Genomic DNA, 72,089 nt, shown 5'->3' on the forward strand with positions numbered 1-72,089 from the left:
TAACGACTGCAGGAGTATACTCACCACAAACCACCTCAGTAGTCAAATGAACTGGGTCTGGGGCTGGTTTTGACCGCAAATGCTCCAACTCCATGATCACCTCCTTCAACTGAAACTGCGACTTTTGTAGATCTCGCTGTGTGTCCTCTAACGCCTCAGTAGTCGCTATGAGGTCTTGGGAAAGCTCACTCACCTCCTCTTCATGATCCAAGAGTGCCTCATATGCTGTACTTCCCCACTCAACCAAGTGATCACGGTCGGCTACCAATCGTAAATAATCCTGCTTCAAAATCCGAATAGCTTCACGCAAGGCATGAATCTCTGCCAAAGAAAAGTAACCACCGCTGGACTCATCTATCATAGAAGAACCCCAACCAGTAATAGCCAACAACTGACGAGCAGTATCAAAATGCTCACAAGCGATAGCAATGTCTCGCTCACTAACTTTCAATTGGCTAATCACATGATGGCTCTGGCTAAACTGTCTCCAACAATCTTCTTCTGAAGCTCTTAAAGGAGTATCCTCAATATTAACATCCATATCTTGTGAATCATCTGCAAGGTCCATATCAATATCCAAATTGTCAAAAATTGTAGTACTGTTGTCAAGCTCTTCTGTACCCAAAGAAACTGTCAAAGGAGCTATGTCTTCAAAATTGTCCATTTCATCCTCCTGGATGTCATCAAGGCCAAAATGATCCTGGGACTCATCCGTACACACTGGAAAATATGAAAAATCTTCAACACCTTTTAGCAAGAAAGGTCGTCTACATATATAAACCAAGCCCAATACCGGTGTATAAAAACTAATACCAACTTCGGATGTTCTGCTGGCACAAGGAAAGACAACACTGTATACTCTGCTAATCAAATCCATGATAGCATTTAAACAATCATCGCTACCATTAAGTGTTCTCCAGTCAATTGAATCCCAAATGCTGCTGAAACGTTCTTGAGTCCATATTCGTAAACAAATAACAGCTGGTAACTCAAGCAAACTCCTTACCTGAGTAATGTGACCAATACCAACTAACTTCACATACCTGTCTGCCATTGTCCTTGTATCCTGGGTGTGAATGCAAGATGAACTCGTAACATTATCAGCTACCATATATGATCCGTCAAATGTAGAAAACTGAGTGTTAGACGTACCAGATGTAATTAAACTTAGCTCCATGCCATGCTCATTCTCATGTCTCTCCCAGTCCTGTAATGCCAAAGTTGCTCGAGTGTCCTCAAGCTCGCAAGAAAGCTTGACAACTTCCTCCTCCTTCCTCCTCAAGGCATCTGAATAGTCTTTGGAAAGGCTTAGAAAATGATCACGGTCTGATAGAAGATGCAAATAGCTCAACTTCGTCGTTCCCATTCCTTCACCAATTGCATGTAAGTCACAACAAGAAGTTTTTGCCTGAACTCCCTTATGTCTTCCTTGTAACTGAATCATCTGGATGTGTTCTTCTAACATCTCCCGCATCCTGTCATGATGAGATAAAGAAGCCACAACACTATCTTTGCTTACCTTCAGCTGGCTGGACAAATCATGTGAAGAACCACCAATTTCATCCTCATGTGACGAAGCATCTAACTGAGCCTGGTACTCTCTCTCAGCAAAATCATAAATGCTCGATGTCTGCTCATTTTCACCAGGTATCTCATCATCATGCACAATGGCCTCTTCATCATCATCTGAACTCACTTCACTGTAATCATTGCTTGTCGGAACCAAACTACCTTGAGTACATGAGACATCACCTTTGGGAAACTCATATTCAACTGTCTCAACTTGAGTGTCAAGTTGACAGTTACTGTCCTTCAGCATAATGTCCTTCACCGCTTCTTCCTGTGACCGAACTGAAGCCTCTGACTGGTTGCACACTTGTTTCTCGAACTCCTCATTAAGGTTCCTAGTAGCATCTCTCATTGTATCTGTCAACGCTTTGTGAGAAGATTTGCCAAAATGAAATCCAGTTGATTTACTCACCTTAGCTGGGACGGACAGCCTGTCAAGCATACGGTGGTGTTTAACCAACAGTTCAGACATGTTATGTTTGATCTTTCTGAGCTCATCCTGAATACCTGAATAGTCCTCCTTTCCACATTTTCGACTCTGAATACTGCATCTATTACTTGTCCGAGATTGTGTCCTTAGAGATTTTGTGCTGTACCTGTCCATCTTGGTTGAAGTAGAGTGCTGATCACTCATGTAATTTGGTTCTCACCCCACAGGATGGCAAGAAAACTGCTCTGATACCACTGAAATGACCCTGACAGGTTATTGCTTTCTCCAGCACCAAAATACTAAAACTTCAAAGGTTTGACATTTTGTCATACATTTTGTAAGCGAACTGTGATGACTCTTACCTTGAGACCTCGGAAGACAATACTGGACTGTGGTATTTTAAATATATTTGGCATTCACATGAGGAAGAAAAAGTAATAATTTGCCAACAATAGCAAGTTAAATGGAAATGATAATGCCGACAGTATTCTATAACAGGGCAGCTAATAACAATTCAATGGAAATGAATATCAGATCTGGTTAAAGCACGAATTTGGTCTGCTAAGATTAGTTGATTTATTCATATTCCTTTTTACAACCAATTGACAATAAAGAACCTAAGTCCGAACCTCTATTTTAAAGGCTGATGGTAGATTCCGAACTTGAGGCGGGTCCAGAGTGGATCATATTTAACTTCAGACTCGGCCTTGTTTGTTCAGAGGGAATCGCTTCAATATTAATTGCAACCTGTCCAAACCCGTGTCATTGTACTCTGTGATTATTTAGTGATCTTTCCAAACTCCACGCAATTGCCAGTGTTGTTTACGGATGCTGAAGGAAGTCGCTTGTATTGAAAGATGTTTCTTCTGCCCGTTCCCTTCTCAATCCCGAATGTTGCAGATGGACGGATTGGAATTTATTCTATCCGCTCCCTTTCTCTATTCTGCCTTCTATCATTTGTGCCTGATGCCGACTGCTATTAAGTCCGCTGCGAATCGCAAGGATTGGAAGTTCGTATCTAAATCTTTCCCCTGATCGCCTATCAACACTGCTGTTGGTGGAGCCTGATCGCGATATGCAAATGGAAGTCGAGACAACTGTTGCGAAGGAAATCAATGCCAGTTGGAAACACCAAATGCGCCTCTGCCCTTTGATCTCAGAGATCAGATGACCAATTCGACTCTTATGCGATTTTGATATAATTTATAGACTTCCAAAAATAGCGCCCAAAACTAGTATGGATTATGCGGCCCTGTTCAACAAATAATCTGCTTGTATAGCAAAACGCGTGGTAAATGATTTTAATCTGGCCCGTTTTCTGCCTTTGATCTCCGCGCGGAAACAATACAGTCACCCGCAAATCTTCCAGTCTTGCTTGAGAATGGATCGCCAAATGATGAAGGAATTTTCGTGTGGAAGGTCGCCCGAGCCGGATGACAAGGTTCTTACTTGCTTGGGAAGAGATCGATGTTTATAATTTCCTCCAAACTCAACCCTTAGACCTGCGGCATGAATCAGATTCTGGACTGTTAATATCCTCCTCCTTAGCTTATTAATTTTGATGAATAGCAACTAACCAATGAGTTGCGAGTCTTCAGATCTGCAATGCTTGTGTAGGTGGCAATTAATTCCACACTAGCTAATCCTTTAATGAGCAGTGATGCGAGAACCACAAAATTGGCCTTAAGCCACAGATTAACGCCCTGATGAAATGACTGATTGTCACCTCCAATCTGCAATAATTCGGATGATATTTCACACCCTCAAAATTGTGTACCGATTGAGAGTTATCGTTCTCAATGGCCAACTGTGACAATTGCAGAAACCCTAGGTTCCACAATGCACTTGTGATTGAATCACAATCTGAAAAATCGAAGAGAGATAATCAACTGCCTTCTTCGAATGGAGCCCCGAGGTGCCTATTTATTCTTTTCCCTCCACCTTCTCCAGAGACTTCTAGAACCTTTTTGATCTTATCTCTTAAGTGACTTTATTAAATATTTTCCAAGTCACTTAATTAAATATAAAGTTATCTTTTAATAACTATTTATTTAATTAAAATAATTAATTAGTCGTCCTTGGACAACCAGTATTAATTAAATTAATTAAATCGAACTGTCACCAAAAATTGGGGACATGACAATGATCTACCTCTTCTTCTTGATGCAGCAGCAACTTCTTTAGTTGTCACAAGGGCTCTATCTGACTCTCTTGTTCATTCTCTACATGATCGATCATCACAAGTTGAAGTGATTGTAGATACTTATGATCAGCAGTTGTAGCAGGGTTCTTCAACAAATTACAAAGACAGACAATTCTCTGAGACAGGTTCTTCAGCTAGTTGAGCAAGTTTCAGAGATTTCAGAGATGTCACTTATCCATGGGATTCTTTCTGCACACAGCGGAAGCATCTCATTTGTACCCTTGGCCTTGTTTCTTCCTAAGGGGAGGAACACCATTCTACAATCTTGGATCAACTTCTTCATCAGAGCAGTCACTGGCAGACATTCTTCTTTAGGGAGGAGCCTATCCTGTCTCTCTTCCTCTTCTCATTATTCTCTTATGTATATACTAGATGTATGTCATAATGGGGGGTTCTTGATTACTCCATCCATCCATGCATCCTTATTCATCTCTCTTTTTGGGGGAGGGTTTTTCCCATGAGGTTTTGCCTCTTTCTTTTCTTAATGAGAGATTGCATTTTCATTATGTACATGGGTACCTAACATGGCCTAGTAGTCAGGACCCATCATGCATTGCATACTAGATTTCGTAAGCTTATGGGCATTCCCCTAAGTTGCACTTAAGGGGGGGTGTTGGTGTAAATAAGTATTCACTATTTACACTTACTTAAGTTTACTTTGGTTAATGCATTATTTTATTACTTATTTAGGTGAGACACTTAGGAGTTTGTGTACTCTCACAGAAGTATGCAACTCTAATTATGCACATGGTGTCTGCAACAAAGGAGTTTGCATCATTCACTGAGTTGTCATGTAGACAACACAGTTATTCACACTCCTAATTTAGTACATTTTGTCTACACCACTGATTTGCGTGCTACACCATTGTAGGCTTATCCTCACATTATCGCACTTAATTCTGTGCTTAATGAAGGATAACCCATATCTAGTGGATGTATGTCTGGTTGTATAACATATCATGATGTTGACTTCTATGCATTCTAGAAGCTCTCTTAAGGCCTTTATATACAAGCACTCCTAGTGTACTTGCATATGGCATATATGGCACATTGAATGAATATCGTCATTCTGATCATACTCTCTCTATTGGTCTACTATTTTTCTTGTGTTTGAGTTCTTAGTTCTTGGGTGAATTCTAGCCTAAGCCAAATTCTTACAGTATTGAATCCATGCAAGTAGATAGTACTCGCATAACTATAGATACAAAGGAAAATCCTTTTGTAGAATATGGAACCAACATTGTTGGCAATATTACTGCTTATTCGAGCTCTGATGAAGAGGATGATGAAGATGAAAAGAAAAGTATAGAAAAGAAAAGATTATAACAAGAGGAAAGGAAGAAACAAGAAAAGAGGAAAGAAGATGAAAGACGAAAAGAACAAGAAGCAAAAAGAATTGAAGATGAGAAGAGGAATGAAGAGGAAAAGAAGAAAAAGAAAGAGGAAAAAGAAAAGAGAAAGAGAGTAGAAAAGAACAAAGGAGAAGAAAGAAGAAAAAAAGAGGAGAAAAGAAAGGAAGTAGAGAAAGAAAAAGAAAGGAAGAAAGTAAGAAAGAAGAAGCAGAGAAAATAAAATAAGAGGAAGAAAAGAAGAGTACAGAACTGAAGGCAAATGCATTAATTCCAGTAGTAGCAACAATAGTATCTGGTGATGATGATGACCAAAAAGGGTTAATGAGCTCTTTGAGAAAATTACTTGAAAAGAACAAACCAATGAAGACCTTGGAAAGAACATTGATAGAAGTCTTGAAGAGAATGCAAAAGACAATCCACACAACTATCACAAATCTAGACTTGCAGATGAAAGAAAAAGAGTTGGCGAAATCTTTTGATGAAGAATTCACAACCTTGTCAAAATTTGCTTTAGTTCATGCACAAACAAAGCATGATGCATCACTATTTGATACAGTGTGAACAAATGTCAGAAATGATTTGAAAACTTTAGATGTGTGCATCAAAGAATTGAGGAAGAGCACAGATAAAGGTAAGAAGTTGTATGGACAATGTGCAATGTCATACAATTACCTATTAGATTTTGATAATAAGATCAAAGGCCAAATGAGTGAGCTTCAAACACTCACTACAAGATTGCATGATGCAGGAGCAACTTGGGTGTAAAAGCAATCTTGCATCACTTAAAAATGTTTTCTTTTCAGTCTTTTCTATTTTAGTAAGGACTAGTAGACAGGTTTGTTACTATTTATGGGAGCTTGTTATTTTTAGTGAGTTTGTCATAAGAGCTTGGAATATGCTCATTTTATATATGATGGTTCATTTTGAAATCATAAACCTACCATAAAAATCTCATTGCTCCAGCTTAAATATCGAAGAAGTTATTACAGATTTTCAGTGGAAAATTTGTAGAAAAATCTCCAGGCTCACCGTTAGAGGCCTTAGAGTGCCCAGATGAGGTCCGAAAACTCAACGAAAGGGCACTTGCATTGTTCCAAGCAAGCATCCTTCTGTGCCTATAGATCAGGACCTAGCATTTCTGAAAAGTGGTTATAATAGCCAATTAGAGCAACAGTTTGAGAGTTATGGCCTTCTTAAGTTAGGCTACCCAAAATATCTAAAATAATTGTCAAAGATGTATTTGGCCGACTTTATATGTATTGTTAGGGTTTTTCAGCCCTAGGTATTAAGTTTCATTGCCTAGAATCTTCTCGAGCGGCATAAAATTGCCTATTTAAGAAAGACTCGAACATTGTCTAGAATAGCTCTAGGTGATAGTTCACAGCTTGTCTTGCAGATTATTGTAATGAAAGCACCCGTGTGAGTTAGCATATTGTACTTGTGAATTCTGTAATTCTACATTTAAAGAAGTCCATTTTTTTTCTCGCATTTTTTGTTGTCTCTTTGTTTCTGTTATGTGTTTATAGTATTAAGGGGAGCACCCTTCATCATTGTAGCAACCAAAGGCAAGAATTGAAGATTTTGAAACATAGATGGAGAAGATTCACAATGTTGTCAGAGGCATTAATGAATCTAACAAGGAGATGATAACCAAGAGATTCTCTATCCTCAAAGAATACTTATCACCTAAAGTTGTCATTTTGTAGAGGCAATTGGAGGAGTTTCTTGTAACTAAGGTATCCTATGATAAATTTGCCTATACTAACCTAAGCACAGTAGAAGTGGCATCTTATGCACTTTGCGCACTCATCAATATATCTAATATAGTTAAAGAAAATTGTAAGGACTTTGACAAGGTGAAACATGACTTTGCAAATTGCATATCTAAAATATCTAGCTAATCACCAAAAGGCAACACAATTTTGTGGATACAATTTTTGACACCTTTGTCATTGATGTCAAAGGGGGAGAAGTATATGCAAGAAAAATTGTATATGTTTGTGTATGTATATGTAAGGGGGAGCTTAGCTATGTATTCTTGTAAAGGAGTGATAAGGAATGTAATGATCCATCAAGACATGAATAAAATTTTATGTTTTGAAGGCATTTATTTTTGTATTTACTTTTGTTGTGTATGACATCATTTTGGGGCTTAGTCAATTTTTCCAAATGTTGCCATCAATGCCAAAGAGGGAGATTGTTGGCAATATAGTTAGATAGATGTATGAGTGTTGTCATTTTTGGCAACATATGTTTTTGATAATTTATGATGTTATTTGAGTTAGAAAATTGCCTAAGTGTTAGACAGTTTTCAATCATATAGGGATAGTTATGGTTTGTATTGATGACATAGTTCTAGTTAGCTTACATGGAGTTGAGGATCGACAATTGACAATGTCATGATGATGTATGTCAGTACACAGACTTGTGCGAATGGTACAATGTGAGTTACAATCAAATTACTAGTTCAGGTATTTAATAAAGCATAACAGAGCATATTAAAAAATTGAATTGTACGACTTAAAGAATTATTTTGGCAACAAAATAATTACTAAGTCATGATGGGCCAACATTCTAGATGTTTACCCAAAGTCATCAAGCATGTGAAAGCATAAAGGTCAATTGAGCAGAGATTTATTAATTTGCAAGATATAAGTAAAGATCATATCTTGCCCAGATAATTAGTGTAATGTAAAGTGATGCAAACGATTGTGAAGATAGCTTAAATGATATGTGAGCCCTATGTGATGTGAAATATGATGTATGATTAGAGCAAGTGCAAGATAGAGTAGTAAGACAATATTGTATGTATATCTACTTTTGTGAAGGAACTTAATTGTATATTGCATGTTAGGGCAGTGGGCTCTTCTTGCATACTCGTATTTGATCTACCAACTCCTAACAGGGTTGAAGCAACTCCTAACAAGGTTGAGGCTTTTAATAAGGCCTAGTCCTCTAACAACACTATATGTACTTCATAGACTCCTAACTAAGTCAATATCCTTAACAAAATTCTTTTGTTTAGTGTATCATCTTGTGGGTATCATCCCCACTAGGATTTTCCCTTGCCCAGGGTTCCCCTAGTTAACAAATAATGGTGTTATGAGTTCTCTGTGTATGATTATATTTACTGTTCAGCATTGGTGGATTACATTCATTTTCTAGTTATAAAATAATTAACAATATTTAGTTGTGGGAAAAAATTTGTAGAATACTAATTCACCATATCTATTTCTAACAAAGTCTTCTTGAAGGTGGTTTAATCTTCTCTCTTCAATTAGCGTTCTTTGGCAATGAGCCTTTTCTTCTCATCAACTCATAATAGCATAAGGATTCTTTTAGTAGGGATTGAATCCTCTAACAAGGACTTGACCTTTGATAGGTACACGTGTACTAAGTTTATTTTATCGACTGTGTAAGAAAAATATGTAAAATCATTATACATTATATTTTATAGTTTTTTTTGTATCTCCTATGGTTTACTTGTTTATTTTTCTCTTCCTTTAAGAATAAAGTGATTAAATTTAAATGAAAATGAAGTGTATACCTTATTTTATTACTTGTACTACTATTTTTATTGCTTTAATATATTTTAAAATTGTTTGAACTTGAACTTACAACCCCTTTGTAAACAGGGTGACCTATTGGCCAAAACATGAATAGAATGCAATAGCATGACATCAATTAGATATAAATGTTCAAATAAAGTGCAACCAATCATTTTCCATGCTACATTATCCCTAACATTAGTAAAAAAGACACTTGCTTTTATTTATTTTTATGGAGGATTTTATATGATCCAAAGTGAATTTATAGTTGTTCAATATGACGGCACAAGCATTTAGGTTGAAACTTCTTTGATTGAAAGCTGAGGATAGAAGATTATACATTTCACGAAATTTGTTGGAGACATGATCCCAACCTCATCCTTTATGACATTGGAATTTTATGCTCAACACAACTTGATCCTTAATAGATGCATTTAGAACCTTTCAACTTCACGAATAGATCAATAGCTCATTGTTGAACTCACTTATTTTAAGTAAAGATTATTAAATCAAAGCTTTTATAAAATGCCACCTTTTGAACTACTTTGAGAAGGAATCTTATTTTTTGAAGGAGGCTAAAAGAATCCCAAAAAAAACTATGGGCTTGTTGGAAATGACACTATCCAATATTATGACTTTTGCCTTAAAAGCATATAGTGGATCCCTTAAAATGACTAGATTTAACAACAATCAATTATGAAAGTCCAAAATACATGTTAGTATTTGTCAATTATGACATCATTTTCTTTCAAGATACACATATGCTAACATCTTCTATCAAAAGACACTTGATTAAACACACTACATTGTAAACACCTAAATAATGTTTAGTTCAAATTTTCTATTATGCCTTTAAAACTACTTTCCTTTAATAGTATGTGCACTCTTCCTTTAAGTAGAAGTTCCTTTTTAGAATAATAGAAAGATCAAATATATCATTATTTTATATATATATATATATATATAACACATTCTTCTAATGTGTGCTTTATATGAAATCTTTGGTACAGTGAGAGCATCACAGGGGTGAATATACTGATAATCACTTGCTTCCAACTTCAAGAGTACAGAGTAGAAAGCATATATATGTCCATCTGCTTGGAAGTGTACAGTTGTGTGATTTACAGAATAAAACAATGGCATATCTCCAGAAAACATGGAATCAAGTGTAAACCTAGTGATAATTTATATTCCTCCCCTCTCTAAATGACTTAATCAAAAAATGCGGTTTAGAGTTGCAGCCAACCTCACACCTCCTTTTGCAAGTTGCTCTTCAACGACAGGTAGACGAGAGAGGAAATAATCATCTGCAATTGAATTTCACTTCAATGACCTCAACGCTGAAATTGTGTAATAGTTTAAGTGCTAAAAATTATAGTAGGGGAACTCACCCTTCAAAACACTGTCCGCAGGAGCATTTTTGTATGCCCAATTGCAAGCTAGGCCAATGCTTTCCGATCCATACCTGATAGCAGAAAAACAATAATAAAACTGTAAAATTAAATAATACACAAAAAATATATAAGAAATTTTTAACTATTTCATTGCCATCATTCTCTGGATTACAATCTTACAATGTAAGTTTATATAAATTTAGGAATATAAATCAAATTTCCAACTACCCATAAACAAAGAACTAAATACGTTCTTAAAGTTTATTCTCCCTTACGGACTTCTACATCTAGAACAGATATGGATATCATTACTGACATCGCAAAATAAATTTTGAATGCTACATTTAAATAGACACGTTTCCATCCTTTGGTTACAAAACTGTCTGCTCTTAGTCATGAAAGTTTTCGCAACTAATAAACTAGACACTTGGTGATTTATAGCAGCGTTTTCAGGTCACCGAATCGAGTTTATTTGAGCATAATGAAATGCAAGTGAAAAATCAAATAGAAGGTTTGTAGGCATAGCAAATTATCAAACTTCGCTATGGGTTTTCAATTTTTCTGTGAAAATTTATATTATGAAAACGCTTGCCCTTGACCTCGCTGCTTCATAGAAATTTCTTATAAATCAGCCACACAATTTAATATAATCTCAATTTACTCTTGAACTTTTTAGAGATTTGGAAAAAAAATTACTGAAGAGCTTTTGCTTGTTCTTTTCAAAATGCACTCATTCTGCGTCATTATGTACTCTTTGAGTTCTTTGTTTGTAAATGATGCCTAATCACTAATCTTGCTAAAAACAAATGTCGCCAGAAAAAGTTATAAGATTGGTCTTACGGATTTGGACAAGCAAGCTCTTTTGTGCTGCATTTCTCCCATGTAGGGACATCATTTGACCAACTATCCTGTTTAAAAAGTACAAGCAAACCGTTACTAAAAATTCATGCACATATATCAAGTCACTCGTAAGGAATAGAAAGAATTAGTCCCTGCAAATAGAAAGAGCCAGCGAACTAAAATTTACCAAACTAAATCACTTTAATGTTCTGAAGTATCACACAGAAATTGCTCAAAACTAACAGATGAAGATTATTCACTTACATATAAGGGACATGATATATGGATGCTTTTCCTAGGTTGGGAAAATGTTGTCTAGTAATCTTAAGTGGGTCAATGTGTACTGGGCCACTGGGTTATGGCATTCTATGAGTCTTCGTTCATGAAGTGTTGTCATGAGTTATTTATCTGATTTCGTTGCAAAATAATGTTTTCCAAAGCAGATAAAGGTGTGATGATGTTATGGTTTACTCATGTGATTGGGATCATCTTGCAAGTGCCAAAGACAAGTTACAGACCTTAACCGTGAGCAAATTCATCCTACCTTTCTTATTATTAGTATATTTAAGTTGATATGATGATAGAGAATTTGAATTCTTGAAAGAAGGGTCACAAATTTCAGAATAAGACATGAAAGTTTCATTTGTATTGCAATCAGATGCCTTCTACAAGAAATTATTATGAATTATCTGTCAGTCCAAAACAAATTACTAGGGATAAAGTCTTGTTGAGTACAAGGCTCTAACATCATAAGGGATGAGGCAGGATCCTGCCCCAGACAAATCTGGTGGAATAGATACCCCTCAGTCCTTGACTCTTAGCCAAAGAGATGTCAGCCTATAGACTTGTGCCCTCATATGGGATAGTAAAAATTCTCCGTGGTGGCCCTCATCGATCTAGATTGCTCGCAGACTTCATGTCTCCACTTCACAGCTCTGCTCACACGTCTGAACCTCCATTAAAAATAAAAGGAAAAACATTGGACTAAAAGAAATTATTTTTCATCCCCAATCCAACATATCCAAGGTTACCATTATTGGGTGTGTCCTTCATTAGCTGAGATCTCAAAGAGAAGAAGTTCAGATACCTACCATCGCTACCTGTTATAGGAAGTTTTTGGACCAGACTTTATTAATAATTGGGTATGTCCTTCCTATTAAGATTACTCTTCCAGTCCATGGAGATCATTGTTTTTGACATATTATCAGAAAATCTCTCCTGCTAGTCAACATTATGCAACATTCCCCATCTTGATGGGGCAATCAAGATGCGTGGCTTGCATACATTCAATATTTTTTTTTTGTCTATCCCTATCCTGTACCTTAGTAGCTTAACCAACATGATTGCATATTGTTGCATTTGTGCAACATATAACAGATTAAAAGTCAACATCTGAAAAAGAAACTAAAGTAATTTGCCGATGAAATAAATAAATGTTCATAACAGAAAACGTTGATCTCTTTAAGTTTAGTAAATACAAATCTATAACCTGTACCGAATTAACGCTTAGAAATGTAAGACTAAATTATTTTGATCAATTAGTTTAGTTTTATTAATACAATTTCTTCTATTTACATAGCAATAGAGAAATCAGAGAGGCAGAGAAAAGGAAGAGGAAGAAGATAAACATACGGTTAAATTTGTCTGAAGTCCTTGCGTGAAAAGAGAAAGGTCAGAGTCATAAAAGTCCTTGAGTGCCGTTTCAATGATCAGAGTATCCCATACCTGTTGGCAATAGCAATTGGATTATTAACTGTGGATGCTAAACAATTTTCTTTTTCCTTATGAAAAATAATTTATTCTCTCATTTTGTCAAACACACATTATTCCATTATGATAGATTCTTGAATTTGGCGATTAAACTCCAAAGAAAGCAGGCGATTACTAAACATTTAGATTTTGAAGGAAACTCTTACGAATTTAATTGAGGAAAATAAATTGGAAAAACTGGAAATTTCCCCAATTAACATATGGAGTGGTTAAATCATCGTAAACAAATTTTGTGTCAATCAAATTGAAGGCTATTCCTGTGTGGTTTTGTATATATGTCGACTACTTTTAACATCCGCGGCTGACGCTCATGTGCAGTAAAAGGTTTCCTAAAAAGATAGTTTCTTGTAGTTTGTATGTGCATTCTCGAAACAAAATCAAGGGCAATGTATAACATCCTATCTATTTCGCCAAAGGCTACTTGCCCGAAAACAAAATGCATCGTTCATGTTGTGCATTCATGTTTCTGAAAGAAAGATGAAGGAAATTTTCCTATAATAGTCCAAAGTCGTCACGGGATAGGTAAAAGATAAATGTTGCAGATGGTCCGTAGAATGCCTCAACAACCAATATCAATAAAGAGAAACAGAGCAAATACGATTGAGAGATATATAGCCTGAAAATATTGATATGCAGGTTTGCGTGCCCAAATTGAATCGGTGTACCATCCACAACTTCAAAGCTACTCAAATTTTAGGAGAGTTTTTAAAGTATTGAAATTTGCTTTACCCTTGATTAAAAACTCTATCAAAATACTATAAACAAGAAAATCATCAATGCGATTAAGAGAGGCAAAATTATTTGTTCACACTAAATTATGCAAGCATTAGCGTTTCAGAATCAGATGCCTATGATCAGCAAGACAGGCTTGAGCTCCAAAATGAATGCCTAATAATTTAAGTATTTTCAAGTGAATAATTTGTAAAGCAAGCATTAAAGACGAGTAAACCCAAATTTTAGAGCCGATAGCAAATTTTATACTTCGGATTGAACTTTTTCATCCTGATGAGCAATTGCATCTGCATAGACCATTTCTGTTTCGAGCTATATGCTTCTCGTACGGTAAGATTTCACTTGATCTGCAAACTAGCATATGGCATTCCAATATTTTAAAATCGACGTCACGTTTATTCTAGTTCAGAAAATAAAAAAAGTGAAGTGGAAGAACAATACATTGCGAGAGTTTTTGATCCACGTTTCTCAATGGCATAAGTGGCGGCTCTGGCTAGGATTTCAGCAAGAGTCTTGTACTTTGTGAACACAAGGGCAGAAGCGACGGCTCTTACAGCTGGTTCTGCTGCCGCGGCTTCGTTGGATACGAACAATGTGGAACTGTCTGCCTCATTCAAACTTCAATGATGCTATGCTGCCGAGCTTGGTGAAGGAAAGCTCTTCTTCTCTTGCATTTTCAGGGTTTATTTGTCGGGGTTTTCTCTGAGGGCTGAGGACGACAGCTGTAACGAATCGCCCAAGGTTCAGACCATCCAAGGTTCTCTTCCTGTTATCCCTTTGATTCTGGTTGCAAAGAATAGTGATTAATTGCTCAAAATCCCTGATTAAATTTTGGAAAAATCTTCGTCCAGTCTTAAAAATGCCTTGATTGGGAAATGTTTAGGGTTTAAAATCCAAGGTTGATTTTGTTAGGATTAAACCATGGACAGAAATAACAATTACATGCAAATATAATCAATAACAAAAAATAATAGATCACATAGGAAAGAACACAAGACACCAAGATTTAACGTGGTTCACCCAATCTCTGGGCTACATCCACCAAACAGCAAGTCCAATATTTTTATGATTCGGTGATTACAACCTAATTACGGTCCGTAATCCCTTACAATTCAATACCACCGCAAGAACCAATTTCGCATCACAACTATGAAAACAACCCTTAACCCTAAGCCCTTTTATACAAGTATTAAACCGTTTTAGGGTTACAACATATCGGCCCAAAATCTGGATAAAATAGGGCCCGAAAAAATAGCACCCAAATTTTTTTTCCAAGGCGATGCCCCGAACCCCAAAGAATTTATGAAGTATGTACAGTATTTTCTTGATCAGTCACCACAAACTAACAATCTCCCATTTGGGGACTGATCAGACTCCACACTAAACAACAATCTTCCACTTGGAGACTGATCTGGCTCCACACTAAACAACAATCTCTCACTTGAAGACTGATCCTATAGCTATGCCGCTACTCCATGAGGCTCCCACTAGATCAAACCACACTGGACTCTATTGTTCTTTTATTCATGTTCAGTCTGGAAGACGAACCAAAGCTGAAGAGGAGTTCAGCTTCTCCCTTGTTACTACCTTTGTCAACATATCTGTTGGATTGTCATTTGTATGTATCTTCTCCAACTTTAACTGTCTATCCTCCAAAACTAACCGAATGAAATGGTACTGCAACTATGTGTTTGGTCTTTGAATGCAGAGCTGAATTCTTTGCAAGATGACTGGCACTCTGACTATCTGTGAACAAATAATTATCCTTCTAAGGATGCCTAATTCTTCTAAGAAGAACTGAAGCCATATCATCTCCTTGGCTACCTCTGTAGCAGCAACACACTCTGCCTCTGTAATGGATAAAGCATTAATCTTCTCTAACCTAGAAACCCAGCTCATGGCTGCCCCACCAATAGTAAGACATAACCTGTACTACTCCGCTTGGTATCAATATCTCCTACCAAATCTGAGTCAACATAGCCCTGTAAATCAGTAGTAGAGCCCCCAAAGACACTTATTGGATGTTCCTCTCAAATATCTGAGAATCCATTTGACTGCATTCCAATGCTCAATTCCTGGATGACTCATATAACTGTTAACGACTCTCACTGCATGTGCAATATGTGGTCTAGTACATACCATAGCATACATCAAGCTTCCTACAGCTGAAGCATAGGGTACCTTGGATCCTCCTCTTCTTGTGTCTTGGGACACATCTCCTTAGTCAACTTCAACTGACCAGGTAAAGTTGTGCTGACAGCTTTACCATTCTCCATAGAGAAACGTTGCAACACCTTCTCTACATAATTAGTCTGAGATAGTGTCAATGTTCTGTTCTCCCTATCTCTACAAATCTTCATACCAAGGATTTGTTTTGCTGCCCCCAAATCTTTCATAGCAAATGCATGTGCTAATGGGTGTTTCAACCCCTTAATATGATCCATGTTAGACCCAGCTACAAGCATATCATCAACATATAAACATAAAATAATGTAGCTGTCATTATCCAACCTCTTAAAATAAACACAATAATCTGAATGATACCTGTTATAACCTTGCTCATGCATAAATCTGTCAAATTTTAGATACCATTGCCGAGGTGCTTGTTTCAAGCCATATCAACTTTTCTTCAATTTGCACACTAAGTTCTCCTTACCTTTGACCTCAGTTCCCTGTGGATGAGCCATATATATCTCTTCATCCAAATCACCATGAAGCTGCTCTAAATGCAAATCTTCAGTAGCCACAAGACTTAAAACAGTACGGATAGAAGTCATTTTAATAACAGGAAAAAATATCTCATCAAAATCAATTCCCTTTTTCTGTGCAAATCCTTTTACAACTAACCTAGTTTTAAATCTTTTCTTACCTCCTTTCTCTTTTTTCAACTTGTAAACCCACTTATTCTGTAAAGCCTTTTTACCTGCAGGCAACTTGCACAAATCTCATGTCTTATTCTTCAGCAAAGAGTCCATTTCATCTTTCATTGCACTCCCACTGAATCATAGTATCCACCTGCACAACTTCATCATAACATTCAGGTTCACCAGCATTAGTAAGTAAAATAGAATACAAAGATGGAAAAAATCTTTATGGAGGTCTATTGTTGACCGTCTAACATTTCACTGGTGTGTGTGGTATTTGTTGTTGTTGTTGTTGCACATCGTGAAGAATGGTTGGAACATCATATTTTGGAGTATCATCCAACACTACATAATCATCTTCTTTCTTCTCATGTTGCTGCAACAAATTTTTATACAGCACTTTCTCATTGAATATAACATCCCTGCTTCTTACAATTTTATGATTTTCAAAATCACAAAACCTATAACCAAATCCATTAATGTTATATCCAACAAATACACATTTCTTTGACTTAGCTTCCAGCTTGGTTCTATTTTCAGAATCCATGTGAGCAAAAGCTTCACAACCGAAGATCTTGAGAAAAGAATAACTCACCTTCTTACCGTTCCATGCTTCTTCTGGAATACCACAACCCAAAGGAGTAGAGGGACCTCTATTAATCAAATATACAGCAATATTGACAGCCTCCGCCCACATGTGTAAGGGCAACCCAGCATGCAACCTTATGCTCCTTGCGCGCCTCATTATAGTCTTGTTCATGCGTTCAGCCACTCCATTTTCTTGTAGAGTCCTTGGAACAATTTTCTGTCTACAAATACCATTAGTAGAGCAATAATCTTCAAATTCATGACTGCAATACTCACCACCATTATCAGATCTGAGAAATTTTAATTTCTTACCGGTCTCATTTTCAACCAAGCATTTCCAGTTCTTAAAAGTTTGAAATACATCAAATTTCTGTCTAAAGAAATAAACCCATACTTTTCTAATTGGATCATTAATAAATGTAACATAATAATGAAAGCCTCCAAAGGAAGATACCTCAGCCGGTCTCCATACATCAGTATGCACAAGCTCTAATTTCTCCTTTTTGTTTTCCTTTCCAATCTTTACAAAACTCACTCTCTTTTGTTTTCCATATACACAACTTTCACAAAAATCCATATTAACACATTTCAAACCTGGTAAAACTTTTTTTGAATGAAATACTTTCATACCTTTTTCACTCATGTGCCCAAGTCTGTTGTGCCACAGCGCTGTATCAAAATCTACAATAGCTATTTGTTCTCCCTGCTCAACTACAGCAATTGTTCCTGAACATTCATTTTCTTTTGAAACAATCAAAGTGGAAGGAACAATATGACCTGTACAAAGATTTAAGGTGCCTACTTTCACACTTTTTGCTACTACAAGGGAACCTTCTGAAACCTTCCAATTTTTATCATTAAAAGTAACTACACAACCCTCATCACCGAGTTGTCCTGCTGAAATTAAATTCCTACTCAGCCTTGGAACATGTCTTACCTTATGTAGCAGCCAATGATTCCCATTCTACAACTTAATCTTAATTTTGCCCTTTCCAACAATTTGACAAAGTTCATTATCTCCCAAATAAACAAGTCCAAAATCCCCTTGGACATAATCAATGAAATAACCTCTATGAGGTGTAGCATGAAATGAAGCACCAGAATCTAAAACACATGAATCATCAACACTTTCTAAAGATAGAAGCAAAGCATCCTCATCGGATTTGTTACTTACCATATTAGCCTCCTTGTCTCCATCTAGTTTATCTCCTTCATTTTTCTTTTGATTCCAACAATCTTTCTTTTTGTGCCCTAGTTTCCCACAATACCAGCAATCGTTCAGTCCTCTCAATTGAGACCTCCTCCCTTTTGACTTTCCTCTTGATTCCCCACGATTTTCAGAATTACTTCCTCTCTCAATTATTCTGCCCCTACTTTGTGCATTCAAAGCACTTCCTGATGTAGATCCACCTAAGGATTTTCTACAAGTTTCCTCACTCAAAATAACACCGATCACATCATCATATTTTAGGGTACTAGATCCAGGAACAAAATTACTCACAGTCATTCCATCTTTCAGACAAAGAACACAAAATCAAGAGAGCCCTAATTTCTTCATCAAAATTGACACCCATAGAAAATAATTGACTAGTAATAGTATTAAACTCATTTAAATGATCTATAACAGATCCACCATTTTCATATTATATAAACGCTTCATGAGAAATACCTTGTTTGAAGCGGAGGGCTTTTCATATAGTGTCGCTAGGGTTTTCATCAAATCTTCTATTGTCTTCACTTTTGTAATATTAAATGCCACCGATAGTGCCAGGCATAATCGAATACTTCGAAGTGCCTTTATGTCCAAAAGATCTCATTCATCATTTGACATAGAGCCCTGATTCTTGGCTTTTCCTTCCAACGACTTCCATAAATCCTTCTGATAAAGATAGTCTTCCATTTGCATCTTCCATAACTGGAAGTTCTGCCCATTAAACCTGTCAACCCTTGGCTTACCCTCGTCTGCCATCGCTCCCACTTGACCATAAGACTCCCACTCAACCGTGAGACTTTCTTACAAAGGATAACTGAAAAACAACCTCGCTCTGATACCACTTGTTAAGATTAAACCACGGACATAAATAACAATTACATGCAAATATAACCAAAATCAGAAAATAATAGATCACACAGAAAAGAACACAAGACACCAAGATTTAACATGATTCACCCAATCCCTGGGCTGCGTCCACCAAACAGCAAGTCCAATATTTTTATGATCTAGTGATTACAACTTAATTATAGTCCGTAATCCCTTACAACTCAATACCGCCGCAAGAACCAATTTCACATCACAACTATGAAAACAACCCCTAACCCTAAGCCCTTTATACAAGTATTAAAGTTCTTTAGGGTTACAATATGTCGGCCCAAAATCTCGATAAAATAAGGCCCGATAAAATAGGGCCCAAAAATTTTTTCCAAGGTGATGCCTCGAACCCCAAAGAATTTATGAAGTATGTACAATATTTTCCTGATCAGTCACCACAAACTAACAATCTCTCACTTGGGGACTGATCAGGCTCCACACTAAACAACAATCTCCCACTTGGGGAATGATCAGGCTCCACACTAAACAACAATCTTCCACTTGGAGACTGATCCGACTCCACACTAAACAACAAATTTTTTCAGAGTATGGGCTGAGACAAAATGAACTCCTTGGGGCTCCATTGAGATCTCAATACCTGCCAAGGGTTCCTCTTTATATTGTATTTTGCCCTAACATAGATTTAACCCGTACTCTTTTAAGGGAGCTGTGGTGTTTGGTTAATTTGGCCTCTATTAAGAGGCGGAGTATGGCCTTTGATTAAAAACAGAAAAGAATGAAAGAGTCCATTAGCCCGGTTCCAGGCTGGTTAGACCTCCTACATTATCGCTTGAATATTGGGATGAAGAGATTTGGTCAGCCAGCTTTTGTTATTGACAATTTGACAAAATGCATATTACAGTTGTTATTCACAAGTCTCTATGTTAATGTGGATGTGGAGAAGTGATTCCTTTTTCAACCACTTTATTCTCCAAGTCGGAAGATTGGGTGGAAATTGCAAAAGATCAAATATGAGGACTTCAGTTTTTCTCTAATCATTGCTTCATGGCTGGCCATGTCTATTAGGGCCCGTTTGGTTGCTGGAATATAAATTAAGCATTGGCATTTGGAATGCTGGCTTTGGGATTCTAGAATTTGGAATCCAGTATATGAATAGGGAATTCAATTTAGGACCGTTTGGTTAACCATGAATTCATTGTAAGAATATAGATTTCCTCCGTTTGGTTGCACATTGTGGAATTGGAATACTAGCCAAAACAAGCATTATCTTTTTTATTCAGATTTTTAAGATGAATGAAATGTATGTTTAATAGTACAACTCATCAATGTCAAAGCTAGTCCGAACAAGATAAATGAAAATAAGAATTCAAAAAAGTTGCAGCAAATAGAATTATAGAGTTAATTCAACATCAGTAATAAAGAGGAGGTATATGGAATCACTATTTGAATGAAAAGTTAATATCCTGATGTATGCAAAGCTTTCAATATTATGATGTAAGGAAGATCCATTCCAAACTTGTTATCTACAGAGGTACCTTTCCTGCTATAAATTGCATATAAGCCAGTCAACCCATATAGTTGTAGAGACATTATACATACAGCAAATGATGGGTTATGCATACACAGCAGCAATACCAATTGCTGATTCCAATTTAACTTTTTATGTAGATCACTTTAACAGCAAACGGCCACAGCATACACATACAAATGAAATGAGCTTAACATGCCAAACGCCACATTTATAGGTAGCTGCAAAATTTATTTAGGTGTAGTTTGTGCAAATTTCTGTGTATAAGCTGTTAGAAAAATAAATAGAAATGTGACACCAAATCACGAGGGTTTTATTATATTACGAAATAAAGTCAAAATAATAAAACCAGAGTTCCAAATACTTCCATGCAGATTCTCCCTTCTCGGCATCAGCTATCAACAAGTTGCAGAGATTTACCAAGAATATCATGAATTGATGATCCTATCAAACTCAGAGAATTGATTATTAGTAATTGTTCTAGGCTTGAGAAGTTGTCAAGTCTCTCCGGAATGATCTTCTTGGAAAAGATTGACATGGGATGTTGTGAAAAGCTGCAGAACATTACAGTGCCAACATCATTCATCAGTCTCTCTCTACACAGTTGCAGAGCTTTGCAACTCTCCCCTGATTTTATCAAGCTGATAGAGCTGAAAATGAAACACAAAAAAAACCCAAATGGGTAACTGTGTGAGAGGCGGAAAAAACAGAGGCGGCAAAATTGCTGGGGAGACCAGCACGCAAGTAATAGGATAGAACAAGCGGGAAAAATCTAGGTCAAGCAGACCTCAAAAAGCAATCCATTTCCATTAGTATGTAATGCTCATTTTTATCCAAGTTGGAATTAAAATGAGCATTAAACCAATTCCACCTATTTAGGAGGAATACCAAATCCACATTTTCGGGGGTAAATGGGCATACCGGATTCTTATTTTTTTCAATTCCAATTCTAATTTGTCCAACCCAAACAGCGAATTATAAATTTCTAGGAATTCCGTATGCTGATTCCATTCATATTCCAGCAACCAAACGGGCCCTTAAGGGTGTAGCATTGGATATCAGCATCATTTGAAGAGGACAGAACTGTTCCTTGTGAGGTTCGGTTGGCATCCCCTGGAGGAGAGGTGGGTATCTCTGTTCTTTGTAAGGCTAATTTTGAAAATGTCATTTATCTGTCCATCTGTCCTATTCAAAATATGAAAGAAGGAAAGAATTTTTAACATCTATAAGGCCAAAGTTAGCTTATAAGACAAACTGCCTCACAGACTGATTTTTCTTGTACAATTTGATAATGAGCACTCCCAGCTGTTCAATTGTTAACTTGCTGAATAAATTAAATCAAGAGTTGTCAAGAATTTTAACATAATTGTTCCTACTATCCTTAAAAACATCACCCTCTAAAATGCCTCAACAGGTCAGCCCAACATATTGAGTTAATCACCTAAAGTCTGAAAGAACGAAAATAGGAAAGGAAAGAAACTTTATAGTCTACCATGCCAGCCATCTGTTTTAAAGCTTTTATAGAGATAATTCAATAATATATGGAGAGTGATTTACACACCTGGATGATAAATGGTAGCTTCTAAGGATTGATTGAAGTTGACGCAGCACCGCTGGTAACGGCTCCAAACTACCTTGAGCACTAAGTTCTGTAGCTGTTTTAAGGCTTTAGTCTGATTTGGTTTTCAATGCCCCTGTTGAAAAGGTTGTCACTGGTTTTCTGCTATTTTTTTGAGTTTCACTATTGGCCTATATGGGCTTTTTTTCTTTAATTTATTTTATTATTTTTAATTTTTTCAATTATATTGACTTTCTGTCATGTCTTCTTTATGCTTTGTTGAGGATGGGTCTTATTGAAACCTTTTTTTTGCCATTCAGAGTTTCAGTCAAATACATTTACTTCCTCAAACATAGTCACTAAGGCAAGGGTCCCATGGGAGGGGCTTGGGCTCTATTTTTTGTGGAGCAGGTGGCCCCATCATAAAATTTTAAGGGGGGCTCCAGGTTTATTTGGAATCTACTCCTATTAAATAGGAGCTCTGACTTTTTAGCCCCCTCAATTTGAATGGGTGAAAATGGGTGGGGCTGGAAATAGCCCCACCAGCTTAGGGATGTCAAAACTTACTATTAATTTTTCCACCAAAATGATATAATCCCAACAAAAAAATTTATGAAGAAATTAATTTTTTCTTTTCTATCACACCACAAGCTTCCTTGAATTTAGGAATTGATTTTTTAAGCTGATACATATATAAAATTCATAGGACCACTTTCTCTTAGATATTCCTAAAAATTCTCAGCAGCACCCGCTCTATTTTTAAGGAAGCTGGTGCCCTGGGACCCAGCCTAAGAGATAGGAGTAAAAATTGTCAGCAGCACCTGCTCTATTTATAAGGAATTGGGTGCCCATGGGACCCAGCCTAGGAGATGGGAGTATTCGGAGATGATAGAGATTGGTACATTTGTTAAAAAAGAGTAGGAGAGGGAGGTGTTTGGAGAAAAATTGTTAATATAATTTTATAATTTTAAGAAAATATTCCCAAAGCAATTTTCTTTAGGCTCGTACAGTAAGAGAAAAACAATCATGCAACTATCCACATTGTAGGTAGATTCAATCACTACAACTTTTCATGGATTTTTGTATCATCCAAAATATGAGCATGAATTTTTTTATTTATTTGGCTTCCTTTCTTGACTGTTAACGTGTTTTGTCCCTAAGTTTTCTCATCAGAGATGTCAATATTTGGTTAGTAGATGTCAATAGCTGGTTAAGATGGCAGCAAGAAGAATCTTATGCATTGGGAAGTTTCAGAAGATGTCGGAAGTTTCAGAAGACGTCTCCAATGCTGGATATGAGTTGTGCCTCTGTCTCTAAGACAAGTCTCAAAAGGTGGAAGAGGAGAATCCAATTAACCATGATAAAAAGCCACATCACTTATATGAATAAATTTATATTTGCACCGGAAAAGATTCAAAAATTTGTAGATATACTTTTTCTAGTCCATGAAGAGGAGCTGATATGGTGCTGAAACATTCAGAAAACTGTTACAGCTATGTAGCCTAACGACTACATATATCTAAATTTTCAAGATTCAACATAAGTATGATCTACATATATCTAAATTTTTATCAAGATAGGTTTCAGGGGTCGAATTCAAAGATTCCCATGGAACTGCTGATAAGTAGACAAACAAGAAAGGTGCGGCACAATAGGGAAATGAAATTCATATTGGAAATAAAAATGTAGGACAGCATGGAGATTGAAGACAAACATTCCTGCTTATGCTAATCAAATGTGAAATTCCACAGTGGAAACGACCAAAAGGAAGTTTTATGGTTATTCTCATTCCTTGAATTTATTTGTTCTTATATTTCTGATTATAATACATATATGTGCCATATTTATTATACTTACATGATGCAAATTACTTTTTTGTCCATACCAATGTAGGCTTATCGTGTTTCCACCTAAATCTCCAGTAAATCCAACATGAAGAGGCTGCAAAAATCAGTTTTAGTTTCTTCGTGAGCACACATTAGCAATTTTTTAAGAGTAAAAGAGACATTTAAATACCACAAAGATCACTGTGCAAAGAGCTTTCGTTCTTTAAGAAAGTTCAATTCATACAGTAATGTGCAGAACGTTTCAATTCCCTCAAACAAGTAGTATTGGAACAATCATAACACCTGATGGATGTCTCCTACAATGTGTGACAGAAAGAGTAATGCTTCAGTCAAATTATCTGCAAAATTAAGGAATATCTTTAAGTCAGCAAATTAGATGTCTTTGAAAAAACGTTCTTTTGATCAAAAGCTACCAATTCAACAGATTTAAAAAGGGGCATGGTGGACCTGCTAAACTATAATGTTTCCTTAAGAATGAACATACATTTTGAATCAGACGATTTTCCATATGTTGCAAGCTGAGCAGTAAAATTATTGATAGCCCCTGCAGCGCACATTCCTTTTTCTCCTTCTGTGTTGTGGCAATCCCCTGTTTTGAATACAGACATCAATAACAGTTGATATCAATGTCTAACGCTTGCATGCAATTTCATATTCTACACATGGATACAAATTCTTCTGAGCAAGGGTCTTGAATATGTGCCCAGAAGATGATGGCAAGTTTATGGTAAGCTTTAATATATGCTGAAAGAAAATTGATCAAAAAGATATGTTGTGACCCTTTACATCATTTGCAGCAGAATACTTATAGTTTTTAAGGCAAAAACAATGCATATCAAATGAACCAAAAAGTAGCAATATTATCTCAGTATTCTTTAGCAACAAGAAGCATATTATCTATCTCAGACCCAACAAATTGCTTCAAACAACTTAAGGTTGAATATATGCATTTGATTTTTTGCACATCAATTTCTAATTTGAGAAAAAAATTCACTTACTAGAATACTCATAGTTACACTTGAGATCTGGTGTATCAATGAAGTGCAACGGACTACTCCAGCGGTATTTAAATTTAACCTCATCAGCCCATGAGCAAACAGAAGCAAGATCGCCTTCAGCATAGTCTGGAAGCAGTTTCTGCACTGCATCTGCCGCTGCTTCATTTAGAAGGGACTGTGCTCAATTTTTAAAACACAAATCTGTCAAAACTCACCTTGTGAAATTCTCCATTAAAAAGAAGAAAACATAGCATCATGGAATATTAACTGATGGAAGGTATAAAGTGTCCTATTACTTTATCATAGGGTGAGGTTGTGGCATATTTTGCAAGGGGTGTGCGTGGATTGCTTCCATGACCAAGGTTATGTGGTGAACATTTGGTTCAGACAAGGTTTAGCTGGTTACACTGGATTGTAGTAAAGGTTTACTGAGGTCTCATTATAACTAATGTTTCCATCTCCTTGGGACTATGCTCTAGATTAGACAGAATAGAAATTGGAATGATGATCATAGCCCACTATGGTATTAATGAGCATAATTCATAGTCCCCAGGAGAAGGCCACTGTTCCAATTTCTAGTGCACCAAGAGTTCCATCAAAAACTAAAACAAGGAAATCAGAAAATTAATCCACCTTTAAAAGGAAGTGTCTATGTTCTCGTCTAGATGTACTTTTAGCATGCAATGAAAGAACATTGGGCTGGAAGCTAGCAACACTTTCTTAAACTTTGTTTGTAGAATGTTCCACACTCCAAATCTTAAGAGACATACAGTTCAACAGTGAAGGAACCCAACATGCAGATGGGAGGCCTTAAGTTTATCTTCTGGCCAGTTCATATAGAAATAACTTGGTACCAGTGATAAACTATGATCCCCAACAGATACGCATGTTGAAGCAGTTCGGAGGAGAAAGGATGGAATGGTATGACTGGAAGAACCCGCACTCAAACTACAATTGAATGAGTAGCTCACTGATTGAACACCTGACCATATAAATAAAAATTCCAAGATTCAAATTTCAATTGGTCTGTGAAAACTATCATGTCATTATAGCGAACCAAAGAGTTCCAAGCAAGTAGTTGTAGATTGTGGGAGCTAGCCAGCTAGGAATGTAGGTTGGGTGAACACTTTTCTGAAAATGGGCAAGTTTTAAAAAACAACGGATTTTCTGAGATGCTAGAGAAAAATCAGAGTGATTAACCGACACTAAATTTGTAATGTCCAAATTTTAAAAAACAATTGATTTTCTGAGATGCTGTAGAACATCTTGTGCTGAAATTAATTCAATTATGGAGCTCTGATCAGAATCTCCATTTTCTTATATGACTATTTCTAACTATCATCACACATGATTGAAATGTTGTGTGTAAAAATTAAGCTAGAAATGTTACCTTAACAGCCTGCACATTTACAGAAAAACTATACAAGCATGTACAATGTTACAATTGAACACTTATTAAAAGCTTCTTGAAAGCAATAATTCTGTGTTCCATTAATTTATATTGATGAGCAAGCATTGCTATATAATTTTAATTACTACAGTTGGCAGTTATCTCTTGGTTGAAGCTTGATAGTAAGATTTTTCAACTTTAGCTTGGCTTTAAAATCTCTGCTTAGTAATAGTAACAGTCTGCCGTTTTCTTAGATATATGAATCCAACCTTGTTTATTCAGAAATGGCTATCTACTTATCAAAACATTATATGGCATCATTGGCTAGATGTGCATAACTGAAGTTCTTGACTTTTCACCAATGAGGAGTGTTGTTAAATTCATTACAGTTGATGAAATAGTAAACACGGTCACCAATAGCCAACATGTTTTTACCTTCATAGATATATCTTAACTAAGGAGAGCATACACATAGGTTTTGGATCACATTGTATGATATTTTTTGCATAAAAAGTGTTTAGATCATATTTGTATGGATTTAAAATGTTTTGATGTAAAAACTATCACACCATCAAATCTAGAAGCAATTACAATCAAGGTATATTTTTAACTAAAGGGAATACACATAAACATGTCATCCTTTTTAGGTTACTAATACTCTTTTCCTATTTGGGTGTTGAAGGATTATGGTTGGAATTACATTCACATTGCTGATACTTGGAGCAATGTACAATGACCATTCAAGGATTACTTGTTCACTATGTTGCCACAATTTTTTATAGTATGGGGGAGTATTGTGTTTTGGACATCGAGCACTTATAACTAAATATTATGCTTATGTCACTGCACCTGTTATTACTGATTTGAACATGAGAAGCCTGCCCATGTCAGTCTGAAGGTGCAGTAATTACTGAGCCATTTTGGTTTTAACCAATTTTGTAAAAACCCATCGAAAAGGTGTTTCTTAATAGTAGGAAGATTGTACTCAATTGAATATCAAACATTCTAGAATGTCATGCAAGTTGCTTTAATGGGTAAACTCTCTAAAAAGTCATAATCACTGCTGACATATTATTTTTCTGCTATGTAGGGTGAAAACTTATGATCTTGTCTTCTCATTGTAAAGGTAGTGGATTAGTGACCAAGAAGAGATCTTGAAATGGGTAGACAATCATTATGTATGACATAAGCATGCTAGCATTCTGTGATCAAGGAAGGATTAATGCAAGAAGAAAAGAAATGGGAAGTAAATAAAGAAATGACTCATTCAAAGAGCGGACATTATAAAGGTTTGTACTCAAAGAGTGCTGATTGTGAACAGTTGTGACTATTTTCAAAGGGCAGAAATTTTTAAGTCCTGTACTCTTTCGAAGGGTGGTAATTGTAAAAGGTTGTGACTCTTTCAAAAGACAACAATTATGAAGAATTGATATAGTTCTGTGGACAAAAGATTGCAAATTTTGAGCCATATCATTGTTGAGTTCCTTTTCTTCAACAAAAAATAACACCAAGTCCAGCAAACAAAATGTCAAGGATTCACAAGAAGACCCTACAAAAACCAGCACTAGAACCAGAGCAAAAACTAAACTAAGGCCAGCACCAAACACAATAGAGACAAAAGACTAAATTGCTAAACCAAAAAAGACAAACCAGAAGAGAAACCAGCACCCAACATGAACCAAAAAACCAGTAGACACGAACCAGCACCACAACCACACCCCAACATAGAACCACTACTTGCTTCATTCCATGAGCTTCTTTAGGAAGGAAGGCTTCTTAGGACGGGAAGAAGCTGCATCCCCCGGGCCAGCCACCTACATAGTGACAATCTGAAGACCCTTCTCTTCACTGTGGATTTCCTCCCTCCTTTTTCTTTTTTGCTTCCTTTCCTCCAGTTCGCATTGAATCCCACCAATGGCCTTTCCACTCTATCCTGGCAGCTCTCTGTTGGGTAGCCAGCCTTTTGATTTGATTCCCAAGCTGAACCTAAGATTCCTTCATAGACACCAAGGCAATGAGGATATCATTCTTCACCTCCTCGAAAGGAACCATGGCACAAATTTCACAAATTTGCTCCTCTAACATTTTTCTAGTTGTGCAGTTTTTCCCCGAAATCTCTACCCACTTCCCACGTCGACTCATCCCTCTTACCTTTGGCCTAGTCCTCCGCCTTCCTTTTAGGATCTGCAAGAGCCTCCAATCTATTTATCTTTTTTCTCGTGATTTGCAGCTGATAGAGCAGACACTTGATTACAACTTTGAGTCTATTATGCAAAATGCACAGTTCATCTAACTTAAGGGCCAAGGCTTCGAGATCAATGCCTCCATTAGCTATTTTAGGAAGCAGGTTAGGAGAAGAAGACCGAGCGATATGAGGATCCTTAGGGTAACTCAGCTGAGTCTTTGGGCAAGGAGAGAAAATTAAGGTTGGAGGCGTGTTGGGTATAGAATAAGGGGTGGAGTTATCTGGACTAGGAAGAGCCCAAGACCAAATTTTAGATGATTTGGTACTCTGTAGACCAGGAAGAGCCACCGACCAAATAATCTAAAATTTCCATCATGCCCTTTTGTTGCTCCTACTGAGTGGCATTCCTATGCTTGTGTTTACGATATGAATTAACCCTTGTACTCGAAACAAAGGGCACATTTTGGGGGGCTTGGGAAGCCTGAAACTGCTTAGCCAAGGAAGATATAGGGATAAAGACCAAACTATTGAGATCAATGGATAGAGTAGGGGTAGGACCATCTTGAGTGATTAAAACACAGTGAAATTCATAAAGCCTGAAATGTATGCTTTGATGAAGAGGGGCCCCACTATAGCAACCCTTTTTCTAGGGCCTTAGCTAACAACTAGCATATCATCGAAATACAATTACTACTTTATATTCATGAGCATGAGAAGGCAATTATTATATATGTTCATATGAAAGAGATTAGCAGGGTTTAATTTGTTGAACTGAAATATCATAACTGACAATCGAAGGAGTGTTCAATCAAAAATATGTTGAATATAACTATCAAGGCCCTTTTTTGCTAATAAAGATTTGTACCTTTTATTATCACATGAAGACAGTTTTACAACAAGTTTACATATTCAAATAGAAAAGAACCGAGGGCTATAATAGAATAATTGAAAAGAAATAACCGTTTAAACGATATCAACTGTTTATCATATATTCAACTTGAAATTTCAAAATAATAATAAAATAACTATTACCAGAAGATATTTGAATGCGGATTATATCTCTATCTTGTGCAAGCCTTGGCATCTAGTGGAGAGGAAAAGCATTGTCAGGGGCTTAACCTCCCAACCACAGACCCTTAAGTATCCCCACACAATTTCAACTGAGAAAGACCCTCCTTACCCGAAAATAGACATGGGACACCCTGTCCAGCCATTGAGCACCTTGGTATAGAGTATCAACCCACCAGTTGACTAGACAACAAGATCTATACATTGGACTACCATGACCTAACTTAGTTAAAACTCTCTTTTTTTTGTTACTGATTGTTCTATCGTTTATCATGCAAGGATATTCCATAGTTTCAGTGGCTATCAATTCACACCATTCATCTCGACCATGCTGGTCTTCTTGGATGAATTTTTGGGGTGAAGTTCTAAACATTATTTTACCATAGCCATTTACATTTACTAAAACTGGCTTGAGGCTTAACAAAAGGATTCATGCTACTTGCTTCTTAATTACTGATCCTCCTTGAGAGTGTTGCCCTTATCTCAAAGACATATGAAGGGATGTCCATGTATAAGTTGGCACTGGGATGGAATCCTTCTAAAACACAGTTTTGTTATAAAATCTATATTATGATATGATTTAATACTTCAGATATGAGATTAGCGTTCTGTTTTGAAAATAGTATTCCTTTATGTTCTCCATGATCTGTTATGGCTTCAACATTCTGATATACAATCGATATTTTTCTATGAATTAGTAGTCTGATATGATTATGAAATCAAAATTTAAGTATAACCTGCTCATTCGGACTATAACTTGATCTTCAAGGCTTATACTAATGCACTACCATCATGAAAAATAAAGACACGTCTTTCAGATTTATGACTTTCCTTTCTTTCTTCCAAATTCAAAAAGACACTCTCTTATTCAAATGGAAGAACATATTTAAAAAAGGTCGCATAACATGGCAATGGATTCCGCCTCTTTGCTTGCAATCAATATCTTGCACTTGCGGACTTGAACGATTTCTGAGCAATAGAGGTTCACAGCACTTTGCAATCAATAAAAACACTTTTATAGCAGTGGTCTTGCACAATGATTCTATGGTACGATTAGCAAAATCCACAGAGTTGTCATGGCTAAAAATGGTTGCAAATACAGAGCTAATGAATTGAGAAATGATGGCAAAAACAGGGCTATTGTGGTTGAGAAAGATGGCAATTCAGAGATCTTCGAACGCTTGGTAACTCTATAGTATCGAGTGCCTATATTCTCTCCATATAAGTTTCTTCATGCATGGTTAATAAAGAACGAGAGAAGGGTAACAGCGAAGAGTTACAAGAAATCAAGAACCATTGGTACATGTGGCACACATCCAAAATTAAAGGTCATCGAATTTTCATAATGGCTGATAAAATAATTAGCAAGGTGGCCACTCAAGGCAAATAAATAAGACTTTGGCCAAGGATGAAAGAAATAATAATATTGTCTTAATATATAACATCATGGTATCTATAATTACATACATATGTATGTATCTATATACATGTGTATGTGTAAACCCCAAACATATATTTCTTACATATACGTCAAATATCAAGTATGTGTATTCATTCTTATATATATATATATATATCATTGGGTTACGTATATACACGTACATGTATGTACGTGTATAGATATTTAGGTATCATGGTGTTGATATGTTAGGACATGCTTTAAACACTAGGAGGCTCCAACCAAATAACACAACCAAAAAGGTACCAACTTGTTTAAGTTATGCTTAGTGATTTCTTTAATTACTAAGTGATATAAAATCTAACTGATCAGCGCATGTTCTTCCAATGTACACTTTTGCTTGCCTAGTCGTCTACCCTTAGCCGTGGTGGTTTAGGACTCACATCTATTTATTGAGTGATATGTGGTGCCCCTATGCCCAATTCCTTTCTGGCTAAGTTACCGTATTCGTTCCAAATCCCTAAAATTCGACATTCGGTTCGAGAAAATTCGTATGCGGGTCAAAATCGTTACAAATTCTAGATTTAACTCACAAATTCCTTGTGGATTTGAGTTTTCGAACCCTAGTCAACTTTAGACAAATTCCGATCGAATTTGGAAACAAAAAAGGGACTCGAGAGGAATGTTGTCGACTTCAGAGCGAATTTGGAAAACGCCAAGATAATATTGACTTGTCAACATTTTAATAAAGTTTTTTTTGCTTTGTTTTGACCTTGCCTTCATTTTAATAGTTATATCATTTTGCGGCCGTTGTTCTAGCTTTGTTTTAATCATTATAACTTCTGGGCTTCGTTTGCGCTTGTGCGACTATGCTAGGGATCGTTTTGGCTGGAGCGATTGTAGCTCTCTTTTTGTGAGAACCAGAGGCTGATGTGATTGTTTCTCTCTGCTTGTGGGAGATTCTACTTGCGGGAGGCTTTGATTTTGTCTCTTATTTTGGAGGGCATTGTTCAAACACCAGCAGGAGGACTGTGTCTTGCCCAGTAATTGCATTCAAACACCATTTGGGAGGCTATTTGACCACCAACATTCAAATACCAATCCTCTTTGAGGTATTTTTGTTAGTTTTTTAATAGTTTTTAGGTTTTTATAATGTAGTTATGTTAGTTTTTAAATTATTTTTAAATTTATTTCTATTAAACTATTAGTATTTAATATTTCACAATTGAAACAAAAACAAATTAAATTTTAATTTGTGATTATTAATCAAAGATGCGTTTTGATCTGGTGTGTATGACTGAAATAAGTCTGAAAGTTTGTTTGTTTTGGTTTATTTTCTTAAATCTTTTTCATTGTTGTAACTTGTTTTGTTTGTTTGTAGATTCTATCATGGCTGCAAGTGCTTCTGTAGCCAATAAGCCCCACTTCAAAATCAACAGATGTTCCCCAATCTAGAAATTTGTGCAAATGATTCAACCAATGCCAAGTGGAGGAGGTTATGTGTGGATTTGTAGCCACTGCAAAGAAGAATTTAGTAGCTCTTATAGTAGAGTAAAAGCACATTTGTACTTTATTCCTCAAAAAGGCATCAAATTTTGTATTGGTAAGCCACAAGTAACTAGAATGCTACCAAAAAACTTCCTTCCAAATTACATCGTAAACAAATACATTCAAGAACAAAAGCAAGCAGAGGAAGCTGCTGGGAGGGCAAATTCTTCACTTATGTTGGAAAGTGGTAGGCCTCTAAAGAAAGGAAAAACATCATCTATGTCTTCAACTGCCACTCTTAGCGAGCCACTTGCAGAGGGCCAACTGTTCTTGCATCCTCCTCAACAGTGGGTTGTAAGTAAGACAGCAGCGGGACTTTTGGAATCATCATTCCAAAATGAAGCTAGAGACATTGTTGATCAAGCCATAGCCAAATGCATTTATGCAAATGGATTGTCATTTAATGTTATTCACTCATCATATTGGCAATACATGATGAGAGTAGTTAATGAGGCTCCAACCGAGTTCATTGGCCCTGGTTATAAGAAGATACACACCACTTTATTAGATGATGAAGTGGCTCGTGTAGAGAATGCCATGTTGCCCATCAAGCATTCATGAGTCGAAATAGGTGTGACAATAGTATTAGATGGATGGAAAGATGCAAGGAACTGTCCTTTAGTGAATGTTATTGCAGTGTCTACAAGAGGTGCAATGTTTCTGAAAGTTGTGGATTGTGAACAAGAGGTAAATGATGGTCCTTTCATTGCAAACATTGTCATCCAAGCTATTGAGCAAGTTGGCGCTCAAAATGTTGTTCAAGTGATAACCGACAATACGAAGAATTGTAGGCTTGTCGGCTTATTGGTTAAGGGGTGGTATGAGCACATTTTTTGGACACCTTGTGTTGTGCACTCACTTAACCTAATGCTGAAAAATTGGCACTAAGGTTGAGTGGATAAAAAAGATGTATGAAGAGGCACAAGAGGTCCAAATATTTGTCACGAATCACCATATGACACAAGCCATATTTAGACAATTCTCGAAATTGGAGCTCTTGAAGGTAAGTTGAATTGTTTAAAATTTAAACATGTTTTAGAATTCTAATTGCTTTAGTAAACTTTTTATGTTTTCAGAATTTTAATCCATTATTGTTTTGATTTTAAAATAGGTTGTTGTGACATGCTTTGCCTCCAACACTATTGTGTTGAGGCGCCTTGTCAAGGTTAAAGACGCATTGACTAGAATGGTAACTAGTGCTAATTGGAGCGTATGGAGGCAATCTAATTGTGCCAAGGCAGATGCCATAAGGGGATTGATACTAGATGAACCTTGGTGGGATAGTGCCGAGTACCTTTTGAAGATCACTGAGCTTGTATTGATCATGGTCCGATACACTAACATGGATAGGCCTTGCTAAGATGAGGTATATGACTCCATGATTAAGGACATTAGAAATATAATAAATGAGAAAGAGCAAGGTCCTGAAAAAATGTTCTTCAAGGAGCTACAACTAATCATGATAGAGAGATGGAACAAAATGACTACCCCTTTTGCATCTACTTGCCTTTACATTGAGCCCCAAGTTCTATAGCCAATCAGTCCTCAAGGGGAGTACTACTAGAGTTGCTCCATATAGAGATCTTGAAGTTGCTCAAGGGTACAAGGCAGCCCTTCAAAGACTCTTTCCTGATCATCTACGACTTGTAGTGAGGTCTAAATTTATGAGTTTCGGGAGCACCGATGATTGTGGTCTTGATGCTCTTGAAGACAAGAACAATGTTGATACTCATAAATGGTAGTACTTCCACGGCCAAAGATACCAACCCTTGCAATCCATTGCCATCAAAATTTTATCACAAGTAAGCTCCTTAATCTTAAGATTTCTTGTAGGTAAATTTTTAAAACTCTAATTTCTAGTCTCTTGTTGCTAAATTTGCAAATCTTGATAGGTTGTTAGTTCATCATCATTTGAGAGGAATTGGAGCACATACTCCTTCATCCACTCAATAAAATGCAACCGACTAAATTCCAAGAAAGTAGATAACTCGGTGTTTGTGCATTCAAACTTGAGGCTCACAACACACAAAGGGAATACCTACAAAAAGGGGGAGGCAAAACAATGGGATGTCGACCCAAAGGCTGTGGAGTTGGAAGTCCACTTTGATGCACTTGTGATTGAAGATGGTGATCCTGAGATACATAGTACCGATGGAGCTGATCTTAAGGCTATGGCTGAGACTATGGTTAAGACTGTTGATGATAGTGGTACTAATTGTGCTTCTAATCAACAACTGCCTAATGTTGATGAATTCTTTGATGATTTTTGACGATACATTGATATTGATCACATATGAGTCTTTGACTGATTACTGATTACTGATTCAATGATTAGCAATGTTGACATTGCTGTTTTAAAGTTGTTGAATTGAAACATTCATATGGTGGTATATTTTGACATTTTGTCATGCCATTCGAACAAAATCATTAATATATGTGGTGGTGTAATTTGCTAAATTGCTTTAGATTAGCATCATGGTGTATGAACTTGTTTGCTGCAATATATTTCTTTTTCTTTCTTTTTTTTATTAAAAAAAGACATGTACGAACGAACCCAAAACAAACCCGAACCTAGCCCAAAAAAATTTGATCAAATTTTGAACTCGAATGTCAAACCCACATCCGAACCATAATCCAAACCGGCAACTTAGCTCTTTGGCAATGCTTCCCCACCTTCAACGTGCTCCTACATGAAAGAAAAATTGTCTACGATAATATTATATTCCTCAATGTAATCACAATTTCTATAGCGCGCTATTATTCATAAACCATCATAGCAACTAACCACCACTTCACTTTTTATGAATTTATGACGAATAACCAACTTTCCAAGATTTCAAGATAACATTATAATAACATCATAATGACTAACAATCGTGTTCATTTCATATGAAAATTATAATGATTAACCACCTTACCTTTTCATATGATCATAACTAATTTTACCTGTCAACTGACTTCACATGAAACCTCAATGGCTATATGAACATTTTCAAATTGACCCAAAATTTGGGATGGAACACTCACCCTTAACCTTAGCTTTACCAATAGAAAGCTATGGAGAGGAACAAATCCAGTAATGGAAATAGACCTTCACATCCCTTCTAAAATAATTATGGGAAAAAGATGGGAATGGTAGCGCTTGCTCCTCCCTTCCAAAGTGACAAACTTGATGAGAATTTTGGCCACCACTTTCCACTCACTCTGCAACTAGTCTTGATTGAAATCACTTTGGAATTTTCTCCCCAAGGTCCAAGAACAACCAAAAATCTTCTTTGAATGGCACTTTGGTTTTCCTGGGGATTTTAGAACATTTTCAAATTGACCCAAAATTTGGGATGGAACACCAACCCTTAACCTTAGCTTTACCAATAGAAAGCTATGGAGAGGAACAAATCCAATAAGGGAAACAGACCTTCACATCCCTTCTAAAATAATTATGGGAAAAAGATGGGAATGGTAGCGCTTGCTCCTCCCTTCCAAAGTGACAAACTTGATGAGAATTTTGGCCACCACTTTCCACTCACTCTGCAACTAGTCTTGATTGAAATCACTTTGCAACTTTGGAATTTTCTCCCCAAGGTCCAAGAACAACCAAAAATCTTCTTTGAATGGCACTTTGGTTTTCCTAGGGATTTTAGAACCCTCCATACTCAACTCACCGACAACAGAAATAGATTCTGACGTCACCAAGAAATAAGCACCACCAATGGTAACCTTACCATCCTCCCAGGATTCAACAATTTTTTGAGTTAACTCCGGGTTGAATCCCTTCATTACTTCCACATAAGTCACCATTTTCGCTTTTTCAATGATCTAACAAACCTTAGAGTTACTCTTAAACTCCTCACACTTGTTAGGCTCAATTTGATACAATTCTACTCCCATGGTTACCCACAAAATACCTTTCTTAGAATATGCAAAGGCAAAGACCCAAAAATCACAATGCATAGATAACCTAGGCAACTCCAAGTTGTATTCAAGAAGGCACCACCGTAGATTTAGAAAGGAAAATTCACAGATGGAAATGTGAAAAAAGCCAAGAAATAATATAAAAAGAGCTACCTTAGACTATCATTGATTACATTGTAATTATTGAGCGAGATGGCAATATCTTGCAATATCGTTGCACAAGCCTCCCTGGGAATTGAAAGCATGTATCCCCAGATTTTGAAGTACTTACTGTACTTCACCAAAGATGCCAGCCTATCCATGATATTGTTATCCTCCTGGTAGATGTACCGGTAGATAACCTCATTCGCCATGTCAAGTAACTACATAGTCTTGCTGATGTCTTTTTCATGTCAGCCCACACCAGCTTTTTGATTTAAGATATTTATTACATTGAGAGTATCGCCTTCCACAATGATTTGCTTGACAACCTTTTTCAAGCACAATTTTAACACCATGAAAGAGAGCTAACATTTATGCCATATACGTCACCTGGATGCCCATGTTAACTGCATACACAGCGAACACAAAGCCTCTAAAGTCCCTAATGCAGCCACCCTCTCCTGTCCGACCCAAGTTTATTGTTGAGTTTCTATTACATGGTGCATTTCCATCAACAAAGTCGTTCTCTTGCACCTACAAATGTTTCTTTTACGCCTGCACATATACTTGTTACTTTGACCACAAAGCACTTGCACTATCCATTATTTCAAGAAAGGGCATAATCTGACTCAGAGCACACCTTGTATGCTTCAAAGCATGGCCTTTCTAGAAACATCGGAAATCTAGCAACATGGTAATATGCTGAAAATTACAAGATACAATCTATGCTTTAGAAAGACATATTGTCCCAAAGGACAACATTCTTGCTTGCAATGATGTTTCTAGTTGTTTGAAACTTAGGTTGAACACGCTGAATTGAATGTTTCTCTATAATAACAATATTTGACTCTTTTCAATTTTATTTTAACAGTCATTTTACTATAGACCACAATGGATAACAAGAAACAGCTAATCTTATTGTATCCTCTATTTTTGAGAACTCGATTGTAAGAAATGATTTATCATGCAAAATATGCAACTTTTGACCATCATCACTACAAGGTTCGCATGGTGAAAGTTGCATATTTTGCATGATAAATTGTTTTTTACCTATTTAGAAATTAGGATCTCAGAAGTAGAAGATACAGTAAGATTATTTGTCGCCTTTTCATCCATTCTAACCTATAGTAAAATGAATGATTAAATAAAATTGGAAGGAATCAAATGCTTGAATCAAGTTTTTACAAAGGAATATTGGTTCACATTGTTCAACCTAAACTTCAAACAATCAAAAACATCCTTGCAAGTGAGGATGTTGTCCTTGGGACAATATGTCTTCTAGAAGCATACATTGAATCTTATAATTTCTCATCTTGCTGGATTTCCATTGTTTCAAGAAAGGGCAAGCATTAAAGCATAAAGGGTGTGATCTAAGTCAAGCATGCCCTTTCTTGAAAAGAATGGAGAGTGCAAGTTCTTTATGGATAAAGCAACAAGTATATATGCATGCATATTGCCACAATTTAGACTGAAAAAAAAAAACTTGTCACCATTATTTTATGAATTTTAAAAGCCGGTGCAAGAAATGAATGAGTGGAGGAAAGTTGAGGTGGTTACTACAGTAGGTGTACCCCTTGAAGTGCATTGCTTCCGAAGAAAGAAACATTTGTAGGTGCAAGAGAATGACTTTATTGTTTGAAAGGAACTTTGTAACAGAAACTCAGCAATGACATAACTCAAAAGTCGTAGTCTTTTTTCCACCGAACTACATCTTGATTTAGAATCCTTCTTAATTCTTGTCCTTCAAAAGGGTCACACCTTTTATAATTAGCACCCTTTGAAAGAGTACAGACCTTGAGAATTTTTGCCCTTTGAAAGTGTCACAACTATTCACAATAACTACTCTTTGACTATAACCTTTTATACCTCTTGCCCTTTGAAAGAGTCACTTCCTTATCTACTTCTTATTTCTTTCTTCTTGCATTAATCCTCCATTGATTCACAAGATGCCAGCACACTTATGTCATACATAATGATTGTCTACTCAATTTCAATATCTCTTCTTGGTCACTAAGCCACTACTTATACACTGAGAAGACAAGATGATATATTTTCACCCTATTTAACAAGTCTTAATTAGTAAACAGTGATTTTGATTTTTTAGAGAGTTTATCCATTATGTCAACTTGCATGACATTATAGAATGTTTGATATTCAATTGAGTAGAATTTCCCCACTATTAACAAAATCCTTTTCAACGGATTTTTACAAAATTGGTTAAAACAAAAATGGCTCAGTGATTACTGTGCCCTCTGTCTGCCGTGGACACGCCTCTCATGTTTATATCATTAATGATGGGTGCAATGGCAGAAATATAATATACAGTTATAAGTGCTCCACGCACAAAACACAATACTCCCCCATATTATAAAAAACTTGTGGCGACATAATGAACAAGCAGTCCTTGACCGGCCATGTATCAGCAATGTGAATGCAATTCCAACCATAATTCTTCAACACCCAAATAGGAAAAGAATGAGTAACCTAAACATATATTTTCTTTAGTAACAAATATATCTTGATTATAATTGATTTCATGGTGTGATAGTTTTTACATCAAAACACTTAAATTCATACAATATGATCCACAACATTTTTTATGCAAAAACTATCGTACAATTTGATCCAAAACCCATGCCTATGCTCTTTTTAGTAAAGATATATCTATCAAAGAAAAAACATATTTTCTACTGGTGGCTGGATGTTAACCTAACTTTTTGATTTCTCATCAATTATATTGTTTACACTTTGTTTACGACTCTAATGTATTTAACAACACTCCTCATTGATGAGAAGCCAGAATTTAGTTATCATGATGGCTGGATAGCCATTTCTGAATAAACAAGGTTAAATTGATATATCCAAGAAAACTGCAGATTATTACTATTATAAAACAGAGGTTTTATAGCCAAGCAAAAGTTTGATGAATCTTAATATCAAGCTTCAAACCAAGACTTAACTGCCAGCTACAGTAATTAAAATCATATAGTAATGCCTGATCATGAGCAATCTGAATTGATGGCTACCAAGAGGGTTTAATAAGTGTTCAATTGTAACACTACACATGCTTGTATTGTTTGACTCTTATTGCGCAAGATGTTGAAGGTAGCAGTTCTAGCCTAAATATTTACATACAACATTTCGGTCATGTATAATGATGGTTAATAATAGTCATTCATATGAGAAAATGGAGATTCTGATCAGAGCTCCCTAGTTGAATTCAGTTCAGCATGAGATGTTCCCCAGCATCTCAGAAAATCCATTGTTTATTTAAATTTGGACATCAAAAATCTAGTGTCGGTTAAGCGCTCTGATTCTTCCTCGGCATCTCAGAAAATTCATTGTTTTCTATAACTTGTGCATTTCCAGCAAAGCTTGATTTAAGGCAATTACTTTAGAAATACAGAGGAAAACGAATCAAACGAAAATGAAGAGCATACATCTAACCACCTCTAAACATTAGAGATAGAGGTTCTATAAATTATGTGAGGCATTTGATTAGCCAATGGAGGGGAGCTTAACCACTGTTTAAGGGATGAGCCTTCACTATAGTTTCCTTGCAGGAACTAAAATGGGACTATTAGCTTAGTGGTCGAGTAACTTGGGGAGCTCTTGCGTTAGATTTTTAACTGGCCCATAGAACACATCGCATCAAAGATAGACATGTAGTTATGAACAACGGTTCAAATCCTAATGGTCCAGAAAAAGTAAATACATATCAAATCCAACATGCAAACAAAATATCCTATGTTAAGCTCTGGTGGGCACATTGAAAGTATCAGAGTGAAATCAAAACAAAAGAATGATCTTAAACGAAAACTAAAAATCCCAAATAAAAAAGTGTGATAAGGAAGGAATGGCAACTTAATTGTAGAGCATTGAAGCCACTATAATAGCTCCAAAGTTCAATTCTTGACTAGTCTTGAGTAGCTCAGAGTAGATAACCATAGCGAACATCCCATACAAATGCGAGGTCCTAAACTAGAGCCCTGATAGAGTTGGAGAAAATAACATTGTATTACTAGAGTTTGAGAATGATAGCCGCTATCCCATCCAAATGGGAGGTCCTACGTTAGAGTTATGACTGATCCGCAGAAAATAAAAAGTTATAATTACACAGAAAATGACTTAGTATTAGAGAATCATAGCAAATTTCCCGTCCAAATGGGAGGTCCTACAGTAGATTTCTATGATAACATAAATACAAAACACAGATGGACTTTAATGAGAAGAAAAAACGTGACATCCTATGATACCATCTTGTTTCCTATCACTTACAAACAAAAAAAAAACTTCACCAGAAAATTGTTGGATTTTCTTGTGATCGGTCCATACGGTTGACGTTTTGTATACGGCGCTTTCTTGTAATGCAAGTTGCTAATAATATCCCAATGTTTTGGTCAAGGTCCAAGCATCTCTAAACAATTACCTAAATTGAGTCCAGAAAAATTGATCTAACACTAAACTTTTGGTACAATCACTCAAATAAGGTCTGCTAATATGTCAAGTTTAAACTAAATCACATTTCTTGTCAAGTATTTATATAAATGAATTTTAAATTGTGTTTTTTTTTTTTAAAGATTTTTTAAAGGTTTACTATTAGAGTCCTTGCTCTTACCTTAATCTAAAAAGTGGCTTATAAAATTTAAGATAAGCTAATAGACTTTGCAATGTTTAGGCAGTTAAATGTGCATGCTTTACCAACATCAACCATCATGACAAGAAATTATAATGAATGGTTAGGTATAGCATTTGTCGAAGATTTTATAAATTGGGTAGCAAATTAAATAGGTTTATTCTCAAAGAAAATTTCTCAGTTGAGTGCACTTGAATTGGAGTAGCACTGAGATGACTGACCTCTTAGAAAGTTCAATGTTTATCCTATGTGTGCATCATCTAGATGTAACCAGGGCTAAGTGTTCCATTCATTCTTATGAAAGAGGAGTTCTTTGTCAACTGTACTCATAAGACTTTGATCAATAAACTTTCTCCAAAACTACCCAACTGAATTCTAATACCAATATCTCAATTAACTACCATGAACTGCCAACTTGAATTCATTTTAGCCTCAACCATTGGATAAAATAAAGTACATAGACCCTAGCATCTAAGAATGTTTGGATATTACCAAAAGTACTAAATTCTACTAACATGCAGTCAAAAAGCAATGTTGAGCGAAGAAGCCTACCTGGGCAATCTTGCAAACAGCGGAATGGCCCTCCTTACCCCAAGATTGTGCCGGTGAGAAAAAGAAAGCCAAAGACATTACTGAAATCCAAAGCAGAGCACAGCCATACTTCCCCATTTTCTCTGTCAATAAACAAACAGATGAATGCCCATTTCATATGGCATTGTTTCCGTTAAATAATCCTTAGAATAATTAGATAGCTTTGCGTAAGCTAGTGGGAACATATCAAAGGTATTCGTGAGTACAGAGAAGAGCATATTATTATTCCCCATCGCCACCTTGCTTTCAGCTGAAAAGGAGCTCGTTGGCTTAGATAGTGTGAACAGCTAGTTTATGGCTATGGGCGTTTTAATGAATTTCAGCTAAAATTTGGCGGGACATATATTTCAATTGTTCTGACAACAAATATGCGCAACTTTATCTTTCTCCTTAATCCGCGGACAGTGATAGATACATGTTCTCATTGATTCATTGATCGTTTTTATCTGAACACGCAATTATCGTGTAGCATATTCTTCTTGCTATTATTTTTATGCTTTGCTTGTTTCATGCGTTCGTTTTTTCAGTATTTAAATAATTTTTAATTTTGAACTGATTAAAAAGAATTCCAGCTTTGAGAGAAGATCCTTTTCATAGGTGTGAATATAAATTTATGGAAGTCTTAAGAATACAGCCCATTCTTTGTTTCACAAAATCCTGTCACGTCAAAATTTGATTACTTGGGAAATGTCAATATCCATACTTCACATCCCTCTGCGCAGTACTCAAGGGGAACGTTGATTACTTGGGGAATGTCGATATCCGTACTTCACATCCCTCTGCGCAGTACTCAAGGGGAACGTTTGGAACCTTTTTGAATAGGTTAAAAGTTGTATACTATGATATCAAAATATGGCACGATCACCGGGTGGGGTTTCAATATATCTTCGTGTGATCACATTGTGATTGGAAAGTTTCTGGAGATTCAGGCTTTTTCTGATTTATTATTATTATTTTATTATCTTATTTGATTGATATTTGCTATGTTTAATTTAATTTTTTTGGGGAAACATTATATTCATAATTAATAATTATTGGTTTAAATAATTTCGGGAGTAAAGATTCAGAAAAGATAAACTCCGGTCACTACCTCATACAAAAAAAGATTCAAAAGAAGAAATATTGCATCAAAAGAGAGAGTATCTATCAACACTAATGAATCTTGTCTTAGAGATTTCTAAATCGAGAATATAGTGATTACAAAGAGCCCAAAACTTGTATGAATACAATTCATTGTTTGGTGCTAGAGACAAAACCAAGAGCATGGCCAAAAACTGTCATAACGATTACCATCATTGATCTACATCCAAAACTCCAACTGAGACCATGATATTAGAAAGCCATCTGATGCAAGTGCAATCCAAGACCCTAACCTACATACAATATCTCAAAAGAACAAGTGAGATCCATAAAAGAAAAAACATGCAAAATCATAAAGAAACCCTGATTTACTATCAAATAAAATATGAGAAGGACTTTACCTTATTCTAAACATATTCTTTTGTCACAATATTAACCGAGTTGGGGAGATCGAAGAGGTTAAGTGGGGAAAGTAAAGAGTTAATATAAACCCCATTAGTACCCAAATTAGCTAGACAATCAACAAAAAGATTGCCTTCTCTATAAGTATGCATGATGTAACATTCAGAGATTAAATCAAGAAGAGACCATACTTGATGTGATATATACTATATGGACTAATTATATACATGACGTTTAATACATGCATTAATAATAATGGATGAGTCTCCTTCAACATGTAACTTAGATATGGAAAGTGATTTTGCAAGTTCCAAACCAAAAATAAAGGCTAAGGCCTCAGCTTTGTTATTAGTATATTGGGGGAGAGAAGATGATTTTGTTGCAATCGCACGACCTTTAAAATCTCTAATGACTATGCCATAGCCAAAGTTGCCTAGATTTCCTCTAGAGGCCCCATCAAAATTGAGTTTGAAATAACCTTCACTTGGAGGAATCCACTTGGTTTATGCTCAAATAAGAGGAATCTTGGATGGACACAATGGAGTAAGAAGATGAGGAAAAAGTAAAGCCTTCAACCGATGAATAACATAGCCATCTCAAGGAGAAAAAACATTTTTACCCTTATATTTACTTACTGAAGCATTAACAAGCTCAACAATTGATCTCTTTAATCCTTCCAAAAATTGAGTGATTGAAGATGACATATGTCTAAAAATTCTCTTGTTTCTTTCCCACCAAATTGCCCATACTACAGATGTGGAGATACACTTCCAAAGACATGAAAACATTGATTTAGAGTATAAGATTGGCCATGCTTGGAATAAATCCCATAGAGAATTAGGTAATGGCATATGGAAATTAAGCTTGTTAAGGACAAAATGCTAACAATCTTGGGCAAAAGGGCAGTTCAAGAGGAGGTGATCTGTTGTTTCTATAACTTGCAGACAAAGCACATAGTTAAAGGGATCAAAAATGTTCAATCTGTGAAGACAATCACTAGTTGAAATTCAGTTCTTTAGTGCAGCCCATGCAAAGCATCTTATTTTTGGCAAAACTGAGCTATTCTAGCAAAATTCAAAAGCACAATATGTGGTTTGATTAAATTGGTTGTGTTGGAAAGCCAAGTATCCTAGTTTAATAGAGTATTTACCATCTTTAGCTAGAACCCAAAAGAGGCAATCTGGTTGATTAGACATAAAAATATTCCTTTCAGCTAGTACTTGTTTGAAAGAAGCTATCTAATTTGGGATATAGGAAGAATTGAGGGGTCTTTCCAAATGACTAGCCCTGTGAATCTATGAATAGCTAAGACATAAGTAGAAAAAGATGTCCCCCAAGCTTGAATCACTATGTTTGAAAAATCTTTTAGAGAATCAATAGTGGCAAGGTGGGGAGGAGGGGGACCTATTCCATGAATCAAACCAAAAATTGACACTATCCCTGTTGTTCACTTGTCATGATATGAATGAAGTAATAACTTCTTAAGAAATCATGAATTCCAAAATGACAAACCCCTTTGGTGGGTTTAGCACAATAAGAACTTTGAAAGGTTCCAAGTTTTCTAAATATTTCTCTTGTAAAAGGCGACACCATTTGGCAGAGTATTTTTCATACATTTGCCAAACAAGTTTAGCACCAAAAGCCCTATTCCTATCAGTAATGTTGGGAAGTCCCACACCTCCTGTTGTATAAGAGGTTGATATGGCATGAATAGAAATTAGTAGAATTTTCTTCTGACCATTCATAATATCTGACCAAAGAAAAGTGTGGATTAAAGTTTCAATTTGAGAGATGATACCTTTGGGGGCTTGTAGAATGGATAGGTAATAATTAGGAATGAGAGAAAGAACAGTTTTGAAGTAAAATTCTACTCGAGAGGGATAACCAGCCAACCTTCTAAGTACTAATTCTATTATTGATACAATCAATCACATATTTCCAATAAGAGGGTTTGTTTAATCCCATAAAAAAGGGAACACCAAGATAAGTAGAAGGTAAATGATCACGGAAAAAACCAAGAATATGGATTATTCTTTGAGTAAACAATTGGGATGTATTAAAAACATAAATTTTAGATTTAGTTGCACTGATACATTGACCTGAAACTTGTGTATATTTCTTCATACTTTGTGCTTCTTGATATGTAGATGATCCAAAAAGTAAAGTATCATCAGCAAAAAGAGAATGGGTTATGGACAAAGATGTACCTACAATATTGATACATTTCCACAACCCGTTTTGTTTAAAAGAGTTAATAAGTCTGTTGAAGACCTATGCCATAATGATAAACAAGAATGGAGAAAGAGAGTCACCTTGACGAACTTCTTGGGAAGAGGCAAAGAAACCTATTTGTGCACCATTAATGAGAATAGAAAAGTGTGCACCTAAAATGCAAGCTTTAATCCATTTACACCACCTAGGAGAAAAACCAAATTAATGAAGGACTAGAAGAAGAAAGACCAATTCAATTTATCGTAAGCCTTCATCATATCTAAGTTGGTAAGAAAGGCTGAAATATCATGTTATTTGATGGAATGAAGCATCTCATGGGCTATTATAGCTCCTTCAGTTGTTTCTCAACCAAGAACAAAATCCCCTTGTTCTGTCAATATAATTTTTGGAATAATGGGCTTAAGTCGCAAATAAATAGCGTTTGTGATAATCTTATGGATAGTGTTACATAAAAAAATAGGACTGAAATCAGCAAAAGAATAGGGATCATTAACCTTTGGGATGAGAGCAATGTTGGTGGTATTAAAGTTCTTCAAAATGGAAACATTTTTCTTGGATTCTTTAAGAACCTCAAGCAATTCAAAACAAATGACATCCCAACATTTTTGAAAAAATAATGCAGCAAACCCATCAGGGCCTAGTGCCTTATTAGCAGGCATAGAAAAGACTACAACACAAATCTCAGAAAGAGTAAATGAGACCATAAGAATCAAATTGTCTTGTTGCATGATAAAAAAAAAGGAATGGAATCCAAGATCTCATCCACAAGGTGAGAAGAGGGGGGATCCTGTGGTGGAGGGGAAAATAGATTAGAGAAGAATCTTACACTCTCAATTTGAATGCCCTTAGCATTAAAAATCAAATTTTCTAGATGGTCATGAATTGTAAAGATTGTGTTGTTAGCCTTCTTTTGTTTGGTAGATGCATGAATAACCTTAGTATTTTGATCCCCTTATTGAAGCCACAATTCTCTAGAATTTTGTATCCAATACTCTTCTTCTCGCTTACATAATTCAGACCACTCCTCTTGCAAATTCTTTTGTTTTAAATGCATATCAACATTTAAACCATGGAGTAAAATATGTTCATTAATCTCAGCTAGTTTTCCTTCTACCACCTTTTTCTCCTCAAAAATATTTTAAAAAACATGTTTATTCCAAATCTTGATAAGCCCTTTGACATACTGCATTTTCTTGTGAAACTGAAACATTTTGGTTCCTGGCTCTAGTGGAGCATCCTTCCACCATTGTTTTAAGAGGCCATCAAAGTGGGGATGACGATACCGTACACTTTCAAACTTAAAAGATGGTCTAGAAAAATTAGTAAAAGGAGAATCTGATGGAAGAATGGATAATTGAATAGGAAAATAACTAGATTCTAAATATGGTAGTATATCCGATTGGATAGTATAATTCGCCAATTTTCGACATTGTGAACACAAAAATCTATCCAATCTAACTACAATCCAGTGGAACCAAACTCTTCTATTATTCCAAGTGAAAGATCCAGCTTGTGGGAGAACATCAAATAGAGCATTATTGTTAACAAAGTCATGAAAGTCTTGGGTAGCTCTAGGAGGGGGAATAATACCTCCATACTTATCCCTAGGATGAAGAATGGCATTAAAGTCACCGACAATAATAAATTTGGTACCTACTAATTGCTGGGTAAAACCTATAAGAGTAAGCCATAAACTTTTTTTATCTGACATAGGGGTAGGGCCATAAACATTAATCAAATGGAATGAAAGTTCATAGTGTTGAATGGATAACATTTGCCAATCAGTTCCTTGATGAAAATGTTGAGCCTTGATAGTCTTAGGATTCCATAATACAGCAAGGCCCCCAGAAGCATATAAGCTAGGAACATGTGACCAACATCCAACACATTTCTAAAAGTTATTTGTTGATAGCTTAGTCTCCTGAAGCAAGACTAGATCACATTGGTTAGAATCAAGACACTGCTTGATCCTATAATGTTTGTCAGGGGCATTAATGCCCCTGACATTCCATGAGAGGATCTTCATAACTAATAAGAAGCACTCTTGGCACTCCTTGTCGATCATTTAGAGGTAGGAGAATTACCGTCCAAAGTTGATTGGATCCCTGCATCAACTTCTTTTCTAGATTTTGATGCTTTCAATGGCCTACCCCTAGGATTAGAAGATTTATTAGTTATAGGAGATGATGAGATGGGGGTTTGCAACACAAAAAATTTATGGGAGAAATCAAAACTAACATTAGTTAGAAGTGGATCAACAAAGTGGGACCTAGTCTGACCAAAACTATCTGTTTCAATAGGAGACCTTTTGACTGCCAAGCCAAGATCTAAAACATTCATAAAGCCCTCCATCCTAGGTGAAGGTAGGTCTAATTTAAAGTGTAGATTACCCTCAGGCGGGTCAAGAAGCATGTTATCTTCATCAAAGAATTTGGGAGGAATTGGTACACTACACTCTACTGCTAAAATTTGAGCATATTTAGAAGCCAATGAATGTCCTCGGGAAACTAATGCAACTTCTAATCTAGACAAGAAAGAAAGAGGTTGATCATTAAAAATGAGCTCATTAACAACAACATTCATCTGAGAGGGATAAATAACATCTTCTTCATTGATATATGGATATGTAATTGCAAGTTTAGAAGATGTCGATGATGTAAAAAGAGACTGATCTAGACTTACATACTTATCTTGATGAATATTCCATTTAGAGAAAATATGGGTCAAAAACAACATAAATTTTTTAGCAAAATTAGAGGAAAAAGACCCTAAATTGGGACAATTCATAAGAGAAAAAGAATTCGCCAAAAATGAACACTAGGAGTTATCAGGACCCGAATAGTCTCTGTGGGATTGATCTTTTTGTATATAACAATGATCCTTTTGCAAATGGTAAACAACTAGATTTACAAGTGAGAAATGATATGGGTCAATTAATAGTTTAGCTTGAGATACATAAGCATCATTAGGGGTAGAAGGAATGGACTGCATCCTAAAAGTGCACTTAAGTAGGTCAAAGTTATGGTTACTACAAACTATCATATTAGAGAAGCTTGGATCTTGACATTGATTAATAAAATGACTCAACCAACCTGCCATCTTAACCACAGTCTACGTATCTTGAATAATAATTATTTGGCTCTAATGTCCATATTTAGATGACATAATTAAGGAAGAAGGTAAAGGTTTATTCAGATTTAGCAAGGCACAAAACCTTATAGAAAGAGATGGTTCATCAAAAGGCACTAGATCATGTCGGATGAATACCCCAATTTTATTTGTTGTTAATTCAGTAATTTGTAGATCTCTATATTCCATTGGTAAAGTAGGAAGCTCAATCCAAAATGATATAAAATCACAGGTTGTGTGACTAGGTTTAAAGTTTGGAGACCAAATGTTGGTATATATTCCCAACCCTTTACAAAACTGACTCTTAATTTGAAGAACATTATCCCAAGCAAGCTTAGAATCAAATATAGCAATAAAAAAAAAGACTCATGATGAATGTAGAATAAATGATTAACACCATACTAGTAACGCTTTGCCCAAGAAAGAAGATTTGTAGTCAGGAGGAAGGAAAAAAATCTTACTGATGATTGTTGTGCCAAGCATGTAAGAGGTTTTTGATTCGAGAAGTCCATCTGCAACACAAGAAGCTGGGCATCACCATCTTTGAGTGTGGCATTTGAACTATCCAGATTATTATTGGAACCAATTGATCTTACTAAAGATGTAGACCCCAATTTTTCCTTCCAAACATTGGCAGGTTGATTTCCCACAGATTTTTTTACCTTCAAGTGAAATATTATTGGGATAAGACAAAAATTTTGGATCGGTAATTGAGATGTTATTTGGCCATGCCACATAAGAAAGGAGTTGGTAGTTGAAATGTTTGATCTCCTCACTAGTTTTAGAAAGAATAGGTGTGGTCCGCTGAAGTGGCCCATGACAAATGTCAAAAATTGACTAGATCTAGGGTTGGGTAGCCTTGAGACCACGTTTTTTCTTCTTTGCACCATGTCCACTACGGCCAGAGCCATATGATATGTTGGAATCCCTTACATCTATTTTTCCACCATTTTGATGATGAAGAGGAAGATGAGCTTGGTTCTCCCATACACATCAAGAGCTTTAGTCCTTCCACCTTGCTCATGTTCAATAGAAAACTCAACCAATTCCCCTTTTGCTAGAGATCTAAATCTATTATAGCAAATCGATGTCTTGTAAACAAAAATATCTTTGCTTCCATCATTAGGGGTAATGAATCCACAACCCTTTTGTGAATCGAACCACTTCACCTTTCTGGTCCTTTTCCCACTCTGTGTTATATTTGTGTTTCAATGATCCAATAAAAAACCTTAGTAAATGCATACAAAATTGCAAATCTAGATTTTCTAAAGGTCACAGGTCCTAATTTCCTCTCATGTAAATATAGTAGCAAATTAATGATTGACAGAAGTCACAATTTGGTATCCTAGGCTGCAAATCTGATTCTAACTTTCCTTGATCCAACCTAACTTTCTAATGCAACTTTTCAAAAGTTGATATCGAGTGCAAGAATAGTCTAATTTGATTGTAATTTTATCCGATTGAAATCAATGTTAGTTTTGCACCTCCAACTCTGCTTCCCAATCTTGAACTATGAAAACCTGTTGAATCCTTTCTGAAACCTACTTCTGAATCATGTGTTGTTGTAAATAGAGGTCGTGGTGAATTGGAGGCACTTCATTGAAAATCGTTGTTGATGCTAGAGTTCGTTGCCGCTACTGAAGTTTGCTGCTCCAAATCCATTCACTTTCCTTTATCACTACTAGAGTTCACTGCTCCAAATCTGTAATGATCACATCTTTTGGCCTTCACGTTCTCCAAAGTCTGAGTGGAGGATAAGAAAATTAAAGTCATTCAATTAAAATTAAAAGGTGACTTTGTATTAATAACTTCTAGGGTTTGTATTAATTATTGGAAGGACGGAAGCCTCTCGTGGTTTAATTAATTATTGCCAGGGAGGAATTTCTAGGGTATGCATTAATTATTGGAAGGAGGAAGCTTCTAGCTCTTGCAATTAATTAATGTTTTAGTTCCTTCCAGAAGGATGAAGAAAAGGATAAATAAGGTTGAAAGTTTCATTGCTGATCATCGGATGATATAACTTGCATTTGATAAGAGCTTGGATGTGTGAATCGCACTCTTTTTGGCAATAGAGGACGTTCATTCTCTATTGTAACATTCTAGACGTCATTCCCTTAGGGTTTGGCCTTTGGAATACATCTCTTTGTACTTGATTGCAACATTTTTAGAATTAATATAATTTCAGTACTTGGTTCAGCTTTTGGGCATTCTTGGGTGTCCATTACAGTGGTATCAGAGCTATTTCTAGGGTAATCATTACAGTGGTATTAGAGCTATTTCTAGGGTAACCATTATAGTGGTATCAGAGCTATAAGTCCTGCCATCCTGTGGAGATCATATTGATAGCCGGATAAAGATGTATATTAGTCCAGATCAAGATGTGATGTTCAAACAATTATTGGGTACATTAGAGAAGGGGCAACATATGCAATAGGAGCAGAATAGGATGCAACAGGAGCAGAATAGGCGAATGGATATGATGTTGCAGCTTATGGCTAGACAGATGGGCATCAACATTGATGATTTGTATGTTGCTCCAGCTCAAAAGGTAGTCAATTTCTCAGGTGGGATCGAGACATGTATAGAGCTAGCCAGCTATGATGTTGGTGATGTGGGCATTTCAGCAGAGTCAGTAGAGACATGTGTGCAAAGTCAGGAGACCACATATGAAGCCTTGTTAGGGGATGATGATGTAGCAATAGTGGAATTAGGAGAATGCAAGAGAAATGTCATATCAACAACCACTTCTGTGTCAGTTGAACCATCCAACGAGGAGTTTGGCAGTAAGCATGCGGTTGTAGATGTGTGCTCTGATGATAGTACACTTGTTATTGCTAATGAGGTGAGCAATATAGTGACAGAGTCATATTATACTATCGATCAACAAAGTGTTAATGTTCACTCTTGGGTTAGTACTATGTTCAACATGGATACAACATTGTCTTATGACAATCTGATGTTTGAGGCTGATCATTCGCCTGAGTGGAGTTGGGCTCAGTTTTCACTATCTACAAAGATTCAATTTTGTGTTGCAGTAGTTGGGAGGAAGAGGTTTCATAGATCTTCTATGGAGCCGCCTTCTAGTGACATCGAGACTTATACTTCATTGGCACAAGTTTTGGGAGCTAACTTGCAGGACATGTGGTTGGTCTTAATGATGTTAATTTGCAGTTTGTTTAATATGGATATCACATATTACTTCAATTGGGATCCAGGTGGAGGTTGGAGTTCATTATGTTACTTAATTGCTTGAGGACAAGCAATTTCAAGGAGGGCGGATTTGTAATGATCCCATCTTTTGGCCTTCACGTTCTCCAAAGTCTAAGTGGAGGATAAGAAAATTAAAGTCATTCAATTAAAATTAAAAGGTGACTTTGTATTAATAGCTTCTAGGGTTTGTATTAATTATTGGAAGGACGGAAGCCTCTCGTGATTTAATTAGTTATTGCCAGGGAGGAATTTCTACGGTATGCATTAATTATTGGAAGGAGGAAGCTTCCAGCTCTTGCAATTAATTAATGTTTTAGTTCCTTCCAGAAGGATGAAGAAAAGGATAAATAAGGCTGAAAGTTTCATTGTTGATCATCGGATGATATAACTTGCATTTGATAAGAGCTTGGATGTGTGAATCACACTCTTTTTTGGCAATAGGGGACGTTCATTATCTGTTGTAACATTCTAGACATCATTCCCTTAGGGTTTGGCCTTTGGAATACATCTCTTTGTACTTGATTGCAACATTTTTAGAATTAATATAATTTCAGTAGTTGGTTCAGCTTTTGGGCATTCCTAGGTGTCCATTACAAAATCCATTCCTTGATAGTTAGGATAGACAAAATTTTGATTCTCCAAGCATTTTACTCTCCTCTAAAGCTTACCTTTGTTCTTCCAAACAAAATCTAACTACCAATTACTCAAATCATGAGACAAAATCCATTTTTTCCCTTGAATTAAACCAATGCAAATTTCACTTTCCTTGGTCACTGCTGGAGTTCACTCAGCTATTGTTTAATTTAATAATTATGGATGACACAATTGGCATTTTTAAAGATTGAAAAAATGGAAGAACACAAATAGATATAAAATGGGACAGCAATAGCAAGAACTATCAATGGAAAAATTCAAAAAGATCCTAAAACATCTACCAAGAAGGACAACTACAAACAAAATTATTTAGCATTAGTAACATTGTTGTGCTATCCACAACCATATAGAAAAAACAACATACAACAATTCCTCTTAACAATACACTTTAATGCAACTTACATACATCAAGAAACTTTATGCTATACAACTAGGTATTGTTGTTTTATAGAGGTCACTTCACAGTTTAAACATTTGTTGGAGTTGCTTGGAACAAAAGGCATCATGTCTATAAATCTACAAAAGCTGGAATTTGATTTGGTCACGTTAATTGTTGGTCTTCACATTATCATTCAAACCCTACAGTTGTGAGCACAGAAAAAAACCCAAAAGATGATTTCAAAGTAAAACTTTTGAATTTCTCCTTCTGGATGTTATGTGAGTATTCTAATTTTTTGCTTTTTAAAAATCTTACCTATGAATTCCAAAATTTATTATAATAGTTTATTTGGGAAAACCTCTACTTAAAATAGTGGTTTAAGGGCTGCATTATCAAATATGATGTCACATAAGCATTGTTTTTGGGAAGATGTGTAAAAATACTTTAAAAAGTTGAGACCAATACTTGTGAACTAAGTTGTATTTTGTTTTGAGTTGATGTGACATCACATTATTTATTACTTTTTAGATTCAAGAATGCATTTATTCAATTAGGGGTAGTCATCATTAACACTAACAATATGAAACTTATAATTATTAGTATTTCTACATTTCCCATTGTCTTGCATGACTTTTTTTTCTCAATTAGCTAAAAAAGAAGTTGGATTTTCAAATTCAATGAATTAAAGCTCAAAATACATGTGTGTGTGTGTGTGTGTCTATATGTATGTATATTTATATGTATATTTGTATATTTGTATATGTATACCTATACATATACATATACATATACATATACGTATACGTGTATATATATATATATATATATATATATATATATATATATATATATATATATATATATATATATATATATATATATATATATATATATATATATACGTGTGTGTTGTATATATACATGTGTGTGTGTGTGTGTGTGTGTGTGTATCAATCAGAGGTAGTTATCATTAACACTGACAACTTTAAAGTCACAATTATTAGTATTGCTACACTTGCTACTGGCTTATATCACTTTTTGCTCAATTAGTTGAAAAAGACTTGAAGTTGGACTTTCAAAATCAATGAATTAAAGCTCAAAATATTCAATTGTGTGGAAAAAAAATCAGCATAGGACATAACTTAAAAGCACTTTATGTTGTTGATGTTACATGTCAAATTGTTCATTTTGTGTATGGAGTTGGTTCCTCTTACAATCTTTTAACTCTTTTGTTATGTGTGTATATATGTATATGTATTGTACATGTGTGTGTGTGTGTGTGTGTGTGTGTGTGTGTGTGTGTACATATATATGTAAATATATACATAAATATATAATAGATATATATGTATATATGTATGCATATGTGTGTGTGTGTATCTTTGTCTATCTATGTCTATGTGTTTGTCACGGTGCTATAACAACTATGGAAACACTCTCAGTTGTAGGGTCTTTTCCCCTTTTTTATTTTCAAAATATTTTATTTTTCTATAAAATGAATATGTTAGTATTGGTGTACTTAAATTTTAGTCATTACACTTTAGTTAAGTTTACTTAAGATGATGCATTTGCATGTTAGTTGTCATGTAGACACATAGGAGTTTGTATTTTATTTTAGCACATTGTGTAGGAGAAATCCCACACCTTGTTGTTTGTGAGTTGCACATTTGTGTTCTTATCACGTTATCATCCTCTCATTGTTGCACATGCTTTGTTATACAATGGATGATTATCCCACCTCTAGTTGACATGTGATTGCATATTTTCTAGTCGATATGTTATCACTTACATCACTCATAGTTATCATGCATTGTCTATATATTGAGTCACATCTTCAAGTAAATCAATTAGCCAATAGCCTGTTGAGCATTGTACTCTTGATCATTATTGACTTAATTAATTGATCATCATTTTTCCTATCTCTCTTGTGTTATTTCTTGAGATTCTAAGGTCTTAGAATTTCCATTCATTGTCTTAGGCAAATTCTTACATTGTATCAAGCTTGAAATAGATTCTTACATCTTGTCGAAGTCATAGGAACATTCACTCCATAGTTATTGGAGAATATTTTACTTCATCTTTGTCACGATCCAGATCTAGGATCAATGTTCTTGTAGAGTATTTTGAGAAAGATCGGACCTAATTATTGCATTGAGGTGGTCATTTTCATAAATTTTGATTATAAATTTAGCTTTATTAGGTAAAGTCAAATTTGAGACAAAAAAAAATCACAAATCAAACTTGGAAAGCCTGATTTGCAAATTGGCTATACGAAATTCAAAGTATTTTATTTTAAAAAAATCATTTTTATTATTTGGATCCCTTTTTTTCTCGTCATTATTTTCCTGCAAATTTTGGGGCAAAATTGTTGTGGGGCCAAATTGACCTCTGAACGTTTTCAACAAATTTGGGGCCAAATTAATGTGTAGGAATATTTCAGCGTGTGTATTTGTACACAAAATATTCAGAAATCTAATAACACACTGAGTTGAACAAGTTCTAATCAACAACACGCATGTCCCATCTCAAGCATCTACTCGAGATCATTGCTTTTATTATATGTTGTGAGAGACGTATAAAAAGAGATTATAAGTCATTGATCGCAGACTTGTGAGACTAAAAGTTGTTTTCATCCTGATTTGAGGCAAGGAGATCCTCATGATCCGCCCAACTCAGCGATCCAACTTGCATCCATCATTTGATAATGGTTTTGATCAATCTCTGATTTTACATTGAACCCGAGTCATGGCAAGTGATCAGACAGATCCACCCAACCAGCATTCAACTAAGCCTATCGAGTTGTGGCACAATTATTCTCCAATCTCACTGATCTGATTATGCATTGCATTTGACATTCATAGGCACCAAGTTTCATCAGATCCTTATCTGATCTCTAGTGCATACTTATAGCGAAGACAAAAGTACTTGCCCGATGAAATTGTTCGTCTGATCCAATCGCACATTGTCAAGGTTCAATAGGTTCTTGGGATCGGGTTGGAATTTGACTGTCGTCCTTGTCTGTTGTATGATTTTTTTAAATGACGGTTAACTTTCAGTTTACGTGCTAAGAAAAATATTGATTGCCAACTTTTTATATGAATAATTTATTATATTACTTTTAAATTTAAATAAATTTTTAATATAATTTGCTACATATAAAATATAAAAAATATATTCAACAGTAGAATATCTAATATTCTAATCTAGAAGAAAAAATTTATTTAAAATTAAGATACAAAAGACATAAAAATAAATTAGTCAAAAGTCAAGAACCCTTCTTGACTTTGTGGTCTTCCATACATGATATATTTTAGTCAAATTAACATACTTTATTTCACATCTATTTAATGATATTCTAGTGTATTCAAACGTAGATTTGACTTTTTGACATCTTTGATGATATCTTGTTTTGAAAATCCTCTTTCACAATCAACAATATTTGCAAGAATGGTAAGCACAGTCTACCATAACTTCATCATATTAAGATAAATATTATGCCATAATATGTATTATGAAAGACTCTCCATGCATCTTTCATTTTGAAACCCTCACAACTCAAAGAATACATCAACAAAAGAATTTATCTCTCTTTTATAACCATTAAAATAAATATAGCATTAGTAATTGTCTATGAAAATTATTATGTATAGGTATTGAAAAACTACATTAAATTTACCTTATGTGATTCAATATGATGAAAGAAGAATTTCATAAAATTTACCTTACATGATTCAATATGATGAAGAAGAAGAATTTTGAAGCTACAATAAAACAAAGATACAATTATTTGAGAAATAATTTTTTTGGTGATCTGATAATTTTATATCTAGATACAAAATAAAATAAGTATAAAGTAGTAATAATTATACAAAAACTCATATTTATAACAAGTTTCTAATTTTTCATATTTTATTATGAAAAAAATTCTAAATATAATTTTAAAAAAAACACAAATTAGTGATATATTAAAAATCATAGATAAAAACTAAATTAATTTTTAAAAAAAGGTTAAAACATAGAAGATTTTATTTATAAGATAAAAAATATTAAATCATAAAAATATTAAATAAACTAGACAACTTTCTAAAATTCATACATTTAATTTTTTTAAATGCTAAATCAATATAAATATAAACAAGTTTCTAAAATCATATACCTTATAAAAAAAAAATCTAAAATAATAATAATTACAAATTTAAGCAATTACTTATGCTAAAAAATATAAATATAAATAAATAATATAAAATATGTGTTAACAATTATATAATAGTGTTATTTATTACTAATTTGAGTTTCTAAAATTTAGATATTTTATATTTTAACTTATTAAAAATATACTTAAACATATATTAATATTACTAAAACACACACACACACACACACACACACACACACACACACACACACACATGTATGTATATATATGTATGTATATATATGTATGTATATATGTATATATATGTATGTATATATATGTATGTATAGATATATATACATATATGTATATATATATATATATATATGTATAGATATATATGTATATATATATATGTATGTATGTATATATATATGTATATATATATACATATATGTATATATATATATGTATGTATGTATATATATATGTATATATATATATATGTATGTATATATATACATATGTATATATACATATATATATATATATAGATATATGTATATATATACATACATATATATACATACATATATATATGTATGTATATATATATATGTATATATACATATGTATCTATATACATACATACATACATACATACATACATACACACACACACACACACACACACACACACATATATATATATATATATATATATATATATATATATATGTATATATATATATATTTGTTATATTTTTTATAAGTATTAAAATATTCTATATTTTATCATACATATATTGCATATAATTTTATAAAATGGTATATCTATATTACCAAGTAAAGTATTATATTATCCCTATAAGAAATTTTGATGGTTTATTAAGAAATTTAACTGTCAAGTTTATAGTTTTAAAAAAAATGTGGCTCGTCAATATGTATGGTCTTAAAAAACATTACCTATCATATACAGTAAAAAAATAGAAAATGATCAATATGGCTATCAATTTCTAGACCTACTTGGCATTGATTAGAGGCATTGACTAGCTCGGGGGACAATCATCAAACATTGAGCTAGCTCATAGACATTGACAAATAAGTCATCCAGTCCTCAATTCGATCCGGTCAACCCTCAAGTCCTTGGCTAACTCTTCATTTGCATTTTCCATTTGGAAGTCTAATTTCAAGGGACCATAACTTGGTCATTCAAACTTTGATTGCAGTGCAATTTCTTTATATTTTCATTTTTTTTTTTTTGAAATTTTTTGTGTCCAATCATTTTCTAATTTTGGTGGATGGATTCTCCAAAAAAGTGTAGATTTGGATGATTGGTCCTTTCCAATCCTTCATTTTGCAACTTTAGAGGCTTTGTTTGGGCTCATGTACAAACACATTTTCAGGTGTCATTGTTTTTGAAGTTGTATAATTTTTAGAGAGCAACTTAAATTCACTATCATAGAATAGGCTTATTTAGAGAGAAACTTAAATTCACTATCATAGAATAGGCTTATTTGGATGAAAAATGCACTTTCATTATTTGGTTTATTTTGGCCTATATAGTACTTGTACGTTGAAGATCTTTGGAAAATCTTGTGCCCTCATTCAATTGATTCTTTTATTTCTTCATATTTATTGTTGTATTAGAAGTCCACTTTGGCTGAATTGAGCAACTAGGAATTATACTTCCACTATATATAAAGTGCCAAAATCATATTATTTTTCACTAATTCATTGTATCTTGGGGGGTACATTATTGATGTGATCATGGTGGCAATGCATCACGTTGTCATACAATTGACTTGGGATAATTATGCATTATGGGAAAAAGGAGACATCACACATTGTAGATGGCTTAATATCTTGCCTAACCTTTATGGACTCAACCTTGATCCAAAGACATGTTAGAAACAACAAGTTTAGTTGACTAGAAATTCTCATATTAGAGATCTAATCAATAGGTATCTCTCTTCCATTAGATATCATCGAGTCTACTCTAAGCTCATGAGTAATTATTCCCCTCAACCAATTTGGAATATTATTTGGGGATAGTTTGGAGATCTACATTTTTCTCTAGTAGTAATGGATCAAGTTAGATTATCTATTTCCAATTTATGCAAATAATATTCCCTATGGTGATGATACAATATTGATGCATCAACTTTTGAGAGTCATAACTTTTGACTTAGACCTAGGTTTTTGCTCAAATTTTACAACTTTGTTAGGAGGAGTAAGGTGGTCTATCAATTCAACTCTACTCTATTATGGTTAGAAAAAATATTTTTCAAGTGCCATAAAATCTATTTATATGCCTAAAAATCACTTTCCATAATTAATTTTCTTTTGAATAAGAGTTTGTTTATTGTAATAACTTCGAATCAGTGTTTCTAGGTTTAAAGATTAGTTAGCAATATTAGCTATCGTATCTTAAAAAAATCCTATTTGAATTTGCAGCTTTCTAGGAGTTAATTTTGAAGGTTACCTAAAATTACCCTTTTTAGTAGATTTTTACATATCTTAGAATTTTCTATTGGTAACATACAATAAGTCTCCTCATTGGAAGAGATGGTTTGATAACCTTGTAAACTACCTACCTTGTGACTTGAAGAGACTCATGATGCAAAGGACTACAGTAGCCTTGAATGAGTAGGCATGAATGGTAACTATTACCACGAAGATTTGATAGTCTAAAGTTGTAGATTGGGCTTGTCCATAAATTCAAAATAAGAATATGGCCATGGGGGGTCCTTAGAAGGATGTAAAAAGATGAGTTTAACAAGTGTAAATTCTCTGTGAAGATATGAAGCTCAAGGAGAGGGTCAAAACCAAAGGAGTTTGTAGAGTTTATCAAGTTATCAAAAGTAGAATAATAAGTTGGAAACAAGTTTGTTTTCATTTGGATGTCTAATGCTTAGTGAGTTAAGGTGTGCTTAAGAGTATGGACTATTGACTTGGTGGTTAGCACCTCCTTCGATGTTTGCAACATGGCTTAATCACCTCTCATGGATCTGGGTAAGTCTAGTATTTGTGACACTCATTGATAGATTAGGCTTTTGGCACAACAAAAAACATACCAATAATTAGTATCAGAGCCATGGGTCACAGGTTCAAATCTTAGGAGGTATCCTTCATTTCATCAGTGTGGAACCCTCAGTTGGTGCTGAGGGGGAGATTGTTAACTTGGTGATCATCGCCTCCTTCGAGGTTCGTGACATGGCTTAACTGCCTCTCATGGATCTGGGTAAGTCTGGTGTTTGTGATGTTTGTTGATATCTCAAGCTTTTGATGCAACAATAAACGTACCAAAATGGACAAGGCCTATGGAAGGTTTTGGAGTGTCTTCTATGAATAGGGTGGTTAACACACAAAAAATAGAAGGATAATTGGGATTGTCATGTTAATGTACAATGTGATTGTCATCATGAAAAAAAGTAATTTTCTTGTTGTTCAAACATCATGTTAGGAGTTTGGATGTTGAGTGCTTTGGTCAAGGTCTAAGAGGGTTTTTATGCTTCTAGGAAAAGAAGAGAACTCAAGATAGGCAAAGGGTTGATCCAAGGTTAGGGTCAAATTGTTAAGAGTTAAGGTTGCAGGAAGTCACATGACAATGAAAGTTGATCAACATCACATGGTAAAGGTTCTGTGGAGTTGTCCTATTAAGTGATGTAGAGCATATGACATAGGTTGTTCAACCATTAGTAAGTTTTGAAGTATAAAGTTGTTTGATTGGATCTTGTTAATGATCCTATTGAAGAAGGTTATAGGGTGTTGTACAAAAAAAGTGGCCAAAATATGTGTTCCTTATGAGTTATGAGTTTTGGATAGTGGTCTATCTTGCTCTACATCAAAATGACATGCCAAATCATGGTTGTAGATTCTATTATATGTATGGAATAATTATTGGAAAATGCAATTTGTTTAACCTTTTCAAAAGTAACTGATCCTTTATTGTAAGAATTTTCCCCAATTATTAGGACAAATTACTTTCATTTTAGTATATCTTTATTTTTAACAGAGCGAGAGTGTATTTGATGCAATTTTTTCTTTCATTGTGCGAAGAACTCTTTTCAAGGATTTGATCCCTTTCTTTTGATGATATTGTTGAGTTTGGGCATCAATTCAAATTTGATTTTGAGGTTGGGTCAAAGCCAAAACTTCTTGTTGCCAAAGTATGCTACAATAAAGATGGACTTCTTGTATGCAATGGATACAAGTTATTATTTCTACCCTCACTACAATCACGGAAGACAACTTCATGTTTATATACATATAAGGTTTTAAAGATTTAAAATTTTAAATCTTTTCTATGCAAATATTTTTAGGATATAGAGTTTAAATTGTGTAGTTTCTAAACTATGTGCTTCTATTTTCTTTGGTCACATTTTGTCAGCTTCACTCAATTATTATACATTGACAAGTATTCTATATTCATGGAGGCTATACACTGATTGACCAAGGTTCAAACTAGTGAAAGCTTTTTGTACTTAGAAATTTATACCTATTTATTATACCAGGGCATAAACATGTAATAGGTTATCATCAAAACCTATTTATCTTCATAAGAATTGATTTATTCTTTGACCAAAAATGAAAATCCAACATTTCCACACTTTGTGATATATTCCAACATATCTTTTCATAGCACATGGTTCTTGATATTTTCTTGGAAATATTTTGAGGCTTTCAAAATATCTTTGATTATAAATTTCAATGATATATGAACATGTACTAATATCACACTAAATCAGTTTCTTGTATTCGTTTTCTAAACTTGTATTAGCATTGCAATCTTTTAATTATCATTCTTTCCACAAACATCTTAAATAGGTTATACAACTTTAATAGTGTAAAAGTAACTTTAAAGATTTTTAGATACGATTATTGAATAGACGTTAAGTCATGTATACTTTTGAAGACACTTGGTATAAATGGTTGAAACAACCTTGGGAATATGGGACACAACTTGTAATTTTTTATTAGTGATTATTATTGTTGCATTTTATAACTACAATCACTAGTAGAATTATGTATAATATGTGAGGATAGTTGTTACTAGACAAAACTGTCAATAGATCCTTTTGATAGTTGTTACTAGACAAAACTATCAATAGATCCTTTTGACATGTCATCATTCTTACATTACAATTTGTTAGTTTTGTTGTTGACTTCACTATCATTTTTACTTATCAACAAATATTGTTTTTGTTACTAAATATGTACTTAGTTGTATTATTCATGTAATTGTTTGAGAACTTTGTTTTTAGATATCAGATTTGAATGACTCTGTATCAATTGAAAATGTTGTTATCATTATTGTATTTTGTCCTTAAAAAAACTTCTCTTATTTAATCTTCTTATAATCAATATATTATTGTATATTAAAATTGAATCAACTCGAAAAATCACCAAAAATATTAATTCTAATTAGATCTAATGTAATAGATAATACTTCTAACAAAATATACTTGAGGGAATTGTTTTTTTTTTAATGAATAGTTCTTTTCTATTAATAAAAATATACTAGGATTAAAATTCATTAAAAAGTGGCCAGGGGATACAATATCACCCTACGAATGAGTTCACATGGCTGAAGCCGGACTTAAAAACATGGCCTCAGCCAGAAATAAAAACTATTCATTAAAAAAAAACATATATAGCAACCTTAGGCTACCAAAGCAATGCCACCCAGGGGTGGAGGATCATCTTTATCATGAAAACCACAATCATCTTTGGGATTGGGGGGCAGGCTGGGAATAGTCCAACTGTCATTAGCAACAACAAAAACCAAAGGATCAATGGCAGCCTTTGCATCTTTAACCTCCAACCGCGGAGGAGAAATCACCAAGTCCAAGCGAGGCCACTTCCTAGAATGCGCTTGACAAGAACCAGGAGGAGGATTTAGGGACTAGCTAGAGCCACCATGGGGTGGGGAAGCAAAGTGGTACCTCCATCCACCATCACCACCACTAGGAGAGTAGCGGTAGGAATCTTGGGAGCATGGGGTGTGTGAGTGGCAGCCTGAGAAATGGCACCAAGGATGATAGCCACGAGGCATCGAGGTATCTGCCAAGGTGCATCAAGAGGAACTTTGGCAATAATGCAGGGAGCATTGCCCCAGTGGTTCAACAACTCTTGCAAGTGAGCTACCTTAAGGGAAACTTTGTTAGCTTGCACTTGGATCTACATAATTACATTGTTACAAATGCATGCCTTAGTGTACATAGCAATGTTAACATCTAAAAAAATGTGTGTGAAAAGAACAACATTCTTATCTTTTGACAAAGAAAACAAAATTTCCATCCTAAAGGTATGACAAATCTGTGTGAACTTTCGAAGAATTCTGGGGGAATCACCCAGTAGGATCATGTGCCAAGAAAATGGTTTAGGCCTAAATGGCTTGAAGAAATCATGAATCCAGCGCCAATAATTTTGAGCATGCTTACAAAACTAGAAAATATGCAAAAAGGACTCTAGTTGTCCACAGAAGGGACATTTGGGATCAGGAACCCCAATTTGTTTGAGTCAAGGCCCCAAGGGAAGACCTTGGAAGGCAAGGCACCAAGAAAATGGGAAATCTTGGGTTCTGTAATAACACTCCAAATGGTATCAAAGTGTCTTCTCCATTGAGAAAGCAAAGATTGCAAATGCCATCACTGGTTAAGCATATCCACCATCAGAAGATGGGAAAAAGCCATCTGTATCCCAAATTGGGCTTGTAGTTGGAAAATTAAGTGGTAGGATACCACTTCCAATCATGCTATCAAGGACAAACAGATTGAATCCACACTTTATGAACTAAGTGTACAGGGATGGAAGAGAGCAGAAGGTCAAAAGTCTGTCGATGTAAATAGACTTGGCAGTACTAGACTTGCATATCTTCCTAGGACCTAAAACTCATGGTGACCCTTGAGAAGAGGTCCTCAAGAGTTCTAATGCCACATTTGAAAAAACATAGAGCACTAGCACCTTGAGTCTTGGCAAGGGGAGTACCCTTAATGGCAAACAGGGGAGACCACCAAATATTTTGTTGATTCAAGGAGAGGCCATTGCGAAAATCATCTCTAGCCCAACGAAGCCAAGGCTTAAGAGATTCCCAAGATTTCCATATGCTCTTGATAACAAATAAGCCCTGTATGGCCATTGGCTCATGCATGATGAGAAGGGTTTGAAAACCAATCCCCTTCCACATAGGCCTATTAATAGGAAAGTCGAAAGAAATGCAGTGCCAATCCAGAATCTTCCAGGCTTCATCTCTAAAATAGCTTGAATGATCCATTTTGCATAGAGAGAAAGGCCTTGTTTTTGAGTGGAAAGTAGACCAAGACAACCAAACTCTTTTGGGAGAAAATAGAAATCCCACGCAACTCTGTAAAAGCCATGATGATCATAACTAGAGGCCTAAAGAAAATCTCTGAGCAATCTTTCTACCTTAAGATATGAAGCTTTGGAGGGAGCCCAATAGGAGGAATAATATACATGAGTGGCCACCAGAATATTCAAGAAAATCTAGAATTTTTCAGCAATGGAGAGCAGTTTTGTGATTTAATAATCAAGCTTCTTGCTAATCTTGGCCAGCATAGCATTCCAAAGCTCCACAGGTGAAGCATGGAAAGCAAAGGGTATGTCAAGATAACGAAAGATTTCCCCATGCATAACCCATTTCCACTCAAACTAGTTGAGCCAAGGTGGAGATGGCAATAATGACTAGTGGTGGCAGAGTGTTTTATGCCATTGAATGGTAGATCCAAAGGCTTGACAAAAGGTGTCCAGGAAAATTAAAGCATTTTTGATGTTTTCTTTGTCCTCTAAAGGAGTAAGAAAGGAATCATCAGAAAAATGTCCATTGACTAACTGAGAGGAAGATTCAGGCAAGGAAATGCCATGAACTAGTCCTAAAGACACAGAATGAGCTAGCAAATAACCAAAACTTTCAGCAACAAGGACATAAAGCACTGAGGCTAAAGGGAAACCTTGCTTGATTGAACAAAGTCCAAAAGCCTCTGATTGTAAATTATTTATGGTAATGCAAGCATTAGCATCTCCAAAGAGCATCTCCACGAACTGAAGGAAATTGGGATCAAAACCCAGAGCCTGGCGCATAGCCAAGATGAAGGGCCATTTAATGTGATCATAGGCTTTAGTAAAATCTATATTTAAAAAGATAGCCTTCTTCTTGGACTTGCAAGCCCATTCCATGCCTTCCTAGATAGCAATAATGTTGTCAAGAATATATCTAGACTCGATGAAGCTAGTTTGCTCAGGCCGCACAATTAAAGGAAACATGTGCTTGATTTTGAGAGAGAATGCCTTGGCAATAATCTTATAAGACACATTAAACAAGGTAATAGGCCTCCAATTGCATATGTCCTCTGGATCACCAGCTTTAGGTATGAATTTGATATTTCCTTTATTTATAATAGCTCCTAAGCTTTCTGAATGATATGCTTCAAGATAGACTTTTTGTGGATCAGGACTTATTTGCTCCTAGAGGTGTTTGTAAAATTCACAAGGAAACCCATCACACCCAGGGGACTTGTCATCTACCATGGAGTAGACCGCCTCTTTAAGGTCTTGGAGGGAAAGAAGTTGCTCACAGAATGCACATTGCTCAATTGCTAGGCGATTTGGAGTAACTGAGATACACTTTCTGAGAGCTTTCTCCTGAGCAACTGAATTTCCTACAAATCAAAGATGTTCTCATAGTGATGAACAAGTGCTTATAGGATTTTGGGGAGACTAGATAGAACAATCATTCCTTGTTTGATCTTTTTAATCCCAACATTGGTATGATGGGCTCAGAGAGCTTGAAAGAATTCCTTCGAAGCTTTATCGCCAACCTCCAACTAGTGGAGACATGCTTTGATTTGGGCTCCTCGAGCAGCATAGTTATCAGCAATTTTCTTGTTATGGTGAAGCTTGGAAAGTTGAACTTGCAAATCCACATCAAAGGGATTGAGGGTAGGGCATTAGAGGCTTTTTTGAGGGCAACGGTGTTGGCTTCATATGACCATTTTCTGAATATTTCCAGTTGATGCCCATAGATGCACAGGAACTAAGAAGTTTTGTTAATAGCATCATTCCACCATCGAATCCATCCTCTTTGAGAATGCAAATGTGGCTCCAAATTCTAGACACGTAGGATATGTGAGATGGTGAAAGCATGCACAACACACACATGTTGAGGAAGAATTGAGACTTGGCCACCTTTGGGACAGCTATTTGCCAAGAAATGACAAAATAAATTTGATAGCGGTCAAACAATGTCATATCTAATAGGGAATGATAGATCCTCAAAAAAGGAGAAAAAATATTGCATAGTGATCATAACATGATTGAGACATTTTAAAATGCAGTCAGAGCTAGCTCGAAAGTTGGACCAAGTGTGCCAAACCCCACTACTCTAGCGGTGGTTTGTATTGGGATCAAAAAGGCCCAATTTATTTCACATGTAGTACTAGGCTTCTCTTTCCCCAGCTGTCCAACTAAGAAGCAGAATGTCATCTTTGTCAGAGGCTACTTCAACCATATTGAAGTCCCCACACATGACCCAAGTAGTTGGAGGCAAATTGTCAGCCAGCCAGGCCCACATCTGGGAACTTTCCACAACATCATTGGAAACATAAACATTAATGACTCCAAAAGAATGATAGTTAATAGAAAGCAAAAGCCAAATAATTCTATGCATGGGATCAAAATCGTGTGAAATAATAGTAGAACAAAGGTGAGGTGACAAGAGAGTTACTACACCACCTTGGCCAGCTTCATGCTGATAGGAAAACATAACGCCATCTTGCCAAATGACACAACACACAACATAAAGCATGAAACCATAAATCTTAACTTCTTTTAGGTAGAGAAAATCTAAATTACCAAGTCTATGATGGGTATCCCGGACATAGTACTTTCTGGGGAGGTCTGTAAGACCTCAAATATTCCATGATAGGAAGTTCATGAAAACTCTTCCATATCATCCTCATCCTCAAGAGAGGAGTAGCTATTATGTAAGAAGCTAGAAACTTGGTGGAAGTTAGATAGGAAACCCTCTGAACTTACAGCCTACCATTTCACCTTTGGTATCTCCACACGTCTGGGAGGATTGCAAGAATGCCTTGTCATTGGTGGCACCATGGAAGAAACAACAAGAGGAGTACAAACCCTAGCCAAGGTAGAAGCCCTAGTAGCCACCTTAATCCCCTACATACCAGCAGGGTTTGAAACTTGCAAAACCCTCAAAATAGGTGTTGTTGAAGCTACATGCATCCCTAGGTTGGCCGGTGTTAACTCTCTTGTGGGGATAAGAGGAACTGTGATGATCGTTGCATAGGATTGCTTGGGAGGGAAGGGATTCAAGGTAATCTTGCCCTTGTGCCCAACAATAACCCATTCTTCTTTTTCCCCTTCGACCTATTTGACAGGAACTTCTTTAGGCGTGGGCTTGACCCTAGGTGTAGCCAAAGGGCAATTCCTGATCTTGTGTTCCACGGACAAGCACCTATAATAGGTGTTAGGGAGGTTCAAGTAAAGCACCTTCTAGGAGAAGGTTTGAGCCCCAATCTAAATTTCCATAGCATCCTTAAGATCCTTGGAAAGATCAACCTCAATGCAAACATGTTGCTATGGGTGAGCATTAAAAAAAATTTCAAGCTCCTTGGTAACAACTTTGCCAAGGGCTTTCGCAATGGACTCAATGAAAGGCTAACATGGCAAGGGTAAACTTGGGAACTCGACCCACACAGGAACCCTAAGCTTTTTATCATCTGAGACTGTGAAGCCTCAGGACCATTTTTGAAAAACAAGCAGAGAGGAACGTATAGACCAAGGTCCATTGTTAAAGACCGCATCCGCTTGCGACGGGTTAGCAAAGTGAAATAAAAAAAAAACTTTGGTAAGGTTTTGCACAGCATCAAGGTAGACTCCATGAGGAGTCCAACTCTTGTTGACCCATTCTCTAAGTATAGATTTAGGAGGAGTCCTACCCACAAAATAACCTATCAAGGTATGTTGTTCTAACCAGTCACATGCAGCATCAAATTCTTGCAAAGGAAGGATAATGTCAGGATTACCTCATGATAAAACTTCAAGACAAACTTGTGAGGGTGTTTGTTCTATGGCAGCACCATGGCAGTCTGAAGTAGCAGTGTGAAAACCAAAAACAACTGGTTCACCATTGGCTGCAACCATTATATCCTAGCCTAAAAGCTCCCACAATAAATGTAGTGTGACAAGTGGTGCCTATAGAAGGAAAGCTTAGATGAAGAGCCGTACACAAGAAAACTAAATGTTTGCATGAAGCAAGAAACCCTAGTAGAGTGAAAAAACCTAGAGTCTCCAATCCAACTTCACTTGAGGGAATTGTTGCTGATACAATAAACTAATTTATTGTGATATTAATTAGTTGAAACGCTACCAAGAAATTCATCTTTTATACTTGAGGGAATTGTTGCACAAAGCTTGACTTTGCATAAAATTCCTATTCATGGAAACATTTTACTCTTGTGGAGCCATGGATGTTTTGTTAAATAACTTAAAACATCTACATTATGCTCTATGAATATCCATATACCATTCTTGTGTTTTCACCTTTCCTACTTCTCATGTGTTGATTTCTATCATTTCATGTGTTCATTGATCCCAGTATTTAAAACCATCGTTTCTTTTCCCTTGAATCATTAGCATTTTGTGCTTTGCTTCTAAATTTCAACACAACTTTCACCTCGAATTGGCAGATGGTATGGAATTTGCGGAAACTACTAACACACTTTATACAATTAGCTTCATCTAATCAACCTTACGAATGTGATTAGTTGACTAAATTTATATAAGTAGCTTCTATGTATGGTTTATTAATTATAGCACATCAATTTGAATTTTTCATTAGAGACATTTCTCATATGTTACAATGGGTGATTTTGATCTGTTCTAATAGTTATTATTTTGAACACGTGCATCTTTTAGGAAAAGTGAGAAGTGGCATGAGATGATATATTATATCTTTTTATTTTGCGATAATGATATATCAAAATTTAAATGTGTAACTTTTAAGTCAAATTCATTGACCTATGTTTCATAACTAGTGATTCACATGAATCTATCTCTTATAAGAATGAATGAAACACTTAACACTCATGGAATCTAGGTGATGCTCACAAGACTTCCCAAGAGTCACCCATCTCAACACTACTTTAGCATGAATACACTTAACTTTGGAGTTTCCTCTATGGTCAAACCCACTCTGCTTGCAACCCCATTTGCAAAACCTTCACCAAGTGCTATGCCTTATAAACCATTCATTAGAAAGACCCTTAAGATCATCGATTGATTAGTAGGAGATATTTTCCATAGCATGTCAAATTGTGATATTGCTATTAGAATTTAATTGTATAGTTTTTGAGCCAAACTCATTGACCCATGTTTCATGAGTAGTGATTGAAATGAATCCATCTCTCATAAGAATAAATAGAACACTTAGCACTCATTGGATCTAAATCAATGCTCATAGAGGTCTTGGTGCTTCACCTCAATCCAATGAATGCTAAGTGTTCCATTTATTTTCATAAGAGACATATTTGTGTGAATCACTACTCATGAAACATGAATCAATGAATTTAATTTAAAAACTTAGACAGTTAAATCCTAATAGCAATATCACAATTTCACATACTATTAAAAAAATCTGCTACTTATCTTTTCATTTTATTACTAAGAGAATCTCTCTAACATTCCATTGAACATATGCCTACAAGCTAAATCAGACTCATTGCTTAAGATTCTTAGCACAAAGAGAAATTTTGTCAAGCACTTAGCCTGTTGTTACTCATCCAATTAACACTCTTCTATTATTCATGTTACATCTTTGTCAATGTGTATTTTATCTATACTTTCTTACTCATTAACATTCTCATTGTGAGTTACCACCCACCGACTTCTAATTGTTTCATTCTTCAATATTCTACTTGTTTGGGCATTCTATCAAACAAGTATCCTGCATTATATCTTATTATACACAATGCTTTCCCTAAAATACCTATGCCATTGAGCTTCACTTCTATTTACAAATTGTAGGAGATGAAAATGAATAGCTTAAAATATAATTACACTACCATTGGTCAAACTAGCATTTCTTTCATTACTTTCATACAACACATTATTATATGTTGGCACAGACATTCATGGTCATGTTGTGAATCATTGAAAAATAATGGTCTTCTACATGAACATGACACCTTATTACTAGTTTCTCTCTCTCTCAAGTCATCATGGTTGGATTCTCAATAACGACAGCTTACTTGGCCAACCTTCTCTAGTGCACATTCTTCTTCGACATTCATTGTTTCATTCCTCATCAGCTCTATGTTGGGAATGCACACCATTACAAATATATCATACCTCATATTTTACAACCCACAAAGCCTCCCTTGGAATTTTCCTTATGTTAAAAATTTTACATGCAATGTCTTTAACATCATGGCTTGGTTAAGCCGCTAGCCATGTCTACACCCATGACCATGAATTGGAGGAAGGTAGATACATCTAAGGAAAAGGATGTAGATCCCACCTTATATAGGAAGTTTATTGGTTCACTTATGTACTTGGTCAACAATAGGCCAGATACTGCTTTTCCAATAAACTTAGTTAGTTCATGGTTGAACTAAAGACAATGCATTGGGCAATGACCAAGCATGCATTGTGTTACTTGCATGGTACAATTGAGTATGGGATCAGATACGTTCGAGGTGAAGGTATTAGGTTGATGGGCTAGTTTCACCAGAATTTGGAGGATTGTTTGGTTATCAGTGATGAGTGCCAAAAATTTGTACAGAGGGCGATCGGTCAGAGTTTATTCATAGGTATGGCCAGTTGTTATATGGCTCGTAGATTTAATAAAACCCTGCAATAAAATAACAGTACTCTGCCAAATTTTCAGTACGGGATCTGGTAGCTCGATACTGCAAAAAACATTTCTCTGATAGGAATAGATCCGAAAAATAATAATTTTGAAAATAACTAGAGAAATAATAGATCTGAAAAATAATAATCAGATCAAATAAACAATCATACCCAAATTGAAAATTGAGGCCTTCAGATTCTGATTTGCAAAAAAAAATTTGCCTCATCAACTTTCACCAAATATAGGTGAATTTATAGTCGATCTTTACCAAATCAATGCTTCGGATGCAATGGTGAGGTCAAATCTGGCTCTAGATGCTCCCAATTTCTACGAATCCTCCAGATTTGTGTCAAGGTACTAAAGCATGAATGGTCTCGAATGGCTACGTGATGAGAATCTCCCTCAGCTCTAATACCATGTAAGAATTTGGCTTAGGCCAGAATTCACCTAAGAACTAAAGAACTCAACACAAGCACACAATAGACCAAAATAGATAGAGTATGATCAAAATGACGATGTTCATTTAATAACTGGTTTAGAGTACACTAGGAGTGCCTAAATATAAAGGCCTCAGGAGAGCTTCTAGAATGCATAGAAGTTAGCATCATGATATGTCATACAACCAAGCACATGTCCACCAGATATGGGTTATCCTCCATTGAGCACGGGTTTAAGTGCGATGATGTGAGGATAAGCCTACAATGGTGTAGCACGCAAATCAGTAGTGTAGACAACATGTGCTAAATGATGAGTGCGGATAACTGTGTTGTCAACATGATAACTTAGTGATGCATACTCCTGTATTCTAGACACCATGTGCATAATTAGAGTTGTGT

At 35.4% G+C, this 72,089-nt stretch overlaps 1 protein-coding gene across 1 annotated transcript; it reads right to left on the reverse strand.

Annotated features, from left to right (window-relative positions):
• Positions 1 to 10,008: 10,008 nt before the first annotated feature.
• Positions 10,009 to 42,415, reverse strand: LOC149545446 (endonuclease 4-like). The gene is made up of 9 exons (XM_089790654.1): positions 42,103 to 42,415; positions 25,272 to 25,446; positions 24,758 to 24,862; positions 24,556 to 24,611; positions 24,284 to 24,367; positions 12,969 to 13,061; positions 11,337 to 11,404; positions 10,494 to 10,567; positions 10,009 to 10,409 (listed from the first exon to the last, which is right to left on the reverse strand). Exons 1-9 carry the CDS (start codon positions 42,217 to 42,219, stop codon positions 10,318 to 10,320), a joined length of 864 nt encoding a protein of 287 aa, XP_089646780.1. The 5' UTR covers positions 42,220 to 42,415; the 3' UTR covers positions 10,009 to 10,317.
• Positions 42,416 to 72,089: the final 29,674 nt, after the last annotated feature.

This window comes from Cupressus sempervirens, chromosome 7 (genome assembly GCF_028749045.1).
Source record: "Cupressus sempervirens isolate cs-2001-9-10 chromosome 7, ASM2874904v1, whole genome shotgun sequence".
In the NCBI taxonomy this organism is placed as follows: domain Eukaryota; kingdom Viridiplantae; phylum Streptophyta; class Pinopsida; order Cupressales; family Cupressaceae; genus Cupressus; species Cupressus sempervirens.

Excerpts from the sequence above, each read along its gene's own strand:
- LOC149545446 (XM_089790654.1), bottom strand. The coding sequence starts at position 42,219 with ATGGGGAAGTATGGCTGTGCTCTGCTTTGGATTTCAGTAATGTCTTTG. Across the intron at positions 24,863-25,271 it reads GTGTAACTATGAGTATTCTA|GGGATTGCCACAACACAGAA; the intron begins GTAAGTGAATTT and ends TATTCAAAACAG. Across the intron at positions 24,368-24,555 it reads TTGTAGGAGACATCCATCAG|CCTCTTCATGTTGGATTTAC; the intron begins GTGTTATGATTG and ends TGATTTTTGCAG.